Genomic DNA, 61869 nt, shown 5'->3' on the forward strand with positions numbered 1-61869 from the left:
TGAGGTCTGGTGCCCTCTTCTGGCTTGCAGGCATACATACAGACAGAATATTGTATACATAATAAATAAACAAATATTTTAAAAAAAAGTTTTTCAAGCTAGAGTTTCTCTGATTAGTCCTGGCATGTAGCCCTGGCTGTCCTGGAACTCTCGATGTAGACCAGGATGGCCTTGAATTTACAGAGCTCTGCCAGCCTCTGCTGGGATTAAAAGCATGCGCCACTCTGCCTGGCTTGTGTGTCATTGGTTCTTTTACCACTTACAAAACCACAGATTTTTCTATAGAATTGTTTCTGTTCTTTATATAATGACTTTATGCCCAGGCATTCTCCTCATTCTGTTGATTGCTTGTTTTTTTTTATGTACAAATCACACTCTCAAATCAATACAAAGCAATACTAATAAACTCCAAGGTTTATTAGTAGCAACTGCAGTTTAGCTTTCAAGATAGAGTGATTTTAAGGCATTGCCTAATTCCAAGAGTCTGTGAGATCCTTCCTCAGTTCCGAGAAGATTTGGGACAATATTGAGCTGGGAGTGTCTTGGAAGATTGAGCCCTCCAGTGCGGGTTTCCCAGAGACAGGACTCAGGTCTGTTGTTTCAGATTTAGGAGAACCTGGCGTTTTAAATTTTTTACTGTCCAGCAGCAGGTCACCTCTATTAAGTACTTCAACTTCATGATCTGCAAAATGGTGTTCTCCATTGCATTTTCCAGGAGTTGATGTAAGAAGACTTGTTGATCATCATGTGGCCCTCCTGGTGGGAGAAGGTACACTCTCCACTGGGATGTCACTTCATTACCCTGCCCCTCTTATTTCCTCATATAATCAATCTGAAGGTGACACTCTTACCCATGTCCACGAAAGAGATCCAAGAGAGCAGCCCAAGACTAACTTTTTTGAATGCTGATGCCTTTCTTTCTGTCTAGGAATTTTGAGGTCTAAGAAAAGAGCTTCCTACTTTGTCTAGGGTTTGGAGGTCTTATCTGTCATATTGGAGCAGCAGACCCTTTTAACAATTCACAGGGCTTTGATATGCAGCAGGGTTCCTCCCCAGCCCTCCTTTCTTCAAGGGTTATATTGCAAGGAAAGGTGAGGATTTTCACAGCAAATAAAAGGGCTATCCTAGTCTTTATTGTTTTTAGGGGGGGGGGAACTCTTAGAAGGGAGGTGTTTATGACCCATTGGTTACACTGGAATAAATCTTACCAGTTCCTTTCTCCCATCAAGTTGAGTCTGGCCTCCGGTTATATATAATTGAGGAAGGTCTCATCTTTCCAGGAGAAGAGGATTCTCTTCTTATCTGAAGAACACTGAAAGGATGGAGGATGGGTTGCTGGGCTTCTTAGATCAGTGAGAAAAAGAGCTGGGATACAAAACAGCAATGCTGTTATCTGTTGTTGGCCAGACTCCTCACAATTCCCTGGCTGTGCTTTACTGAGGAGAGACTTGAAACTGATCAAGTACGTCTGTGTAAGTGGATTTTAAAATTTTCCCCGAGTAGTTTCCTTGCTTTAAAATGTGTGCAAATAGCATTAAAATTGAGAGATAACATTAGATTTCAAGTGAAACTTCAGGATTTCTTATTAAAAGCAAAGCAAACCCATAAAGACTATTTACCTCCCAAGATCAAAAAGCTTAGAGAAAAGGAAACAAAGAAGAAATACAATAACCCCAGTGACCATATGCTAGCTAAACAGTTCTAAATGGTAACAGAAAACTTCATGCTGCACATTTCTTGCCTTGTTTCGTTAGTAATCAGAGACTCACCTATCAGTTGCTTGCGGTGGGAAGGAGAAGGAAGTGATAGTCTAATGCAGAATTCGGTTTATTTTTTCCCCTCACCTTTATTACTTTGAGCATCCTTTTAAAAAGTGTGTATGCGTGTGTAGGTGTGTGTGCGTGCGTGTATTTAAATTTTATTATGAAAATATTGCAAATAAAAAGCTACACACTGAAACGAGCCAGATGCAAGAACTCCACAAACATCTGTACAGTTGGAACAACCATTTCAAGCAGAAGTTGTGAAGCTTCATATTGGATTTTATACTTTCACTGTTAAAATATATTTTATGCACATATTCACCACCAAAACAAAAAAAACCCATGGCGGATTTAGAACTAGAAAAACAATAAGCTCTAAGTCCCCTTCATAACTCCTGTCTATTACCTGCACCCAGTGTCTCCTTATTTCATAATATTTAGCCTTTCTTGTTTTTTCTTTATAAGGTACTCATATGTACTTTTGTTATATATATTATTGGATAGATTCTGAATTTGAGGAAGAGCATGAGAGTTTTTTTTTCTGAGATTTTGTGACTTTACTTAACATAAATTCTAAGTTCATTTTTTTCCTACAAATTTTGTGAGCACATCTTTTTTTTTAATCACCCACTATCCTTAATTCTACATTAACAACACTGCTCGGTCCTTCATGCTTCCCACTAGTACCTCAAGAAAGGTGCAGCCTAAGTATTACCACTGGGATGAAATTAGTTTCCTTACATATAAAACAAGGTTGTTGAACCTCAAGGGACATTGGATGAATCTGTGACTCTGAGTTAGGTGTTCTCTAAGTGAAGAAAATGGGAAATCAGGATAAATCAAATGGAATATGCTAGAAATGCAAATATCACTATTCTTTTTTTTTAAATATTTATTTATTATGTATACAATATTCTGTCTGTATGCCTGAAGGCCAGAAGAGGGCGCCAGACCTCCTTACAGATGGTTGTGAGCCACCATGTGGTTGCTGGGAATTGAACTCAGGACCTTTGGAAGAGCAGGCAATGCTCTTAACCACTGAGCCATCTCTCCAGCCCCAAATATCACTATTCTTTCAAATATGTGGTTGAGATGAGATACCAAAGGTTATAGCTAGCGAAAGGATGTTTTAAAAACATTGTATTACTAAGCCAACAACTACTTTTTTTGAAATACTTTTTTTGAACTACTTTTGAGAAATAGGGGGATTAAAACATTACTTGCTGTCAGAGAATTAGTGGATGATTAATGCAGGAGATGGGAGTTAATAGCAGTCTTTAAATATGTAGAGATTTATCAAAATAGCATTGGCAAAGATTGAAGTATAGTGCAGAGTCTTTCAAAGAAACGTCTAACAAGGACTGGAAAAATATTTTCCCCATTATTTCTTGCTATGTGTGCTATTAAATGCACTTGTTCCTTTTTCAAATACATAAAAAAAGAAGCCTTACTTTGCTGGGTAATTTATCTTTCGTTTGTTTTCCAGACAGGGTCTATGTAGCTTTGGGTGTCCTGGAACTCACTATGTAGACCAGAGTGGCCTCAAACTCACAGAGATCCGCCTGCCTATGTCTCCTGAGTGCTGGAACTAAAGGTGTGCACCACTATTCCCAGCTCAGACTGGGTAATTTATATGTGATGAGAGAGGGGGCACTGATGGGGGTGAATCCAGGGCTTGGCACATAGTTGGTAAATAATCACTTAGCAACATCCTCAACTCCTGTACTACACTGTGCTCCTAAACTCCATAGTACACTGGAAGAATTTTGAAAGCCTACCTTCTGGGGCACTACTGTAGACCCATGAATCAGAATCTCTGGCATTAAAAGACAAAAACTAACAAAACAATCTAGGGCTTGCTATGCTTATGTCCCTGAAGTCTTTCTGTCACATAGGGTATAACCCTCAGATCGGGAAGTTATGTCTATTTCTGTGCTGGTGAAGGTATAGTTTTGGAAATGTTGCTTGTGAAAATCTCACCTTTAACTAGCAATCATATATTTCATCTGAACAAACCTAGTCCATCCACAACAATAGCAGGAAGAAAGTTCCCTAAATTATTTACTGCACCAGCAACCCTAGGGACCAATATTCATGGTTTTAACTTTCAGGCATTATGCTGGCCCGCCCCTTATCACCTGGAAAAATGCACCTGTCAGCTCAGGTAAATACCTAGCCAGCCCCAGAATTTTACAGCCACGCATGAGCTTGTGGGTATTTAGGCAAATACTTAGTCAGCCCAAGACCCTACAGCCGTACTTAATATGTAGGGCTCTGTATTGAATGTGCAAAGGGTCCCTTTTAAGCAAGCTCCACCTGACCCTTGCTTTCTCTTCACTACTTCCCCTTTCTTGGTCAACCATCATGACCCCACACCACCACCAATAAAGTTCCACATGGTTTCAGAGTTCAGTTTCTGGGAATGCCCCAGAACCACTACTTTCAAGAACAGTATCTCATGGTCAAAATTCCAAGACAAGTTCTTAAGAATAAGGTTTCAGCAGGGTGTGGTGGCGCATGTGGAGTCCCAGCCCCTGGGAGTCAGGGGCAGGAAGATCTCTGTGAGTTCAAGGCCAACCTGGTCTACAGAGTGAGTTACAGGACAGTCAGGGCTGTTACACAGAGAAACCCTGTCTCAAAAAAAAAAACGAAAGAAAAGAAGGAAGGAAGGAAAGGAAGAAAGAGAGAGAGAGAGAGAGAGAGAGAGAGAGAGAGAGAGAGAGAAAGAAAGAAAGAAAGAAAAAGGTTTTTTAGGAAAATGTTTGCTAATTATGTTCCCCAGGAAAAATATCCAGAAACAGCTGTAATGTTTGCAGTTGCATCCTGAAAACTAGGCTAGTGACACATTGTATCTGAAATATGAGCACATTCTGTGCTCATATTTTTCCAATTTGGTATACCTGAATGAGGACTGAGTACTACATTTTCTTAGAAAGGATGTTTCTAATTCCTCCCTTATCCCCACACCTTCTCTTAGTACATAGAGTTTTAAATCAAGATATGAAATTAAATAAACTTCATAAATCTTAATTATTTATTTGTGTGTGCACCAAGTATAACAACTATTCAGGTCAAATGTAGAATTTTCTATGGCCCGCGGGCTTCTACACACACTTATTACTTATCCTGGAGATTAATTAAATAATCATAGGTAAAGTTTGCCATTACTGTTATGTTGAGAATGCAATCATGCAATAAATAAAATTTGAGTATTCTTCATTTTGTTCAGCATAACATCTCTGAGATATATTTGTCTTGTTGAATAATCATTGATTCCTATTTATTGATGAGCTTTATTTCATTATATGAATATACAAAATGAGGGTTTTAATTCTCCTTTTGATGAATTTTCTCTAGATTTCAACTACTAATAACAAAGCTTCTATAAAATTCTTATAAATATTTTGTGGTAGATTTATTTCTTTTGAGACTATATACAGCACTAGAATTGTAGAGTAATTGAGTATTTATGTTAAATATTTCTAGATAGCAAATCAGATCTCCAAAGGCAACCTATTTGTGTTTCTGTCACCAATATTCAATTTGTTCCACGTACTTGCCAAAATTTATGATTCCCATATTTCTAACTTTATATAATCATGTGCACGAATATACTGAGGTTTAGTTATGGATTTTTTCCATATCTAAAGGTGATTAATGTACTTTGATATGTTTATTGATCACTTGTAGATTCTTCTTCTGAAGGGTCTGTTACAATATTTTTTGCCCATTTTAATTCAGTTACTGTCTCTGTCCTTTTTCACAGGGCGCCCTTCATTCCCCTATTTCTAGTAATAGTCTTTTCAGATGACCTAGGCATAATTGAATATGATATTCTCTTCCCATAGCATCCCTACTTCCATGTCTACAGTAGCAGAATCATTAACACTTGAATTTCAATCAATGGTGTATTTAAGGCAGTACAGACGTTATTTTTTATTACCCCACCTGTGTGGTTGACAGTGGGGCCAAGCAGTGATCAGGGCTTTCATTCTCACTCAGCAACAATAAAGAAGATGGGCAGTGAGGGGCAGGTCCAGCCAGTACATTGCTATCCTTACCGTTTTCAGTGGGAACCAATTAGGAACTGAGTGTATCCCCATGAAACAGCCATGAGATGCAACTAGCCAGTGTCCCAATTTCTCAACATCTGGTAAGGCCCAGTGAAACGTGCAGCTGCCACCTCCTCCTAAGTAACCAGTGATATGAGTTAGAACTCTGCAACTACAGAGACGATATAAGTGCATTTTGGCAAGAAATTGAACTTACATCTCACCAACAAAAATAAGATAGCATTAAGTAGTAAGGTGCTGCCCCCACCTGGTTTCAATTGGACACATCAAGAAGCTCCCTTCTGAAACAACCAGTGGAGCAAAGTAGAGCTCGTTAGCACTTCACTTCCTTTTCAACGGGGCAGCAGAGCATGTATCCTGGCCCAGTGGTAATGAAGTGTCAAAGAGGCAACAATGGGGCATGGCAGAAGGGTTAGCATCCCCAATAGAGTTCCCAACTTCTGTCCTCACCTAGCAACAATGTGGTTAAGGAGGTGGTGTTACTTGCTCTTGCACAGACCTAAGGTCAACAAAACCAGGTAGAAGATGAGGTTCACCATAATCACCCCACAAAGAGACAGCCTGAGACATGCAGAACAGTGTAGGTCAGCTCTCTGGGTCTCTCTCCTGCTCTGATATCAATGGAAACACGAGGATGTTAATCTTGTGTGTTTACATGGACTCATCGAGGCAGAAGGAAGTTTGAGGGGCTGCTATCAGGTACTGTTCTCCACATCTTCCATGCCAGTAATGACAGTAAAGCCAAACAAGGAAGTAAACGTCCTCCACCCCCAGCCCAGTAAGCAACAATGGAAGCAAGCAAGCCAGTGAAAAGCAGCGGTGATCTACATTCTGCTTGTGCAAACGGAGTCAGTGTTGTCCACTGGAGGACAAAGCCTTCACTTCCAGGAAGGAGTGCCAGGCAGAGAGATTTTGTTGCCAAGATGCAGGGGTCACACCTGGAACTGGAAATTCCTAGAAATCTATTCAGTCTTAGGTCAACAGATAGCCTGAAGCCCATCATCCCTATTTGTGTTCCAGTTGTAGCAATCACGGAGGATGGCAAAAGTGCCAAGTTATGCCAAGCCTTATTTAAATTTAGATAGATGAATTTTTTAAAAAGTTTATATCTTGGGTTGGAGAGATGACTCAGAGGTTGAGAGCACTGACTGCTCTTCCAGAGGTCCTGAGTTCAATTCCCAGCAACCACATGGTGACTCACAACCATCTGTAATGAGATCTGGTGCCCTCTTCTGGACTGTAGGCATACTTGCAGACAGAACACCGTATACATAATAAATAAACACATAAATAAAAAGCTTATATCTTTTGGGTAACTTTTTGTCTTAAGGTATGGTTTTAAAGTTTTATGCTTTATCATTATCCTTCAGTTTTTCTGCGTTTAGAAGCAAACTTTTGTTTTTAAATACCCTCTAGTGCCACATTACATATTTGTAGTTCAACCAATCACAGTTGCTGCACTTCATCTCTTTTTTCTTTTATGTTTGAGATTATAATATACATCCAGCATTTCTCCTTTTCTTCCCTTCAAATCCTCCCGCATAAAATTTCCTGCTCTCCTTCAAATCCATGGCCCTTTCCCCTAGTAATTGTTATTGCACGCATACATGTATTGCATTGTGTTTTTTAATGTTTAAATAAAGGTTAGTTTTGCAATGTGTTTTAGTACATCCTGAGTCAACTGTGTAAATACATCATGACTTTTAAGTTTTAAATCTATATATAGCCCTTTTCCTTTAGGTCTGTTACCAAGAGAGACTGATTAAAATTCAGAATTATACCCAACTATTGCATTTTTTATTGCTAGATTTGTGTGAGTCATGATTTCCTAAAGTTAATATGGTGTGTGTGTGTGTGTGTTCCTGTGCATATATATGTGTGGAGGCTAGAGGACAACCTCAGGGATCCTAAAGTCTTGTCCATCTCTTTTTGGAGACAGGGTCTTTTACCTGACCGGAACTTGGCAAATAGGCTAGGCTGGCTGGCCAGTGAGCCCCAGGGATCTCTACATCTGCCTTCCAGTGTTGAAATTATATATGTGCATGATCATGCCTGGCTTTAAAAATTTTTTTTTAATGTGAGGTCTGGTGATTGAATTTCTGTCCTCATGCTTGCAAAACAAGCATTGTGTTGACTGAGATATTGTCCCAGATTCTGCAATATTTTATTATGAGTGTATTTATGCATATTTGTATTTATTTGCAGTTCTGGGGATTATATGTTCTGCTGCTGTGCTACATGCCTGGCTCTTTATTTTCATTTTCAGATAGCATTTCACTAAGTTGCCCAGTCTGGCCTTGCACCGCTCTGATTTCAAACTTGAGATCTTGTCGCAGTGTCCCGAACAGCTGCACTGAGACTTATTATGCCTGTTACTAAAGACAAAGTTCAAATATTTATCTGGAAATCAGTAGCACCAGTTGATTTTCAGAGACCTCAGTGTCTCTCAGGTGGCGTCTTCTGACAGATGACATTCACAGGCGCTTCCCTCCTGTTAGTGTCCCTAAGCAGGAGCCCTTCCTGTGGAAGAAAGTGTATGTTTTTTGTACAGAGTTCGTGAAGGCTGCTGTGGGTCAGATACATGTATGTTGAAAAAGGGTGTGTGTTTCTATTCTGTTGGATTGGAAATTGCCTGTGCTTGTTCTATTAAACTCATCCTTGAACAAAGGTTGAAGGATGAATTTAGATCCACCATGAAATAAATCAGAATCCACGTATTTTGTGGCACCTGAATTCTGAGTGGAAGTGAGCTGGGGTGATCCTTGTACTGCACTTGTTCCCAAGCCAGAATCTTCCCCATACCTCCAGCCTAAAGTATGTATCTCTTACCATATACTTCCTCTAACTTCCATATCTTGTAGCCAAAAAGGCTTGGCATTTTCAATTTTGAATATAACTATTCTATCTGACTGATGATGTGACAGTTTCTCAATATTGGTGATAGAAATCTTCCTTTACTTAAAATATAAAAAAGCAGCTGGATGTTGGTTACACGTCTTTAATCCCAGCACTCAGGAGGCAGAAAGCAGGCGGGAGGTCTCTCTTGAGTTCAAGGCCAGCCTGGTCTACGTATTGAGTTCCAGGGCAGCCAGGGCTGCTACAGGGGCTACACAGAGAAACTCTGTCTCCAAAAACCAAAAAAAAAAAACAACCCAACAATTAATTATTTGTTCTTTTAGTTTGACTTGCATTAAATCTAGCGAAACATTGTTTTCTTTTACTAATTAGAACCAAGGGTAGACAACAGTTTTGGTTTTACTTTTAAAATAGAAAAGCTGTACTTAGTTCAAAATAAAAAAAGCTTAGCCTAGTCAAGAGATGAAGCAGGCCTGGAGTAGTCAAAGGCAGCTTTGGATGGACCGCACTGACTGTAGTGGCCCCAGCACCAGTAAACTTTACTGCTGTGTCAAAGTTTCAGGAGGCAAAAACTGGTCTGGAACTCGAGTTAGGCTGCCTGGGGAAGGGAGCGGCTACAGGAGAGCTGCTTAGATCTGGCCTCTGTTTTCATCAGGAGGGAGGCAGAAATAGGCCTGATTAGATCCCTGAACGGGAGAGGGTTAGAACTGGAGAAATGAGCCCTGCCTCTAAGTTTGCAGGTTTCAGTCTCCTAACAGATTGTATAAAGTTGCCACCTGGTGGCCTGAAATGGTCCTAACAGAGCTGGAATTAGCTGAAAGGGAAACTTTGAAAAATCTTGAAAGACTGAAGTGTGGAGAGTGATATGAATTGTTGTGGGCAGCCCAAGAGGTTTCAGAAGGGAACAATACCAGCAATTAATTAAGCAAGAACCATTCTTGTGATATTTTCATAAAGAATATGGATGCTTCTTGCTCTAGTCCTAAAGATTTGCCTGAGGCAAAACTGAAAAACAATGGATTAATTCCTTTGGAAGAGGGGATTTAGAGGCAGACTAATATTGACTCTGTTACACTGTTGCTAGTAATTGCGCTTATGCAGGTCTATAGTGAAAGAGGTGTGTGAAGAAACACAAAATGTACAGTTTGAAGAGAAAACAAGCACCAGAAGATTGTTACTGCTGAGTCTTGTGCTGAAAGAGATCATGGTGTTAAGGTGATGTCAGTTCTGCACTAGAATAAAGGCACTAGTACTGTCTTGGCCATTGTTCTATTGCTGTGAAAAGACATCATGACAGAGGCAACTATTACAAAAGAAAACATCTAATTAGAGGCTTGCTTATAGTTTCAGAGAGTTAGTCCATAATCATCATGGTGGGAAGCAGATAGGCATGTTGCTGGAGCCTTAGCTGAGAACTCTACTTCCTGATCTGCAGGCAACAGGCAGAGAGCAAGACTCTAGGCTTGGCATGGGCTTTTGAAACCTCAAATCCCACTCCCAGTGACACACCTCCTCCAACAAGGCCATATCTTCTAATTCTTCCCTAACAGTTCCACTAACTGGAAATAAAATATTCAAACATATGTGCTTATGTGGGCCATTTTCATTCAAACCACCACATGTAACCTCAGGTTAAGACCCACCTAGCAAAGCTTCAAACTTACGAAAGGAAGAGGCCCAAGTAATTTCTTCTTCTCAAAAGTAACAAAAAAGATTCTAGTAACAAAGGAGGTTAAGGATCATCCCAAGCTGGCATCTGAACCTGGCCATGTCATCCACATGGTTCTGGCTTTAGAGTCATGAATGATACATGTGTAAAGAGGGAATCTTCCTTTACAGTTTCTGAGGCTAGGTATGTGGAAGGGGAAGTCTGCATGAAGACTTTGAAAAGCTGTTTCTTGAAGCCATGTAAATAAAATCTGGATTCCTTGGGAGACTCCCAAGATTTTGGAGATGCCAGGATCATGGGCTATTTCCCAAGGAGAGTTGCACAGGGGAGTAAAACTAGCCCAAGGCAGCAAAGCTAGTTGCAGTAGAGACATCTAAGCCCTGATATTAGATATGGGGCTACAGGATTTGGAGTTTGCTCTGCTGGATTTTGATCTCATTTTGATCCATCCAGCTTTTCCTCACTGTCCAGATTCCTCACCTTGAAATGGCAATATATATTCTGTGGCATTATATGTTGGAAGGATGTAATTTGGTTTTTGATTTTACAGGTGTTTATAGGTAGCGCTTGCTTTGAGACTCAGAAGAGACTTTGATCTTTTAAAGAATTTTGAAACTGAAAGATGATAGAGAATTTTGAGGTCAGGCTAAATGAGTTTTATGTTTTGATGTGGGATTCCTCTCTGTATGCTATGATTACCATTGATTAATAAAGAAACTGCTTTGGGCCTATAGCAGGGCAGAACAGAGCTAGGCAGGGAAAACTAAACTGAATTCTGGGAGAAAGAAGGTAGTCAGTGAGAAGCCATGTAGCTCCTCCAGAGACAGATACTGGATGGAACCCTGCTGGTAAGCCACAGCCACATGATGACTAGAAATGGGTTAAATTAAGATGTAAGAGCTAGCCAATAAGAAGCTAGAGCTAATAGGCCAAGCAGTGATTTAATTAATACAGTTTCTGTGTGGTTATTTTGGGGCTGAACAGCTGGGAACGAACAAGTGGCCTCTTACTACACAATATGATATGGCCATGAGATTATGGGGACCAAAAAGTGGAATGTGGTAGTTTGAATGAGATGTCACCCATGTTCTTGGGTATTTGAATACTTGGTATCCAGTTTATGGTCCAGTTGGGTAGGCTTGGTAGGTGTGGTCTTGGTGGAGAACATGTCACTGAGGGTCAGATTCTGTTTATTTAGTTTTTCTCCTTTTATTGAAAATAGATTGTTTTCTCATATAGTATATCCTGATTATAGTTTCTACCCTCTACATTCCTCCTAGATCCTCCCTACCTTCTCTGATACCTGCATCCATCCCTTCTCTGTCTCTCATTAGAAAACAAACAGGCTTCTAAGGGATAATAATAAAACAAAACAAAAACTAACACATTGGAATAGGACAAAACAAACAAAAAGAAAGAAAAAAGCTCCCTCCCCCCCAAGGCACAAGAAATAGATATAGACACAGAGATCTACTCATTTGTACATTCAAGAATCCAATAAAAACACTAAACTGGAAGCTACAATATACATGCAAAGGAAACTCTTTCTGCTTCCTCTTCTACAGGGTTCCCATTTAGGTCTGAGTGTTCCAAGATCTTTCACTCTCTGCATATTGTCTGCCTGTGGGTCTGTATTAAAACTGTATTTTAACTGTTGTTAAGAGTTTCTCTGATGATGGCTGATCAAGGCACTGATCTATGAGTATAGCAGAATGCCATTCGGAATCATTTAATTGCTGCATTCTTTTATTATTTATTTATTATGTATACAATATTCTGTCTGTGTCTGCAGGCCAGAAGAGGGCACCAAACCTCATTACACATGGTTGTAAGCCACCATGTGGTTGCTGGGAATTGAACTCATGACCTTTGGAAGAGCAGACAATGCTCTTAACCACTGAGCCATCTCTCCAGCCCCCCAATTGCTGCATTCTTTTAATAGAACAGTTGTATTTGCTTTTATCTATCCTAAGTGTCTGGCTATCTAGTATCAGGTTCTTGGTCTCCTAAACAGTGTCAGGTGTGGGTTCCAAATCAGATATTGATTAGTTATTCCCATAAATCTTGTGCTACCATTGCCCTAGAATATCTTGCAAGCACGACACCACTGTAGATCAAAGGGCTTGTGGCTGGGTTGGTGTTTCTCTTTTAGTAGTGTGAAGAATATCTTCCTGTATCAAAGATAACAGAATGTAGAGGTCAAGGCTCTATGTAGGCACCAGCTCAACTTCTCCACGTTTAATAAGTTGTGTAAGTGTTGTCTTCAGCAATAGGACCTTGCTGTCAGTTTGTGTCGAACAACCTATATTTTTGGCAACATCCTGGGTAGTTTAGGGATTCCCATGGGAACCCTTTGGCCAATATCTCAATTAGATGTAACTTATTCCTGGTACTGGAAGCTATTTTGGTGACAAGAGATAGCCACCTGGGCTCTGTCTCCCCATTATTTGGTGATTTTATTTAGATATCCTTCATATATGTATGATGTAGGATTCCTCTCTGTATGCTGTGAATACCATTGGCTAATGAATGAAGCTCCTTTGTCCTATAGCAGAACAGAATTGAGTAAGGAGGGAATTCCAAGGAGGTAGAAGAGGAAAGAACGTGGAGTCAGGAAGATGCCATGTAGTTGCTGGAGGAGAAAGACACTTGCGCATCGTACTGGTAAATCACGAGCCTCATGGTAAGATATAAAATAATAAAAATGGGTTAATTTAAGATGTAAGAGCTAGCTAGAAATATGCTTAAGCTATTGGCCAAAATATTTCAATTAATATAGTTTTTGTGTGATTATTTCTGGTCTGGGTAGCCAGGAAATGAAGGAGCAGCTTCTGCCTACATATGTATTTATTTTAGGAAGCTTCTACTGTAATAGGTTACCATGCTACCCCTTAAATGACTCTAATTCTAGTTGTCTGTCCTCATATTCCCTCCTTCATCTCCCTTTCTTTTCCACACTTAATCCTCTCATCCCAACCCCACTCCCATTCATCTATAACTTTCTATTCTATTTTCTTTTCCTAGGAAGATCCTTCCCTCTACCCTAGTCTCTTACTCTATATCTACCTTCTGTAGTTCTAAGGGTTGTAGTTTGATTATCATTGACTTAACAGATAATATCTACATATAAGCAAATTCTTACCATATTTGTCTTTCTTAGACCGGATTACCTCACACATAATGATTTTTTTCTAGTTCCATTTACCTGTGAATTTCATGATTTCATTTGTTTAATGGCTGACTAGTATTCTATTGTGCAAATGGATCATGTTTCCTTTATCCATCTGTTGAGCGACATTTAGGTTGTTTGCAGGATATTATGAATAAATGAGCAATGAACATGGTTAAGCAAGTATCTCCATAGTAGGATGAAGCATCTATTGGGTATATGCCCAAGAGTGGTATAGCTGGATCCTGAGGTAGGTTAATTCCCAGCTTTCTAAGGAATTGTCTATTGATTTTCATAATGGCTGTATAAGTTTGAATTCAACCAGCAATGAAGGGGTGTTCTCCTTATTCCACATACTCTCCAGCATAAGCTGTTACTTGATCTTAACCATACATCCTGATCACAGCTTCCCTTCCCTCCACAACTCCTAGTCCTTCCCAAACTCCCTCTCTCCCAGATCCAGTCCTCTGTTTTTCTATAGAAAAGAGCAGGCTTCCCAGAGATATCAACAGACCACGACATAATAATAGACAATAAGATTAGGCACACACCATCATATCAAGGCTGGACAAGGCAACCCAGTAGGAGAAAGAGGGTCCCAAGAGCAGGTAAAAAAATCTTCCCGACTTCCACTGATAGGAATTCCACAGGAAAAAAAAACCAAGCTAACAACCATAACACATATATGCAGAGCCATGCAGGCTCTGTGATTGCCCTTTCAGTCTCTGTGAGCCTCTATGAGCCCTGCTTAGTTGATTGGGTGGCCTGTGCTCTAGTAACTTTGACCTCTCTGACTCCTACAGTCCTTCTTTGTCCTCTTCTGTTGGGTTTTTGAGCTCCAAGGGAAGGGACCCTGGTAGAGATTACCAATTTGGGCTCTCTTCCCACCTAATGTCTGGCTATGGGTCTGATGTGGGAGTCCCCTCTGTGTGTTGCTTGTATTGGTTAATGAATAAAGAAACTGCCTTGGCCTGATGGGGCAGAACTTTGGCAGGTGGAGAAGACAGAACTGAATTCTGGGAGAAAGAAAACAGAGTTGGAGGGACGTCATGAATCTGCTGGAGACAGATAATGGGAATTTTACCCGGTAAGCCACTGCCACGTGGTGATACACAGATTAATAGAAATGGGTTAAATCAAGATGTGAGAGCTAGCAAATAAGAGGCTAGAGCTAATGGGCCAAGCAGTGATTTAATTAATACAGTTTCAGTGTGGTTATTTTGAGGCTAAGCTAGCCAGGTGGCTGGGATGACCAAGTACCCCCCCTTGCAACATGGGCCTCTGCATCTGCTCCCATCAACTGCTGGAGAAAGTCTATTTGACAATAATTTGACTAGGCACTGATCTATGAATATAGTAGAATATCATTAGGAATTTTTTATTTTATTATTATTATTTTTTAATCCTAGGTCTCTGAGCTATCTAGTTCCGACTTCCTGGTCATCTAGGCCATGTTGGCCATGGGCTCTCTCTTGTGGTTTGGGCCTGAAACTAGGCCAGTGATTGGCTACTCCCAAAAGTTCTATGCCTCCATTGCCTCATCTTGCAGGCAAGATAGATTGTAGATTAAAAGTTTTGTGACTGAATTGGTGACCCAGTCCAATACTAGAACCCTGCCTGGTTACAGAAGATGGTTAGTTCAGGCTCCATTTTTACTATTGCTAGGAGTCCTTGCTAGGGTCACTCTCACAGAATTCTTGGAGTGACTATTGCCCCAAGTTTCCACATTACCCTAAATGTCCCCTAATTCCAGTCATTTGCTTTAATATTTAATATCCCCTTATGAATGAGTACATACTGTACATACTGTGTCTGTTTTTCTTTGTCTGGGTTACCTCACTCAGAATAATTTTTTTCCATTAGCCTGAAAATTTCCTTATGTCATTGTTTTTTACTGCTGGATAATACTCCTTAGTGTAAATGTACCACATTTTCTTTATCCATTCTTTTTTTTTTTACTTTTGTCTTAGACTTTTTTTTAAATTTATTTATTTATTTATTAAAGATTTCTGTCTCTTCCCCACCGCCGCCTCCCCTTTCCCTCCCCCTCCCCCAATCAAGTCCCCCTTCCTCGTCAGCCCAAAAAGCAATCAGGGTTCTCTGCCCTGTGGGAAGTCCAAGGACCACCCACCTCCATCCAGGTCTAGTAAGGTGAGCATCCACGAAACTGCCTAGGCTCCCACGAAACCAATAGGTCCAGTAGAATCAAAAACCCGTTGCCATTGTTCTTGAGGTCTCAGTAGTCCTCCTTGTCCGCTATGTTCAGCGAGACCGGTTTTGACCCAGGCTTTTTCAGACCCAGGCCAGCTGGCCTTGGTGAGTTCCTGATAGAACATCCCCATTGTCTCAGTGTATGGGTGCACCCCTCGCGGTCCTGAGTTCCTTGCTTGTGCTCTCTCTCCTTCTGCTCCTGATTTGGACCTTGAGATTTCAGTCCGGTGCTCCAATGTGGGTCTCTGTCTCTGTCTCCTTTCATCGCCTGATGAAGTTTAATATTCAGGAGGATGCCTATATGATTTTCTTTGGGTTCTCCTTCTTATTTAGCTTCTCTAAGAACCCGAATTATAGGTTCAATGTCCTTTATTTATGGCTAGAAACCAAATATGAGTGAGAACATCCCATGTTCCTCTTTTTGGGTCTGGCTTACCTTCTTTATCCATTCTTCAGTCGAGGGGCATCTAGATTGTTTCAAGATTCTGGCTATTATGAATAATGCTTCTATGAACATAGTTGAGCTGGTGTCCTTGTCATATAATTGAGCATCATTTGGGTATGTGCCCATGAGTGGTATTTCTGGGTCTTGAGGTAGATTGATTCCCAGTTAAGAAATAAAGTCTCAATATGGCTCATCAAGCCCCTGTCTAATTTTAGAAAGTTTCAATGTCTTTCTTTCAGAGTCTGGTAACTTAACCAATGCTTTACAGGGCCAAAACATTTGTTAGTTCTTTTTTAAATTTATTTGTTTATTAAAGATTTCTGTCTCTTTATTTGTTAGTTCTTAAGCCTCAGGAGGATATGTAATCTGTCCTTGAACATCATTATATATGCCTTCTCCTGCTAGCATTTCAAAATTGATGGATACATTATTTTGCTAATTTCTTTTTAAAAATTTATTCTTTTCTTATATATTACATCCCAACTGCAATTTTCCTCCTCTCCTCTTCTTCCAGTCCCTCCCTCTACTTCCCCACTCCCAGATCTAGTCCTCCTCCATTTCCCTTCAGAAAAGGGCAAGCCAAAAGATTCAGAAACAGCCACTACTTCTACTGTTAGGTGTCCCACAAGAACACTTTGTCCTGATATTTTTCTGAATAATTAATCCTTTATAGTAAATATTCATCCCCAGTGAGAAAAACTTTTGAGAATAACTCTGTCAAAGGGAAGTAAAATATCTCTAGATCAAGGAGAGACAATGTAAAAGGAACAGTTGGTTCATATTGACTATAAGCCTGCATAAGACTCTTAAGAGTTGGGACTGGAGAGATGGTTCAGAGATTAAGAGCACTGACTGCTCTTGGTCCCACCACCTGAGGCCTCTGTAGGTCCCAGGCAGGTGTAAGTCCCAGGTGGGTGAGAAACCATGGTGGGTGACAGAGCTCCGTGGGTCGTTGGTGGGGCAGCTAGTCCACGAGAAGCTGTGGCATGTGAGAGGCAGAGACTGATAGGCATGCCATGTGGAGAGAGGGCTTGGGTATAGTTTATTTAATGGGTTATAGGAGGAAAGGGAAGGGGAGAGAGAGAGAGAAAGAGAGACAAAGAGACAGAGAGATGGGGGAGGAGAGGAGCCACAGCAGCAGCCACCTTTTCCAAAGAGAGACAGGGCAGAAAGAGCTCACAGGCTGGAAGTGGAAGGAAGAGTCACTTGCCTTGGCAGAAGGGGAGTGGGAGTGGGTGGGGCTTGTCTCTTAAAGGGACAGGACAGACCATTATGTTTTCATCTCTTATAATAAAAAGATGGGAGGTTAGGCACAATAGGTTAAAGGAATTTGGATGGCAGATTTTCAAGAGTGCTTCCTTCTTATTTGTGGGCATCATCTTGGGGGGGGGATCTAAGAAAGCTGGGTGCTGGTTTTATCCTGGGCTAGTTGGTCTATTTGCTCCTCTCTGGTGTTTGTGGTACGGAAATGTCTGGTGTCTTTTACACTTGTTTAAGGTATTGGCAGAACAGAGGACAAAGTTAAGTTTAGGAAAAATATTTTTTAGGACCAGGGAATTGAGAGGGGTATATCTGACTTGTTTAAGGTGGATCCTTCAATTCAGCTCCCTGGAACTCAAGAGAATTTTTTTGGTTTGTGAAAACATAAGTTTTAAACAGCAGCAGAAAGATTGTGGCAGATGTTTTTGCACAATGAAAAATATTTTTAAGATTATGGAAGGCAACATTAGAGAGATTTGATAACTTGTACTTGTTGTAATTTGTTTGGTGAGGCTGTCCTTTTAAATGACAAAACCCCTCAACTGTCAAACTGCATCAGAGATCTTTGAGAAAGATAATATTTTACTTGAGTTATTGATTAAAAAATGACAGAGAACTTTTTTTGGTTGGCACCTAGAGTTACTCCTCAGGTCCCTCCATAATTGCTGAGTGTAGTATTTGCATTTTGTTGTTTAGCACAGGGCCTGCTAGGCTCCAGAAGATCCTGTGGGTTAGGAAATTTGTAGGAAGACAAGCCTACCTTGACCCGAGCAGCTAGGCTGTCGATTCCAGTGATTCTGTCCACGGTCTGGTGACCTTCAGTTTAGATGAAAGGCAGTTTTTCCAAGTGGTCAGCACCTGGCAGTTGAAGCAAATTGTGGATGGATGTTATTCTGTGCCTATTTGTCTTCTTTGGAGGAAGTAGAGTGCTGCTGCTAGAAGCCAACCTGTCTCTTTTTGTTATAAAAAGTCTTTTAATAGTTAAATATTTAAATGCCATATTTCCCAGGTCTCTGAGCAGTTGAGGGCTGTTTACTGGGTATAGATGAGTTATAACTAAAGTATAGTATAGAATCTGCCCGGAGAGCTGGGTCTGAGCTTGACTGTACTGGATTTCAACTTAACAGGAAAAACAGGGTTGGATTAAGATACTTAAAAGTACATACTAATTTAAAACATGAAACTTATTGTTTTTGTAGTCTGAAATAGGATATAATGAACAAGCAGGGTATTAATGAAGCCAACTGGCCCCAGTCTGTGTGACTCAGAAACCAGAGGCTAGAGGCCATCCTGGATGATCTTTTACAATGGGGACCAATTATGAGTTCTCCAAAAGAAAAGAAAAAGAAAAGAGAAAAAATATCCAAGGGACCCCAGGCTCCAAAGCAAATGCAGTTCTCAGTGTGTGTAGTACTAGTACGAGAGGAATACCCTGGGTTGTTTGATCATGTTTTTAGCTATGGGAAACAATCAGAGATAAATGTCAGTGAAGGGCTCAACCGTATCCATAAAGACTGTGGTTGGGGGCAATCCCCCTGTTTCTAGAAACACCATAAGATTGCTGGAAGCTCAATGGTCATTTCCTCAGGTTTGGAGAAATGGTTAAGCTGGCTGGAAGGGGAAAACTCACCCCCAAAGCCACTGGTGTCAGTAGAGGTACATGCTCAGGCAGATACCTGGTTCCGGAGGCCAGGGTTCCATGTGTCCTTAGCCAGCCCTCCTGCAGGTGGGAGAGAGTGTGGAGCCTGACCAAGTCACAAGTACTAATGTAATGCTAAAATGCTGCAGCGCATTTCCCCAAGGGGCACAGTAGGCCACAAGGGGCAGCTGGTCCCACCACCTGAGGCCTCTCTGGGTCTGGGGTGGGTGGGAGGCAGTGAGTGAGAGAGACCAGTCCTATGAGGAGCCACAGTGGGTGAGAGATAGAGACAGACAGGCACGCCATGCAGAGAAAGTGGGTATTTATGTAGTGGGTCATAGAGGGGAAAGGAAAATGGGGGGGGGGAGAGAAGAGCAGAGAAATAGGCAGAGAGAGAGAAAGAGAAACACACACACAGAAGAGGGGGGAGAGGAGGGGAGAAGCTACCTCTTCAGGAGAAAGACAGAAAAGAGAGAGCTCAGGCTGGAAGTGGAAGGAAGATCCACTTGCCTCAGTGGATGGGGGAGGGAGTGGGCAGAGCTTATCTCTTAAAGGGACAGGACAGACAATTACAGTACCTCCAGTGGATTAACCTCCTGCCTTATTATACTTGTGAGCATAATAATACTTAGGAATTCCTCACCTTAATTTCTTTCTCTTAAACTCACATATTTCAGATCCTCATTTGGATTCCACTTGTAAGTGTCAGTGCATACTTAACTAGAGTCACCTTATTATGGTTGATGGGAATATCATCAGGTATGTATTGGAGGGGTCACAGCAAGACTGAGGCTGTGACAAATTTATTGCAAGTAATCAGACTTTTTATGCCTTTATCAGAAACAGAATATAATGGAGGTTGTCAGGATCAACACAATTGTAGTTTTCAGGATACAGTGACAAAGTTTGCAAGCTATACAGGGTATGCAAGATTAGTGTCTAAGAACAATTGTTCTGACATATATACATACATACTTTGGTGACTTCTAGGGAACACAGAGAAACATAAACAGCCTGAATTCATCATTGCCTAAGGAGGTCTCTCAGTTTCTCAGGAATTGAAAGGCACACATGCTTCAGAATCCATGGACCCTAACCTATAAAACCTATGGTGCATACTTCTCAAGGCAGCTAGATCAAGCCAACTCCATGATTCCCTGCAGATAATGTTATTGACAGAAAGGAAAGTCAGTGGATAACTAAGAATAAGGTTTGTAGAAGTTTTTCTCTTCCAACAAGTGTTATGGTTTACAAAAATTCCTCTTTCTCAAGTTGTTGGACACCTTCACTACCTTTGTTGTGGGAGCCCACCAGAGATGACCATCATGCCAGCTGCGACTACACTTAGGTATTTGTTACTGAAGTGTAGCACCAAGTGTTTAGGATAAGGGGTTTTTGAAGGCAAAAACCACACCCAGATATCTTGGCACCTGCAGGAGTAGGTTTATGTAAGCAAGAAGTTTAACAGAAGACAAGGTAAGTAGGTAGCTGAATGTGGAGGTCTCCATAAACAGGCAAACAAGCAATCAAGCAAGCAGTTTAACAGAAACTAAGAAAGACAGTTATCTAGAGGAGGAGGTCTTCATAAGCAGGCAGTTTAACAGAATCTAAGATAAGCTAACTGGGGTATCTTTTCCTCATGTTACTAGAATAGGGTTGGGTAATTTTCCAGAAAACTTTCCATCAAGGAGATCAAATTCTAGTCAAATCTAAAATGGCCTCTGCAAGGATACAAGATGGAGAAACCTCTGTAATGTCACAGTTAGACAAACAACAACAACAACAACAAAAAACAAAACAAAACAAAAAACAAAATAAGAAGCAGATTGGTTTTCTGTGGTGGTTTGAAAAAGAATGGCCCCCATAAGCTCATGTATTTGAATACTTAGTCATTTGAGAGTGGCCATACTTGTGAAGGATTAAGAGTAGGTGTGGTCTTGTTGGAGGAAGTTTGTCACTGAGTATGGGCTTTGAAGTTTCAAATGCTCAAGTCAGGCCCAATGTAACTCTATATTCTTACTGCCTATCAATCCAGATGCAGAATTATCAGTTCATTTTCTAGCACCATGTCTGCCTGCATGTTGCTATGCTCCCTTCCATGATGATAATGGAATGAAATTTAAGGAAGCACAAATTAAATTCTTTCTTTTATAAGCATTTCTGTGATCATGGTGTAACTTCATAGCAATGGAATACTAAGACACTTTCAGGGACCTTCGTAATCTTGGTACCATTACTGTGGATGGGTTTAACTCTGGCAGTTGCTGAATAAGTCTCAGAGTGCTCAGGCCCTAATCCTAAGAGACAGTGTGACCTAGGTTCTCCTTCCTTAGGAGGCTGCAGCGGCAAAGATGTCCTCCTGCTTTTGTTGAGGTCATGGAAGGAAAAGTAGTAGGAGTGTTTGCTTAGACCCTCAAAATTCCCATTTGACTTTCTCACTCTGCTATGGTAACTATGGTAGTGGCCAGTGCAAGCTTGCAGACTGTGGTAAAACATATAGTCAGGGAAATGCTTTAATTAAAGGAGACATTTCAGATATTTACACTTTACCATGTCTGCTGTTGGTTGCTTTTTACTTTTTTGCTCTTCTGGGGGCCCACCACCTGGCTCTGAAATAAATCACACATGAAGGCTTATTTTTACTTATAAATGACTGGCCTTAGCTTAAATGATTTCATCTATCTTATGTCTCTGGGCTACATTCTTCTATGTGCTACAGCTCCAACAGCAGCATCTGTTAGATGGTTACACAAGACTATTGGATCATCTTCCATCAGGTGCCTTAAGCAGTGAATGATTGCAATATCCAGAGGAAGCAGGACCGCATCTAGTAAGTCCAAGATTTCCTTGGAGTGTTTGATAGGTGTCTCCAAGGTGGTCAGTAACATGGTCTCCTTCCAGATGGCTGCATGATCATGCAGCATCCAGTTTGCATATTTAGAATTTGTGTATTTTCTCATATTTCTTTTCTAAGGGTCAAAACTCCCTTTAGGATGATAAAGTCTGCCAGTTGAGCACTGGTGTTAGGCTTGAGAGTCTCAAATTTGCTTACCAGTGCATATCAACTTTTTGAGTTCCATTCTGTACAAACGAAAAGTCATCAGTAAAAACTTGGAGGTTGGTAATTTTTAAGGTTTGTTTTCTAAGAGCAGGTCTAGCACCATAGGTTTCTAGCAAGACCTTGTAACACGAGTGTTCAAGATTTCCCCCATTAGTAAGTTGAGGAGAGTAATTAAGTTCAAGATTTTCCTCATTAGTAAGTAGCAGGAGTGGGTTCTTTCTTTCTTTCTTTCTTTCTTTCTTTCTTTCTTTCTTTCTTTCTTTCTTTCTTTCTTTTCTTCCTTTCTTCCTTTCTGCCGTGCCAGCGCAGCTAGAGCCAAGTCCAAGCAAAGGATGTCAGGATTAATAGAATATGAACTTTGGATGTTGCAGAATCAGATGCCTTTATTGTACATAACCAAGGGGGTTTTATGCCTAACCCAGACAGGTGGGCTAATAGGATGGAGACCTCATCGCTGGATCCTTGGGTTAGGGCCAAGGCAATGCATACCCAGGAAGCAGGGTTGGTAAACAACTCTGAGAGCACAGAACTTGCAAGTTTCTCAGAAACCCAGTACAACAAGGGCAAGAAAGGTCAGGACTCCCAACATCTCCCCCTAATGATTTTAAAAAGGAAGATCCTCCTGTTTTAGGTCATATCAGGAGAGCAGTCCCTTACCCATTCTTGGGAGGCCTCTTCCCTGTCTTAGGCGGGCCCTCCCCTGTAGAAGTTGCCCATCTATGGAGGTATCCTCAGCATTTCTGCATTTGTAGCCAGACTTGTGGCACATCTGATTTCCAGACGACAGACATAAAAGATCCTGCTGAGTGACCATGTTTTGTGATCTCATGGATTACACAGAATCCAGAGACAAATGCCCATGGCTATGAAACTCAGAATAGCCAGCAAGAGAGTCCCTGAGCACTGTTGGACCCAGCCTCCCAACTGGGCCATAGCATTCCACCACTCTTTGGCTGGAACAGTGGGCACTCGAGTATTATTTAAAATTAAGGGAAGTAGCATTTTTTAATTTCAGAAGCATTAGTCACAACAGAGAGTGTAATACAAACTGTATCAAGACATTTGTTGAATTATCCATAATGAGTCGACCTGTTCTTGCAATAAGGCAGTTTGCTGATTTAAATTTAAAAGTCCAAATTTGATGTGAGAATTCAAGGCATTTTGCCTTTAAAGGACCTCACTAACTTGTCCTGCCAATCTATCCATAGTGTCTGCCACAAGAGACGTTTGGGCCACTGCCAGTCCAGCAACGGTTGCAGCAGTAGCAGAAACGGTAATGATCGCAACCACAGCAACTATTATTCCGAAATCACATTTTTCTTGATACAAAGTCACTTCTGCACAAATGGCCTTCTCTCGGACTGGCAAAGGAATGATTGCTGGTACACGAACTAACAAGGCAGCCGAGGAGCTTCCATCCCAGCAACTGCTCAGGCTGCAGTCTCTGGAAGAACAATCAAGAACAACATCTCCCTCCCCAAAAGTACTATTCTGAAGTCAGCAGGCCTATGGCCATACCACCACATGTTAATAATACCTCTTAGGTCCATGATCATGTGTCACAGTACTTTTTAAATCCTCCTTATTCATGGAATACCAAACATGTCTTAGTCCCACAACCTTGCTAGATGTAGCAATTGTATTAAAATCAACCATGGAAGCATTACTGAGTATTACACAGTGATGCAAGAATGAAGAATTTTAAGAGTGTTTCTTACCTTAACAAAACCTAATGTATCCTGAAGAGAAAAAGTGGCATTAACAGGAGCTTGTTCTAACAACTGGTGGAATAAAAAATGGTTATAAGATCTTCCTGGGGAGATCTTCCAAGCTCCATTGCAGGAAAAGATCAAAATTTTTTAAGAGTTTGGAGAAGGAAAGATAGAGAAGCCTCAGATGGAGGTGGCCCTTCTCCATTCATGTTCTCTAGCCTGGAGGACCAACTCCAGTGTACAAAGGGAATCAGTTAAAGTTGTCTAGTCTGTCCCAGGAGATGCTGGACTGAGTATTGAGACTTCCACACCTACCCATGGCTCAACTAACATTTCCCCATTTCCCTTCCCCTTCTCTTATGAGGCTCCTTGTTTGCAGGAGCTTAGGCCTACACTATCCCTCACATCAAAATATTTGCCACCTGGAAGAAAAGGTTCCAAGGGAAAACAATAAAATAAGCTTCCCCTGGCTCCTGGAATATCCATTTTAGAAAGGAAATCCCAGAGACGTCAAATATAATGGCCCCCAGCCATGACAGTGAATAGCTGCCAGAATGCAATAGCTACTATAATCCTCCCTGCATTAGAATCCTGATGCAGTTTGTGATGGCTCAAGGAAAAACAGAGTTAGGAAGAGAAGAAACTAGTAATGGAGAGGCAGAATCAAGAGAAAAAGAGGCTGTGGAAAGGACAGTTGGGTTTGTCTGGGTGGGGTATTAGAAGATGTTGAATGAAGAAGTGTTCATCATTCATAGATTTTGCTCCAGTTTCCATAAATAGTCTTCCAAACATTGTGGAAAGCAAGATATTGACTGGACCTGTTAGGGGCAAGATAAAGCTCTCCTACCTGGGGCATGTGGCCTTCCTTTGGGGTTGGCAGACAATACTTTTTTTTTTTTTTTTTTTGTTTTCGAGACAGGGTTTCTCTGTGGCTTTGGAGCCTGTCCTGGAACTAGCTTTGTAGACCAGGCTGGTCTCGAACTCACAGAGATCCGCCTGCCTCTGCCTCCCGAGTGCTGGGATTAAAGGCATGTGCAACCATCGCCCGGCTCTCAGACAATGCTTCTTAACTGTAGCCAATTGTGAGACGTAACACAGGGGGATTTTGAGAATGTGGTTCTCATTTAGTCTAGTTTAGTTGAAGCCATGAACAAATAAATATTACCATCTGTAAAACTCAAGAAGGCCAAGTTATACAAGCTCTACCTTTTATAACCCAAGCCTCTCTGGATAAACAAAAGCTTCAAAAATTAGACCAGAGACCCCATAGTTCTTGTCCCACTTTATGAAGGTTATTTTCAATAACATGTCAATTTCGCTATGGATGAAACTCCAGGAATCCTATAATGCCATCTAGTGGCCATTTGGTCCAGTCTAAAGGAACCAACCCAGCTTCAGAATGTCTCCTGCTACTGTGCTCAGTCAGGACATTTCACTGAGAGTGCCTAAAGCTCCTAGGTGATAAGCTTCACCCAGGGCCATGTCTAATCTGAAAAGTGAAACACCATTGGAAGAGAGAATGCCCCTCTCTCCTCTGTGAGGGAATATTAGTCTTCACCCCAAAGACTTTACTCTTTGGTTAAACATAAAAAAGAAAAAATGGCTGGGCAGTGGTGGCACATGCCTTTAATTTTAGCACCCGGGAAGCAGAGGCAGGAGGATCTCTGTGAGTTCAAGGCCAACCTGGTCTACAATAGCTAGTTCCAGGACAGGATCCAAAGTTACAGAGAAACCCTGTCTCCATTAACCAAAAAAAGGGAAAATACCCTTGACTTTGTTCCTGGACATCCTAGTAAAGCAATGAACCCCTTCTCCTTTTGAGGACTAGTGGGACCCTGAGGATATAGTGCTCCAATATTCTCTATTTCTGTGAGCAAGCCTTTGGTAACCCTTAGTGTGGCTGGGATGAAAAGTATATTCATTATTGACATAGGAGAGACTGTTTCTTCCCTGACAACCTTTTCTCCCTAGGTCTTCTTACTATTACTTTACATCCTGGCCCACAGGCAGCCAGTAGAGAAGGAGACAGAGAGACAGACATTGGTGTGGGCTTTTGAAATCTAAAAATGCACCTCTAATGACACACCTCTTCTAACAAGGCCACACTTAGTCCCAACAATTCCATGCTCCCATATCTACCCTTCCTTTATCCCAACCATCCCATTCCCCCAAGTTCTTCCCATCCTCCCCTTCTCACTCTTTTCTCCCCATCTCCCCTTTCCCCCATCCCACCCCACCCCCAGTTCCCAGTTTTTGCCCGGCAATCTTGTCTACTTACAATATCCAGGAGGATAACTATATGTTTTTCTTTAGGTTCACCTTCTTATTTAGCTTCTCTAGGATCACAAATTATAGGCCCAATGTCCTTTATTTATGGCTAGAAACCAATTATGAGTGAGTACATCCCATGTTCCTCTTTTTGGGTCTGGGTTACCTCATTCAGGATAGTGTTTTCTATTTCTATCCATTTGCATGCAAAATTCAAGAACTCATTGTTTTTTACTGCTGAGTAGTACTCTAATATGTATATATTCCATACTTTCTTCATCCATTCTTCCATTGAAGGGCATCTAGGTTGTTTCCAGGTTCTGGCTATTACAAACAATGCTGCTATGAACATAGTTGAGCATATAATTTTGTTGTATAATAGGGCATCTCTTGGGTATATTCCCAAGAGTGTTATTGCTGGGTCCAGGGGTAGGTTGATCCTGGTCTCTCTGCCGCATCTGCGCACCGGTCTCTCCGCCGCGTCTCTATAATACCTTCTAATATTTTCCTCAGAAACATAAGTTTTGGGGGCTGCAGAAGGGTTAATTTGGGTATTCCATTGCTGCAATAAGTCACGACCCCACAAATTCACTACAATATTGGCTATATATGGCCTTAGTCTTCCTATTTGCCCTTCAGGCCCTATGTATTCAACCCATATCGTGCTTTGTTTTACCTGATATAGGGTTCCAATTCCCAGAAACTGAACATCTACCTCTTGAAGAGGCCAATTCATATGCCAAGATTCTGGAGTAATGATACTTACACCCCTACCCATGTCTAATAAACCTTCAATAAAAATACCATTTATACAAACTCTTAGCTTTGGTCTTTGATCATTTATGGAAGTCTGCCAAAATATATGTTTCCTTTGTCCTACTAGAGTTTTTGACTCATCCTCCACATTTAACCCTTTATTCAGACCAGTATTGCTTTTTACAGCAGGCTTTGGATTTTTAATTTTTTTGGTGAGACACATTTTCCACTGTAACTGGGAATGACTGGATCACATTTGTCATGGGAGCCTGCAAGAGGCCCCCCACAGCATTTCCTGATGGTATCAGGTTGCCTTGTCTATCTTTTGTTGACCTGCATTCGTTTGTCCAATGTTGACCTTTTCCACACCTCCTACATACACCTGAACCCTGAGTCTTCCTATTTATAACATTCCCAGAGGAGGTATTATTCCTAGGAATCCATTGTCTACAATCCCTTCTCATATGTCCCATTCTACCACCATTAAAACATTTGGTATTCTGATGTCTCCTTTTACCATTGGAAATTGCTTCTCCTACCCACCGTTCAGCTACATAATCAAGTGTCTCAACATTCATTGTATTTAAAACACATTTATCCATGGGTACTGATCTGATCTTTAAAGGCCCAAGGATCCATTTGCACTCAATGTTGGCATTCTCATAAGCCATAAATTCAATTATTATATGCCTAGCTTCTGGGTCAGTTACCCCTATTTGTACAGCCCTAGTTAGTCTTTGCAAAAAGTCACAAAAAGGTTCTCTCTGACCCTGTTTAACTCTAAGATGTGATTCAACTCTCTTTCCTATTCCTGAATCCTGTCCCAAGCCTTTAAAGCTGCTGTACAACATAGCAGTTAGGTCTGCCATCTGATTTCCTTTAGCTACAGCATCTTGAGCTTATTGGTGTCCTGAACAATGTATGATGGCTACCTTCCTTGGCTCAAAATTTCTTCTTTATTTTTTATGTCTTTTCCTGCAGATGTCAACAGTCCTCTTTGTCTGTATATTGCTCTGTGTATATGGGCAGTGGCAAAGGCATACCCGCTGTCAGTGAGATGTTGATAGACTTCCCCTTGCCATCCATAGAGCCTGTATCAAAGCCACATGTTTGACTTTCTGGGCTGATGTCCCTTCAGGGAGGCTACTGGCCCAGATCACTTACTTTCCATCCACCACTGCTGCCCCTGCCTTCCACTCACTTTCAACCATGAAACTGCTGCCATCCATATATTGGTTTGGACTCCCAGACCAAGGCTGATCCTTCAGATCATTTCGGGTACCAGCTTCTTCTGCCAGAATGTCAGCGCAGTGATGGGTAGGTGAGGAGTCATCAGTCTTGGGCAGTAAGATAGTGGGATTGAGGACAGCAGGGGGAGTGAAGGTCACTCATTCAGTCAACAAGAGGCTTTGATAATGTGTCATATGAGTGTTGGTCATCCATCGGTCAGGGGGCTGTCGGATAATGCTTTCTAGAGCATGGGGTGCCACTACAGTTGTCTGTTGTCCCAGAGTGAGCTTATCAGCATCTTTGATGAGCAGAGCTACGGCAGCAATAGCTTTCAGGCAAGAAGGCCATATGCTGGTGACAGGGTCTAATTTTTTGGATAGGTAAGCTACTGGCCTCTTCCAAAGTCCCAAAGTCTGAGTAAGGACTCCTCTGGCAACCCCTGCTCTCTCATCTACGTAGAGAGTAAAAGATTTAGTTAGGTCAGGCAAGGCTAAGGCTGGGGCCATCAGTAGGGCCCTTTTAATCTCTTCAAAGGCTTTCTGGTGATCCAGGGTCCATGCAAACACCCCCTTCTTTGGTTAGGGGGAACAGCGGGGCAACTAAGGTCACAAACTCGGGGATCCATAGCCTGCAGAAGCCAGCAGTGCCCAAGAATTCTCTTACTTGTCTTGGTGTAGTGGGGTGGGGATCTGAGTTACAGTCTTTTCCTGGCTTCCATTAGCTATTGTTTCCCTTCTCAGAGGGCATACCCCAAATAAGTAACCTCTGTCTGACACAGTTGAGCCTTTTTAGCTGAGGCTTGGTACCCCAACTCACCTAATTCCATTAGTAATTTTTCAGTTCCTTGTCTGCACTCAAGTTCAGTAGTTGCTGCCAAAAGTAATCGTCAACATACTGAAGCAAGGTTACCTGTGGGTTTTCAGCTCTGAATGTGGCCAGGTCCCAGTGGAGGGCTTCATCAAAAAGAGTGGGAGAATTTTTGAACCTTTGGGGTAGTCTGGTCCAGGTCAATTGACCTACAAGTCTGGTGTCCGGGTCTCTCCATTCAAAGGCAAAAACAGGTTGGCTGGAATGATGTAACCTCAGGCAAAAGGAAGCGTCTTTTAGATCTAGAACAGTGTACCACTTCCTGTCTGGTGGGAGTGAGCTGAGAAGGTTGTATGGGTTGGGGACAGCCGGATGTATGTCCTGGACCCTCTTGTTAACTTCCTTTAGGTCTTGTGCTGGTCTGTAGTCATTAGTGCCAGGCTTTTTGATGGGTAACAAGGGAGCGTTCCAGGAAGACTGGCAAGGCACCAAAATACCTTGTTGTATAAGCCTCTGGATATGAGGTCTAATTCTTTCTCTGGCCTCTTGGCTCATCAGGTACTGACATACTCCTATGGGGGAGGTATCAGTCTTTAGTCCCACTACTACTGGGGGAACTCTCATTGCCTTTCCCATGCCCCCAGTCTCTGCCCAAGCCTTAGGTAATGTCACTAACCATTCCTTAATGTCAGGGGTCTTTGCCTGACTCAGGAGCTCATGTAGTCTATACTCTCCTTCGAGTCTCAGGGCCAATATCATGGAGGTAGGAGTCTCCCATGTTACCTCCAGCCCGGTTAGAGTAAACCTGATCTGGGCTTTCAACTTTGTTAACAAGTCTCTTCCTAATAAAGGCATGGGACACTCAGGGATAACCAGGAAGGAATGAGTCACTTGTCCTCTCTCCAAATCTATAGATTATAAGGTGGTCCACGGATATTGTTTCTGTCCAGTTGCTCCAATTACTATATTCTTTGTATTCTTTAGTTTCTCCAATGGTTGTTTCAGCACAGAGTGCTCAGCCCCTGTGTCCACTAGAAAATCCATAGGGGTCTCCTCCACAGTCAGGGTTACCCTAGGATTGGGGAGGGGGTCTGAACCTCGTCCCCTCTAATCATCTTCTTCTAGAGCCAGTACCTTAGAGGTCCTTCCTTTCTTCTTTGGGCAGTCTCTTGCCCAGTGTCCTTTTCCTTTGCAATAAGCACATTGGTCTTTGTCCAAGGGGTGCTTCTGTCCATCTTCACTTATCTTTGGTCTTCTGTTGCCCAGGTTCCCTATCTGTCTAGGTCCTGTCTTTCCTTTCTCTCCTACCACTATGGCCAAAATTCTAGTCAAATTTCTCTCTTGTCTATGATCCCTGCGGTACTCTCTTTCTTCCTCTCTCTCTCTCTCTCTCTCTCTCTCTCTCTCTCTCTCTCTCTCTCTCTCTCTCTCTCTCTCTCTCTTCTCTTCCTCCATCTCTTGCTTATGAAACACTTTCTCTGCTTCCTTAACCAAATCCTGCAAGGTATAATCCTGCAACCCTTCTAACCGCTGTAACTTTTTCTTAATATCTGGTGCTGACTGCCCTATGAAGGCCATAGCTACCACTGCTTGCTGACCCTCAGAGGTTGGGTCAAAGGCAGTATAATGCCTGTAAGCCTCCATTAAACATTCAAGAAACACAGATGGCAGTTCAACTGGCCCCTGAAGAACCTCCCTTACCTTGGCCAAATTAGTAGGGCATCTTGCAGCCACTCAGAGACCTGCCATGAGAACTTAGTGATAGACTGTCAGCCGCTCCCTACTTGCTGCCGTATTGAAGTCTCAATCAGGTCAGTTAAGGGGAAACCCGGCATCTATTTCATTCGGAAGATTGATTGGTGCCCCATTTGCTCCGGGGACATTTTTCTGGACCTTCAACAAGATCCTCTCTTTCTCTTCAGTAGTGAAAAGGACCTGTAAAAGCTGCTGACAGTCATCCCAGGTGGGTTGGTGGGAAGACATCAAAGATGCCACCACTCCTGTCAGGTTGGTGGGATTCTCTGAAAAGGAAGGGTGATTAGCTTTCCAGTTGTAAAGATGAGCAGAGGAAAATGGCCAATACTGGAGTGGTTGGGGATGGGGTGGGTCCACTGAAGGGCCATAGATACGCAGTGGCAATGCCACTGTTGAATCTGGTCCTCCGGGACCCTGTGCAGGACTCTGAGCACACCGACTTTGTGTGCCTGTTGCAGATCTTTCTCCCCCCCCACAGTGCTGCCTCTAGCACCAGAATTAGGTATCTGGGGCAGTGGGTAAGTGGGTGGTGGAGGGCTTGGCCATTCAGGTGGCTCCTCAATCTCGGGATAGATTTTTTTTTTGGCTTATGTATGTTTTTATTGGTTTTATCCTTATAACTTGGTAATTTACATTTTTAAGAAAAATTTAATTTATTCTTTGAGAATTTCACACCTGTAAATACATTCTAGTCACATTCACTCCAACCTCTCTTATTCTCCTTCTACTTCTCCCAATAGATTTTGCTTCCAACTTCCAAATCTTTTTCCCTTGTTTTTGTGTTGTGGCCTATTTGCTGCCCACATGAGCATGTGTGTGGAGCTGTTCACCAAAGTATAAATAGCTTTCTTGTGACTACACCACTGAAGGCAACGACTCTCTCTCCACATTTACTGAAACTTTCAGTAGCTCCTCAAGAATGGACTGCACCCTGTGAGTGCCTTTTCCAGCCATAACTGAGTGTTGTGGGCCAAGTCTTGTCATGAACCTCTTTTCATTGCTTTGACCAAGGGTGAGAACAGTACTCATCTACGGGTATAAACACAGAGTAGGCCTTAGAATCAGAAGGCAGTTGGTTATAACCATAACTATAATGCCACTAAATGTACCAATGGGCATATCTTGCCTGACAAATTGGTACTAATAGCATCCATGATCCACATATGGGTAATTGTTTTAGTTAGGGTTTCTATTGCTGTGAAGAGACACTATGACCATTGCAACACTTGCAAAGGAAAACATTTAATTGGGGCTGGCTCACAGTTCAGAGGTTTAGTCCATTATCATTACGTTAGGAAACATGGCAGTGTGTAGGCAGACATGGTGCTGAAGAAGGAGCTGAGAGTTCTACGTCTTGATCCACAGGCAGCAGAAGGAGATGGTGGGCCATACTAGGTGTAACTTGAGAATATGAGTCCTCAAAGCCCATCCCCACAGTGACACACTTCCTTCAACAAGTCCACACCTACTCCAACAAAGCCATGTCTTCTAGTAGTGTTACTCCCCATGGGCCCATGAGGGTCATTTTCTTTCAAACCACCACAGTAATGCCACTGATAAATTTTCTCCATATCTACATAGCATAGTTACCTACATAGCAGCTTTTGGCATTATGAAGGTTAGCCAACAAGGAGGAAACTTCTGGCTCAATTGTAGCATGATTTTCTTTGTAGTATAATTAAAGTATGTGGTATCTTCAGCAATAGGGTCTCACCTGTAGTGATAGGAGCGGCGGGACTGCATCCCGGGCATCCGGCTGCCCACATGGCTAGCTTTTGCCCCGAAATAATTACATGGAAACTGTATTCTTTTAAACACTGCCTGGCCCATTAGTTCCAGCTTCTTATTGGCTAGCTCTTACATATTGATCTAACCCATTTCTAATAATCTGTGTAGCCCACGAGCTGGTGGCTTACCAGGGAGGATCTTAACCTGTGTCTGTCTGGAGTTGGAAAATCATGGTGACTCACTGACTCGGCTTCTTTCTCCCAACATTCTGTTCTGTCTACTCCGCCCACCTAAGGGTTGGCCTATCAAATGGGCCAAGGCAGTTTCTTTATTAATTAACCAATGAAAGCAACAGATTAGAAAGAAATCATTCCCACATCATTTCCCCCTTTTCTGTTTAAGCAAAAAAGGCTTTCATTTTAACAAGGTAAAATTACATATAGCAAAACAGTTATCAAGTAAGAATTACAGTTACAATATTTATATCTACTTTATCTTTTATCATAACTAAGGAAAACAATAACTATAACTAACCATTCTTCAACTCTATCAAAGACTCCAGAAGGATATAATATTGCCTATTATAATCCAAAATTCTAGAAATGATAGAGACATCTCACTGCCTGGACAGTCATCCTAAGTTCCTCTGTACCATTGGGGCATCCATCTTCAGCCTTCAGGCCCATAGTATCCAGCAAACATTTCCATGAAGCAGGAAATTTCAAAGACAGTTCAGTCATTTTCTGCTGTGTCCTGTAGAATGTGTCACAGACTCTTTCATGAGTCAGGAACCCTGAAAGACCATCTCACCTTTAGGCAAGTTCACCAGTCCTCTCTCTGCAGGTTCTTTGTGTCCAGTTTATCCATCAGTCCAGGCAAGAGCAGTTTCTTGCCCAAATGGCTATCAAACTCCATAAGGATCCTCTTCGATGCCCATCTTCCTATTGAAGTAGATTGGTGATGCCAGGAGCAGACGTGTCTCATTGCCATGAAAAACCCTAAGTTATTAAAACATTAAATGCCATATTCTGTAGTCTTTGAAAGATATGAAGAATGCCTATCTAATTGAAATATATCTCTATATATCTAGAAAATCTAACCAAATAACTTCAAATTTGACTATTATAGATGATTATCCATTAGCAACCTATATTTCCTAATTATACATTACATTTTAAATGAACTACACAATCACAATACCTTAATCAATATCAGAAATACATATGACAAAATTGACCTTGAAGTCCATACCAATGCAAATTATTCATACCTATATCATATACCTTTTTAAGTGTAAAAGAACATTTATAAACAATATTTGGGAATATGGGCACAGTTATTTCTCCCCAATCTGCTTCCTGCTGAATGGAGGCGTCATTAATTAGGTCTTTCATGGTATAACCTGTGTGCCAGGGTCATCTCAGTTGGCAGTTGAGTGAAGTAATTTTTTGAGGGTGTTCACAGCAACCTTTCAGGAGGGTGTGGTCTATCATACCATATTGGAATAGAAGCAATCCACAGGGTATCATCCTCTGTGAAAACAAAAGAAGACCCTCTCCAAAGAATCATATCCTTAGACCCAAATTCTGAAATCATAATACCCTTATATCCATTCTGGTTTAGCTTGGCAACCCATATAATGAAATGTCTCTCTGTACTTAGCTCCTTCACAGTCAAAAATTTTAAAGAAAACACAATGTACATAATCCAGACTCTCTGTGAATTTTTCATTTTTACGTGGCTTATTTTCCTTTATTTGTTTTAATCTATAACTATCTGTACTCTGTCTCTTTAAAGACTTTACCCCCCTTTTTAAAGGACATTAACTTTATTCTTTATATTCTTTTTCTTTTCTCTCCCAAGCCTACATACATTCATCCAACAGTGTGACCAATTTACAAATCTTTTATGTCTGAATCTGTTCTACTGTGAATCTGTAATGTTTTTTACTATCCAGGAGCATTTCTTAAAATGTTAAGTACTTCTTAAAAACTTAAGTTGAGCCACATAGGGGTAATACGGTACCGCCTGTTTCCTGAAGAGTCTAAACTTTAACTGCGCTGTTATGGTAATTACGGCAGTTCCTGCCTGAGGTCAGCACAGTTCAGCAAGGTGGAGCTGAGCTGCTCCTGCCTCAGAGCCATTTGGTGTCCCTAAGCCGCACACAGTTCCAGGCACACAGCAGTCCACATTGCCATCAAGCAAATCATAGCACTTTACTCCAAACGCTCCATTCAAAAGTTCTGTCTCCCGCAGGAGCCAGACAGAGATCGCAATGGTGGCACAGCCCAGAAAGCTGGAATTTTAAAACAGCCAGTTTTTTTCCGGCTGCTGAGTCAGGAAAATTTCTTTGCGGCAAGCCACCCAGAAACAGCCAAAAGTGTGTTAAACTCTCCTTTTTTTTTATAGCCCTCTCACGTTTTTAAGTAGATTTAGTTCATCACGTTGGGCGCCACTCTGTATTGATAGGAGCAGATATGATTTAGAAAAAAAATCATTCCCACATCAGTCACCTCTGGTGGGCAACCAAGACAATGGCAATAACTTGCATTTCTTCTGGGGTCCTTTGGGACCTCCCTGACCAGCAACTCATAGAAAGGAATCACATACCTGACACTCTTCCAAGCATTTTATACTTTGCTGGGAGATTGAAAATATACATATGTTGTTAGTTATTAATGTCTGAGTATATCATTAGAATGTCTGAACATTCTTTTAGTTTTCCTGTATAGATCCTCTCATTCAGCCAGGGAACTTCCTTTGGGTCTTGGGGATATGCCCTCTTCTCTCCTTACCTCCCTGCATTTCTTCCTGGTCTTCTTTATCTAGAATGTGTTTTCTTATTACCATTTTGTACCAGCTGCAGTTGGTATCGGGATAGATTTTAGGAGGAGCCAAAAGTTGGTTCTCGGGAGAATTGTCAGGCCTCGGAGCTACAGGTTTCAGTTTGCACTCTGACTCTCAGAGAGCCAGGGCTCAGGAGCCTAGCTTCCATCTACGCACCCAAGGCTTAACCCAAGGTGGGGGATCCTGGACCAAATCTTGCCATACAGTAATGTATGGTTGTTGATTGGGATGGGATCCCGGTCCTTCCTGAAAAACAATAGCTTTAATTTCAAAAATAGTGATTAAATCAAAGGTGCCCTCTGGAGGCCAGCTGACACCAAGTGCCGGCCACTCTGAGGAGCAAAAAGTCTTCCATGGCCCTTTCTTAATCTCAATTGATAAGTTGTGTGCTCTAGCCTTAACATCAGTGCAATGATCCAGAGTTCATCACAGTCTGTCCCATAATCAAAGTCACAAGTAAGACGAAACAGAGACCGAAGACACCCAAACAAAGGCTAACAAAACCTAGACAGACAAAACCACTCCAGACATACAGATCTCCAATCCAGGAGAACTTCTGTATCCTCACCAGCACCCAGACGGGAATCTCCCAGGCATCCCTGGGGTCCCTCCTCACCTCCCGGGATGTCTCCCAGGGTGGCAGTTGATGATCTCCTAGCACATCTGCTGATCACTCCCTCCGTCTCCTCCCGAGACCCAAGCGACTGCAAAAACTGAAAGTACAGAACCTGAATTCAGTCGGCAGGGAAATACAAAGACACAGACAATGTCTCACCTCTAAGTGGGTCTTTGGAGATGAGGATGATTGCCAATCCCAGGACAAGCCCCCAATGAAAGACCCCTGGAGTGGGAAGACTCTCACTCAAGTCTTGGGATAACACAACCCCCCCCCCCCCAAGTACTCACAAGAGACTGTCCTTGCTGTAATCACACGAGGTTTATTGACAGAAACCAGTGTGCTGGGGCAAAGACTCATATTCCATGCAGGGGTAGAGGTGTTAGACCCCGAATAGCTGGGAGAAGGGGTATTTAAGGGAAGAAACCACAACCCAAAGCGGGTAGGGAGGGCATCATTGGAAGATTCTGAAAATACCAGTGATAATCACAAGGGGGTATCTCCCTGTTTCTCAAGATTGTTCTCAAGAATATAATCTAACTTTGTGGTCAGACAGTTCCTGGAACAAAGTCACTGAACCGGCCAACCTAGATTTTTGGCTCTACTCTTCCTGCTAGGGGAGGGGGTCTGGATTTATCCTGGCCTTCCACAACCAACCAACCAACCAAACAAACAAACAAAAAACTGAAGATGAATACATAAATATTCCAAAGGTACAATGGTACCTATAGAATAACCACTCATTCTATAGAGCCGAGAACTTAGCTTCTCACAAGAGTTCTCTGATCTGATAAATCATTTAAAAAGCATTAAAAAAAACCCCAGAGGCTCCCAGGTGGATTGGGAAGCCAGGCCATCCCTGCCCAGGTACAATTAGGGACACTGATGTGGTGGACTCGGTGACCATGGCGGTGTTTCATGACTAGGTGAAGATCGAGGACTTTCAATATGGCAAGGACTCAGAGACTTATTTCTACCCTGTGGGGACTTCTCCATCACCAAGGAAGAGTTGGAGAGTGGAGAAGACGTGGCAGTGTGTCCTAGCTGCTCTCTCATTATAAAAGTGATTTATGATAACAGTAAGTTTATGTGTGGAGAAACAGTCCCAGCACCTTCAACCAACAAAGAGTTAAATGCTGAAGAAGCCCTCAGGAACCCAAATCCTGAGCAGCAGGAAATGAGCCCAGGTGGACGGATCAGGTGCTGAGTAAACCACCTCTCTACAAGACAGCTGTCTGTGGCTTGCTCTTCCATGGGCGTGGATCATTATCAGCCGCTGAATTCATCATAAGAAACGAGCCTGTGACATGTCAGCCCTGGACTTTTTTTTTTTATTTTTTTTATTTTTGAGACAGAGCCAGCCCTGGATTTTATGCTTATACAGGATTGGAAGGATTCCTAATTGTCCATCTGAATTTAAAGGAAGGCACTTTTTCTTTCTCCCAGGTGCATCATTTGAATATCATAAAACTAACTCATTTTTCTGAAAACATCATCATCCACTTTAATCCTGAGGCTTTTTATTTTATTTTATTTTTAAAGATTTACTGTTTTATTTTTATTGTGTGTGTGTCCATTTGTGTGGGGGTATATGCATGTTGCGTACAGCTGCTCAGGAAGGCCAGAGGCATTGGGTTTCCTGGAACAGGAGTCACAAATGGTTTTGAGCCACCCAACATGGGTTGCTGGAACCCAGATTTGGGTTCTTTGAAAGCACGACACGTTCCCAACCTCTGAGCCATCTTTGCAGCCTGCAGGGCCTTTATTTTAAAAGCTAACATTTTGATGGAGTTGAGGAGCTGATTCAGATGAGGCCTTTTTCTGTCATTTGCTTTCTTGGAAACTTAAGGAAATCTGTGCCTTTCCTGGTTCTGCGCCCTGGCTCCTTTGGTAGCTAGTCACCTGACCTTGCTGAGACTGCACTGTTCCGGTTGGCAGTCATTCCTTTTGCTCTTCGTGCACAGAGTTCAGTCACAGTATTGACTGTGAGGCCACAGTTTCTCTATAACTTCCAGTTAGTGACTGAGGAGGGAAAAGCTAGACTGAAATGGTAGAAGAAACAGCTCCTGATACACGGTACATCCCTTATGTTAGGACAGGGGAAAAAGAAACACAGCCAATGGAAGAAAACTAGTGTCAGTGAGAGGTGTCATGTCTGCCAAATTGGAAAATGAAAGTACATGAATAATTTTGCTAGGTTGGAGCAAGTATCTCTGTATCCGGACCTTTATTTCTTGAAATGACTGAGGGGACTACATTTCAGACAGAGGTTAGGTTGAGTCTTCATATAACAGCAATTGTAACATGTCACAGCCCGTGTGGCCACTAGTCCTGATAAGTGACACCTCCACAGCAGAGGGTGAGCTTGAAAGTGTGAGCTGGCTCTAAATGGACATGCCCATGAGGGCACACTAATAAGCGTACACATAATGGTGTCCAAATCAGACATTCAGTCCTGTTGAGCAGGACTAACCTTGAGAAGGAGAAAACTGTGGAGCTGAACTATTACTCTTCCCTCACTGAGGATTGAGAGTAGCAAGAAGTCAGACTCAGTTGTGCAGAAGTTTGAAAAGTTTCTGCAAACACAGCTTTGCTGCGAACACACAGACTTGAAAGTGCATTGGTATCCAGCAGATTGGGGGCGTGGCTCCTGCAACTAAAATATAGCCAGTAGGACTGGAGAGATGGCTCATGGGTTAAGAGCACTTGCCCAAGATGATCTGTGTTTAATTCCCAGCACTCACATAGTTCACAACTGTCTGTAACTCCAGTTCCTGGTGTTCTCATGCCTTCTTCTGACCTTTGTGGATGCCAGGCATGCATGTAGGGCACAGACACAGATGCAGACAAAACACCCATACAACTAAATAAAATTCTTTTTTAAAAAGAAAGAAAATAGCTAATAATTATTCTATACCCACCCACTCAAAAAATAAAACAAAAACAAAACAGAGTTTTGAGTCTCATTCTGAGGATCCCTGGAGGCAGGATCACCATTTTGGACTGAGGTAGAGGTAAGAACCAGTGACTGGTTGTTTCACTTTTCTGACCTTCAAATTGAACTCCAATATCTGTCTTTCTGTTGTTATTAATAGTCCCACATTTTATTAAGAGTCAATGTCTGTCTGTTTTGTTTTTTTGACGTTCCGGTTGAACCCAAATATCTGTCTCTGACTTTTTATTAATCGTGCTACGTCTAGTTCCTGGACTGTGCTCAGTCTCAGACCCACCCTCAGATGACTGAGGCAGGCAGAACGCTCTCAGTGGCACAGTGAAAAAAGAAAGTATTTTCTACCCAAATAAAGAAAAACAGTTTTCCCTCAACTATACCAATACTACTGGCTACTAAATATGCCAGGGGCTTCACACCAAACAGGTCTCCAGGTCTCTGTACACACTAATGGGTATCCTACAATTCAGTTCAGCCCTGACACTGTCATGTGTCATGTGTATCTAACACACACAGGTTGAAACCTATTTAAACACAGAAAGGGCTCATAATGGCATTTATACAACCATACTCTGAACTGGGCTCCCTTCACACTGCAGAGTAGCTAGTCATGGTGGGCTCAACACGTGCAATTCCAGCATTCAGGAGCCTGAAGCAGGATTTCTATAAGTTTGAAGCCAACTAGGATTACCTATCCAGACCCTGTCTCCAAAAATAAAAACAAACCAACCAGCTACAAGCAAATTTAGCAGAATGTTGCTGGGAGCAGACTGAATAGCATCCACATCTACACAGTCAGGGGATGGGTGAGTATGTGAGTATGGCACGGGGACTTCATTAGACAAAGGTCCAGACACAATTTGGAATGAAGGTGATTAATTTGAAGCCTGAGAGGTTGATGGAAGGACATGCTGTGTTTATTGTGGAGGAAGTAAAGGAGCTGGGCAGGAAGGGGCAGGACTAAGAGAGTACAGGAAGGACAGCACCAGGTTACAGGCTTCTCAAGCCCCAGAGTGTGCTGGGGACTTGATTTGCCTGCCTGTTCTCCTTTCTTCACTCTGTTTCCTGATCTTCTTTTGTGTCTGCATGGGACTAGGCCACTTGCATGGCTTCCGGAGGTAAACTATGAATGCATCTATTGGCTGGGCTCTTTGAGAAATGGCTGCATGCCCCAACAGAGAAAGGGGGCATTGGCTGGAGTTATTGAAAATACTGGTTCTCATCCCAATGTGGCTGGCAAGTGCCAGCCTCAACACCATGAAAGCACGGTGTTATCAGGGTCACCATACAGTCTGTTATCAGGGGAGCATGGAGCCTAGAGGTGAAAAGGGACAACCCTGGGACACCCATACCCAACTATTTCTGAAGCTAATATTATCCTTTGAGTTTTCAATTGCATGAGGTAATAAAGTTCCTATTTCATTTAAGCCAAAAAGCCCTGTAAAACCCAGAATTTAAAAATAAAATAATGCTTGATTTTAAACTGTTGCTATTTCCAGTTTCCTATCTTAAGCAGCACTAAGAAGGCTACAAGAGAAAGAATCTCATAGTAGGTATTATGATGTCATACATTCTGTGACCTCTGAACTCTGCTTCTAGACCGCTAGAGTTGCTCTTGCCTTAGAATCTCCACAACACAGCTCTTGCCAGTAGAGCCAAAATGAAGGCTCTACTGTGGTTTTACTGTGTTTTGTATTTTGTTTCCTACTGCCGGGGTGGTAAGTCATAGATACCTGAATATCCTTATGTATTTTTCTTTCCCTTCTATGTCCAAAGACCATTCTCCTGTCTGTCTCATCCCTATTTCATTTCTTATCCTTTTCCGGACTAGTTTAGCCTCTTTCTTCGGTGCCTCCTCTCATTCTCTTATCCCTCATCTACATTTACACATCCACTTCATTCTTTTTACTCCCTTCTCTCTATCTCTACTTTCTGCCCCACCTTTTAAATGGCACTGCATCAGATAGAACATCTTTGCCTACCTTTCCTGGTACAAACCTTGTTTTCATTTAGTTTAAACGCATAGAGAAGAGATGTAGTATTGAGTTATGGTCATGGTGGGGGATATCACACATCTACTCACACAGAAGAAATCACACATGTGAAGGAAGTTAGCCCAAACTGAATATGCAACAGAAATTTTCCAGCTGAATTTGAGTATATTAACTAAAAAAAAAATTGAAAGTTCTTCAGCATCCTCATTCCTCTCATACCCCTTTTCAGTGCCCCAAGTGACGAAACAGAGTCTGCATTCAAGCTCATTGATTGGAAATCCACTACCAGTGGACACCTACATTGACATACCATGGCTGGTATCTATACCTGGAAATTGTCAGGGTATTGTCTTGACTCCATGGCTGATTCTCTCTACAGCTAACTGTCTGAAAAAAACGTGAGTAGGGGACGAAAGAATGTTCTTGGGTCTTGGATCTGTTAAATGAGTTTTTCTTTTTAGGACTCCTCCTGAGATTCCAGAGAAACTCAATGAAGAAGATGCTGATAAGAATCACTGTAAAAAAGAATCACTTTCTCGTACTGAAATCACATAACCGGTTTGTTACAATTACCTAGCCAATCTCTTTTCTGTTTTCTGTCACTATTTTTCATTTCTTTTTCTCTCACCGATTCTATTGAAAATTAATTGAATATTCACTGTTGTCATGCTCAAAACTAAGTTCTGAGGAGTCATAGATGAAAGATATAATATCTAGGGAGGAGAGATGGTTTAGTGGTTAAAACTTGCCTGTCACAAAGCCTGATGACCCGAGCTTGATTCCTGCAAGTTGTCCTCTGAGTGCCATGTACTTGCTGTAGTATGTGCATACACAGGCATACATAAAAATAAACAGATTAATAACATGAAATGAATTTTTTTGCTGATATTTGTTGAGCACTACATTTTTCTCTGCTCCCCTCCCCTCTCCCCTCCCCTCTTCAATCCTCCCCCAAGGTTCCCATGTTCCCAATTTACTTAGGATATCTTGTCTTTTTTTACTTTCTACTTCTCATGTAGATTAGATCTATGTAAGTCTCTCTTAGTGTCCGCATTGTTGTCTAAGTTCTCTGGGAATTTTGGTTTGTAGGCTGGCTTTCTTTGCTTTATGTTTAAAAACCACTTATCAGTAAGTACATGTGATAATTGTCTTTCTGTGTCTGGGTTATCTCACTCAAAATAATGTTTTCTAGTTCCGTCCATTTTCCTGCAAAATTCAAGCTGCCGTTATTTTTTTCTGCTGTGTAGTACACCATTGTGTAAATGTACCACATTTTTTCTTATCCATTCTTCAATTGAGGGGCCTCTGGCTATGACAAGCAAAGCTGTTATGAACATAGTTGAGCACATGTCCTTGTGGCACAATTGAGCATCCTTTAAATATATACACAAAAGTGGTTGGTGTGGGACCATTGTCTATTATTTGTCAATTATATTTTAAATAAATATTGATTGGCCAGTAGCCAGACAGGAAGTATAGGCAGGACAACCAGACAGGAAGTAGAGATGGGTCAAGGAGAACAGGAAAAATTTGGGAAGAGAATGCAGTCCTGTCCCAGACACAGAATAAGCAAGATGTGACTGCCTCGCTAAAAAAGGTACCAAGCCATGTGGCTAACATAGACAAGAATAATGGGCTAATATAAGTTATAGGAGTTAATAAGAAGCCTGAGCTAATGGTCCAATCAGTTTACAGTTAATATAAAACTCTGTGTGACTTTTTTGGGGACTTGAAGATTGCAGGAACCAGGTAGGATAAAAACATCGACAACAAATGGCACCCAAATGGACAACTGCGTCCACATAAAGCCTGTGATCTTGGGAAGTAATTCTAGACAAAAATAATAGAGTTAAAAATGGCTTACTGATAGCAGCATTTTCTCAGGTGGTCTCTATTTGCTAGAGGCAAATGTGCATCATTTAAGAGAGTCTTTCTGACTCAGCTTTAGCTGTAAAACCTTGCAGCTCTTTTAAGAGGTCCTTCCACTAAAAAGGTACCAAGACATGTGGCTAACATAGACAAGAATAATGGGCTAATATAAGTTAGAAGAGTTAATAAGAAGCCTGAGCTAATGGGCCAATCGGTTTATAGTTAATGTAAAACTGTGTGATTTGGGACTTAACGATTGCGGGACTTGGCAGGACAAAAAACCCCAACAAGTGGTATTACTGGGTCTCGAGGAAGGTTGTTTGCTAATTTTCTGAGAAATCGCCACACTGACATCCAAAGGGGCTATACCAGCTTGCATTTCCACCAACAATGCAGGAGTGTTCCCTTTACCCCACAACCTCTCCAGCACAAGTTGTCATCAGTGTTTTTGATCTTGGCCATTCTTACAGATATAAGATGGAATCTCAGAGTTGTTTTTATTTGCATTTCTCTGATGACTAAGGATGTTGAACATTTCCTTATGTGTCTTTCAGCCATTTTAGATTCCTCTGTTTAGAGTTCTCTGTTTAGGTCTGTGCTCCATTTTTTTTTTTGTTGGATTATGTGATCTTTTGGTGTCCAATTTCTTGAGTTCTTTGTATATTTTGGAGATCAGACCTTTGTCTGATGTGGGGTTAGTGAAGATCTTTTCCCATTCTGTAGGCTGTTGTTTTGTTGACCATATCCTTTGCTTTACAGAAGCTTTTCAGTTTCAGGAGGTCCCATTTATTGATTGTTTCTCTTAGTGTCTGTGTTTCTGGGGTTATATTTAGGAAGTGGTTCCCTGTGCCAATGCGTTCGAGTGTACTTCCTACTTTCTCTTCTATGAGGTTCAGTGTGGCTGGCTTTATGTTGAGGTCTTTGATCTATTTGGACTTGAGTTTTGTGTATGGTGATAGATATGGGTCTATTTTTATTTTTCTACATGTTGATATCCAGTTATGTCAGCACCACTTGTCAAATATGCTTTATTTTTTCCATTTGATATTTTTTGCTTCTTTATCAAAGATCAGGTATTCAAAGATGTGTGGATTGATATCCGGGTCTTCTATTTGGTTCCATTGGTCCTCCTGTCTGTTTTTATGCCAATACCAGGCTGTTTTCAGTACTGTAGCTCTGTAGTAGAGTTTGAAGTCAGGGATTGTGATGCCTCCAGAAATTCTTTTATTGTACAGGATTGTTTTGGCTATCCTGAGTTTTTTTTTTTTTTTTTTTTGCTTTTCCATATGAAGTTGAGTACCATTCTTTCAAGGTATTTGAAGAATTTTGCTGCGATTTTGATGGGCATTGCATTGATTCTGTAGATTGCTTTAGGCAGGATTGCCATTTTTACTATGTTAATTCTGCCTACCCAAGAGCATGGGATATCTTCCCAATTTCTGGTGGCTTCTTCAATTTTTTCTTCAGAGATTTAAAGTTCTTGTCATACAAGTCTTCCACTTGTTTGGTTAGAGTTACTCCAAGATATTTTATGCTATTTGTGGCTATTGTGAATGATGTTGATTTTCTGATTTCTTCCCCAGCTATTTTATCATCTGTATTCAGGAGGGCTACTGATTTTTTTGAGTTAATCTTGTATCCTGCTACATTTCTGAAAGTGTTTATGAGTTGTAGAAGTTCCTTGGTAGAATTTTTGGGATCACTTATGTAAACTATCACATCATCAGCAGTGAGAGCTTGACTTCTTCTTTTCCAGTTTGTATCCCCTTGATCTCCCTTTGGTGTCTTACTGATCTAGCTAAGTAAGATCTCAAGAACTATACTGAATAGATATGGAGAGAGTGGACAACCTTGTCTTGTTAAGTTTCTCTCCATTTAGTTTGATGTTGGCTGTTGGATTGCTCTATATCGCCTTAATTATGTTTAGGTATATTCCTTGTATCCTTGCTCTCTCCAAGACCTTTATCATGAAGGAATGTTATATTTTGTCGAAAGCTTTTTTGGCATCTAATGCAATGATAATGTGGTTTTTATTTTTCGCTTGTTTATATAGTGGATTACGTTGACAGATTTTTGTATGTTGAACATACAATCCCCTTTATCTGTGGGATTGTAGTGGGAGCAGCGGGCTGTGTTCCTGCCACCCAGCTCACGGCCACCTGGCTAGCTTATGCCCCAAAATAACAACACACAAACTGTATTCATATAAACACTGCTTGGCCCATTTCTATTAATGTGTGTAGCACCACGAGGTGCGCTTACCAGGAAGATTCTAGCCTATGTCCATCCTGGGTCGGAGCTTCATTGCGTCTGCCCTGGAGAGCAGCGGCATGGTGGCATGGCGTCTGAGCTCACTTCCTTTTCCTCCCAGCATTCTGTTCTGTTTACTCCACCCACCTATGTTTTAATCTATCAGGCCAAGCAGTTTCTTTATTAACTAACCAATGACTTTACTCCATCATGGGATGAAGCTGACTTGATCATGGTGGATGGTGGTTCTGATGTGTTCTTGGATTTGATTTGCCAGTATTTTATTTAGTATTTTTGCATCAATGTTCATGAGTGAGATTGGTCTGTAATTCTTTTTCTTAGTAATGTCTTTCTGTGGTTTAGGTATCAGGGTAATTGTAGTCTCATAAAAAGAGTTTGGCAATGTTCCTTCTGTTTCTATTATGTGGAATAATTTGAGGAGTATTGGTATTAGTTCTTCTTTGAAAGTCTTCTAAAATTCTGAGCTGAAACCATCTGGTTCTAGGCTTTTTTTGGTTGGGAGACTTTTGATGACTGTTTCTATTTCTTCAGCAGTTATAGGTCTGTTTAATTTGCTTATCTGGTCTTGATTTAATTTTGGTAAGTGATATTTATCCAGAAAGTTGTCCATTTCCTTTAAGTTTTCCAATTTTGTGGAGTACAGGTTTTCAAAATATGACCTGATGATCCTCTGTATTTCATCCGTTTCTGTTTTTATGTCCCCTTTTTCATTTCTGATTTTGTTATTTTGGATATTCTCTCTGCATTTTGGTTAGTTTGAATAAAGGTTTGTCTATTTTGTTGATTTTCTCAAAGAACCAACTCTTTGTCTCATTGATTCTTTATTGTTTTCTTTGTTTCTATTTTGTTGATTTCAGTTCTCAATTTGATTATTTCCTGCCATCTAGTTCTCTTAGGTGAGCTTGCTTCTTTTTGTTCTAAAGTTTTCAAATGTTCTGTTAATTCACTAGTGTGGGATTTTTCCAGCTTCTTTACGTAGGCATTTAGTGCTATAAACTTTCCTATTAACACTGCTTTTATTGTGTCCCATAAATTTGGGTATGTAGTGTGGTCATTTTCATTGAATTTTAGGAAGTCTTTAATTTCCCCCTTTATTTCTTTTTTGATCCATTGATGATTCAGGTGAGCATTGTTTAATTTCCATGTGTTTGTGAGTTTTCTGGAATTAGTATTGCTGCTGAATTCTAGTTTTAAACCATGGTGACTGATAAGGCACATTGGGTTATTCCAATTTTTTTTGTATTTGTTGAGGTTTGTTTTGTTACTGAGTATGTGGCCAATTTTTGAGAAGGTTTCATGAGGTGCTAAGAAGAAGGTATATTCTTTTCTGTTTGGATGTAATATTCTATAGATGTCTGTTAAGTCCATTTGAGTCATAACATCTGTTAGTTCTCTTATTTCTTTGTTCATTTTTTTTGTCTGATTGACCTGTCCAGTGGTGAGAGGGGAATGTTGAAGTCTCCCACTATTAGTGTGTGGGGTTTAATGTATGATTTAAGCTTTAGAAGTGTTTCTTTGACATATGAGGGTGCCCTTGTTTTGGGGGCATAGATGTTTATTATTGAAATTTCCTCTTGATGAATTTTTCCTGTGACTAATATAAAATGATCTTTTTTTTTTTGTCTCTTTTGGCTGATTTTAGCTTGAAGTCTATTTTGTTATATATTAGGCTTGTTTCTTAGATCCATTTGATTGGTATATTTTTTCCCCACCCTTTACTCGGAGATGATGTCTGTCTTTGAGGTTGAGATGTGTTTCCTGTATGCAGAAGAAGGATGGATTTTCATATCCAATCAGTTAGCCCATGGTTTTTTATAGGTGAGTTGACTCCATTTACATTAAGGGATATTAATGACCAGTGATTTCTATCTCCTGTTAATTTAGTTTTCATTGTTGGTGATGATAATTTGGGCATTTTTTTCTTCTTTGGGATTTGCTGTTATGAGATCATCAATTGTCTGTGTTTTTGTTGGTGTGGCCATCTTCCTTGGGTTGGAGTTTTCCTTCTAGTATTTTGTGTAGGGCTGGGTTTGTGGCTAGGGATTGGTGAAATCTAGATTTGTCATGGAATATCTTGTTTTGTCCTTCTATGGTGATGGGCAGTTTTGCTGGGTATAGTAGTCTGGGCTGGCATCCATGGTCTCTTATTGTCTGCATAATGCATGACCATGACCTTCTGGCTTTCATTGTCTCCAACGAGAAGTCAGGTGTAATTCTGATAGGTTTACCTTTATATGTTACTTGGCCTTTTTCCTTTGCAGCTCTTAATATTCTGTTTTTACTCTGTATGTTTATTGTTTTGATTACTATATGGCGAGAGGAATTTTTTTTTGATCCAGTCTATTTGGTGTTCTCTAAGGTTCTCGTATCTTCATAGTCAAATCTTTCTTTAGGTAGGGAAAGTTTTATTCTATGATTTTTGTTAAATAAATTTTCTGGGCCTTTGAGTTGAACTTCTTTTCTTCTCCTTCTTCAATACCTATTATTCTAAGATTTAGCCTTTTCATGGTGTCCCATATTTCATGGATATTTAGTGATAAGCCTTTCTTAGATTTAATGTTTTCTTTAACTAATGAGTCTATTTCCTCTATTGTATCTTCAGCGCTTGAGATTCTCTGTTCCATTTCTTGTATTCTGCTGTTCATTTTTGCGTTTGTGGTTCTTGATCTTTTTCTCATGATTTCTGTTTCTATAATTCCTTTGGCTTGTGTTTTCTTTATTGTTTCTATTTCAGTTTTCAAGTCCTGGATAGTTTCTTTTATATGTTTGGTTTTTTTTCTTGGTTTTCTTTAAGTGATTTGCTGATATCTTCCAATTTTTTGTTTGTCTTTTCCTCAATTTCTTTAAGGGAATTTCTCATTTAATCTTTAAGAATTTCAAACATTCTCTTGAGGGTGTTTTTTAGATCATTTTCTTTTGATTCATCCATATTTGGTTGTTCAGGCCTTGCTGTTATAGGGTCTTTAGGTTTTACTGGTGTTGTGTTGCTCTTTGTGGTATAGCATGTGATCTTACCTTTTTTATTCATCTTTTCCTCTAATAGGTGTGGTTGGGGCTGTCTGAGATTCTGTTGAATAATCTTCTAGGTGCCAGTGAATCCAAAGCTCAAGTGGTTGTTCCTCATGGTACAGTCAGTGTCACAGTTCTAGTTACCCCATTGGTTACTTCTGTTTCTAGAGATGGCTCAGTGCTCCTGTGCTTTGCTCTGCTCCCTTGGAGCTTTCTGTTTCAGGCCTACTTTGGCCTAGGTTGCTAATCTGTTTCTGTAAATCCTGGTCTGGATTCCATCCTGCAAAAGTCCCTGCCTTGGAGTTGGACCTGTTCTGGTGGAGATCGCTGACTCTGGTCTTGGAGGACGCAGGTTTACCCACACCCAGACTGGCAGAGGTTCTGGCTCAGGCCCAGTTCCTGGGAGGTCCTAGACTCATGCCCAGACCCACCAGGGTGTTAGCTTAGGTCTACTCCCTTGAAGGTCCCAGATTCATCTCCGGATCTTCAGCTGGCTCTGGCTCACTCGCTCAGCAGTTACTCCCCTGTACATATTCTGGTGGAGATCATTGACTCTGGATCTGGTAGCTGGCTCAGTCATTATGTGACCGTGTCCTGGGACTGGATTTGCTCTTGGCTTCTGCTCCTGGTGGGGCTTGTTCTCTCTCTGTCCTAGGTAGCTGGTTCAGTCTCACTCTGGTTCCAGTGGAGGTTGCAGACTCTGAGTCAGGTCATTGGCTCAATCTTGATTTGCCAGTGTCCCAGGACTGGGTTGGCTTCCAGGACTGAATTTGCTCCTGGCTTCTGCTCCTGGTGGAACTTGTTTCCTCAGGCCCTCTCTGTCATAGGTGGCTATTTCAGTCTCACTCCTGTGGAATTTGTTGCCCAACATAGAGTTCCTTGCCTCAGGACAACTTTGGCCTAGGTTACCGACTTTGACCTGTGTCTGTAAATCCTGGTCTGAATTCACTCCTGCAGAGTCCCTGGGTTGGAGTTGGACCTGGAAAGGTTTCTGGTTCTGGTCTACTACCTCAGAGGACCCAGGCTCAGGTGCGCCCGAACTTGCTTAGGACCTGCAGAGGTTCCAGGTTCCTGCCTATTCCCTTTGATGTCCCAGACCAATGTCCAAACTCACAGAGGTCCTGGATCAGGCCTACTTTCTCTGAGGTCCCAGACTCATGCCTGGCCCTTCCAAGATATCTGGTTTTTGCCTATTCCCTCGGAGGACCCAAGTTCACCCACACCCAGGCTGGCAGTGGTCCTGAATCAGGCCTAGTTCCTGGGAGGTCCTAGTTCCTGGGTTTTGTCTTAGGTCTACCCCCTTAAAGGTCCAAGATTCATGTCCAGACCCTCAGCAGTCTCTGGCTCTGACTCATTCACTCAGTGATTACTCCCTTGTACCTGTTCTGGTGGAGATCATTGACTCTGGATCTGCTCGCTGGCTCAATCCTGATGTGACTGTGTCCTGGGACTGGATTTGGTCCTGGCTTCTGCTCCTGGTGGAGCTTGTTCTCTCTCTGTCCTAGGTAGCTGGTTCAGTCCCACTCTGGTTCCAGTTCCAGTGGAGATTGCAGACTCTAAGTCAGATCATTGGCTCAATCCAGGTCTGCCAGTGTCCCAAAACTGGGTTGGCTCCCAGGACTAGATTTGCTCCTCAAATTTTTTAAAGGGCAGATATTATCTCTATTCTTGAAGACATGCTAGTTTTTCATCAAAGATAAAGATAGAAGTCTTTTGTGTCATCTGAAGAGATTGCATTTTTATTACAAATGCAGCAAGAAACAGAAATAATTAATATTACTAAGGTTATAAGCAGAATTTGTTCAAAATTATTTGCTCTGATATCAATTCAGTTGCAATGTCATTCAGACCTTTATCTTCATTCCCTATGGACATTGTTTTAATTCAGATATTCATGATGTTGATTCTGGAATATTTTAATGCTGTTCTTGACCCTATCCTCTATATTCTTTTTTAAATAATATTTTAGCTAATTTTTTGAAATTTTCATACACAGTATTTCGACTATATCACCCTATCTACACCCAGATCCACCCCTACCTCCCTACCCACCCCAATTTATGTGCGTTCTCTCTCTTTCTTTGTAAGGTACATGTAGCCCAAATTGTATTGTTCAACTACTCCTTGGTATGGGGTCTCCCTCTGGATATGGTCATCCTACCATTTAAGAACATTGACTCTTCTTCTAGCAATTATCAAATATCAATAGTTCTTGAGCTAGGTGTGAGACATCATACCAACCTTTTTTCCTCCTTCCATGCTAGGACTATTGTTAGCTCGTTCTTGCAAATGTTCTATGCATGCTGTCACAATTGCTGTGAGTTTATATGCACAACTTCACTGTTGTGCCAGGAAAACACTATTTCTTTGATGTCACCCACCACCTCTGTCTCTTATGATCTTTTTGCCTCCTCTTTTGTGAAGATCTCTGCCCTTTGGAATAGAGGTATGAAATAGATGTCACATTAACAGCTGAACACTCTGCAGTCTCTTATACTCTACATGCTGACCAGTTGTGAGTCTCTGTTACATGCCATCTTTACAAGAAGAAGCTTCTCTGGATGAGAGTTGAGAGATGCACTGATGTATGAGTATGGCAATAAGTGACTAGGAGTGGTTTTAATACTATGCCCATTTTAGAAGGATAATAGTACTAGGTTCTTCCCTTGGGCCTATGACTTATCCAGCCACAGGTTCTTGGTCCTGTTAGTGGTATCAGTTATGGGTTCTATTGTTGAGGGAGCTGCGGGCCTGCTTTCATGCCTCCCAGCTCCCAGCCCCCTGGCTAGCTTATGCCCCAAAATAACAACACACAAACTGTATTCATATAAACACTGCTTGGCCCATTTCTATTAATGTGTGTAGCACCACAAGGTGTGCTTACCACGAAGATTCTAGCCTACGTCCATCCTGGGTCGGAGCTTCATCGCGTCTGCCCCAGAGAGGAGGAATGGCGTCTGTCTCAGGCGTCTGAGCTCACTTCCTCTTCCTCCCAGCATTCTGTTCTGTTTACTCCACCCACCTAAGGGCTGGCCTATCAAATGGGCCAAGGCAGTTTCTTTATTAATTAACCAATGACCTTCCTCCATCATTCTATCTTATGGAACAGGCTTTGAATATTATCAGAAAGTAGTTGGTTATCATCATAACATTGAGTCGTGGGCATACCTGGCCAGAGCAGTCCTTCTTACCCCTTGGTGACACACTTCCTCCAACAAGGCCACTCCTACACCAACAAGGCCACACCTCCTAGTAGTGCCACTTCCTATAAGTTTATATGTTCAAACTACTACAATCCTGGTTTCTTTCTCTTTTTTTTGCCATTTGTATATAGAAAGGCTACTGATTTTTTATGCATTAGTCTCATATTCTGCTACTTTGCGAAAATGTTTATCAGTTGTAGGAGTCTCCTGGTAGAATTTTTGAGGTCACTTACTATACTATCACATCATCTGCAAATAGCAATACTTTGACTTCTTCCTTTCCAATTTATCCCTTAATCTCCTTCATTTGTCTTATTGCTTCAGCTAAGACATCAAGTACTAAATTGAATAGTCATGGAGAGAGTGAAAAACCTTGTCTTGTTCCTGATTTTGGTGGAATTGTTTTGCGTTTCTCTTCATTTAATTTGATGTTGTGTATAGGCTTATTGTAATTTGCCTTTATTATGCTTATATATGTCCTTTGTATCCCTAAGCTCTCCAAGACTTTTTATCATTAAAGGGTGTTGGATTTTGTCAAAGATATTTTATGCCTTTAGTGAAATGAGATGATCATGTGGTTTTTATATTTCAGCCTGCTTATATGGTAGATTACATTTATCAATTTATATATGTTGAACCATCCCTGCATCTCTGGGACAAAGCTTACTTGATCACGGTGGATGATCTTCTTGATGTGTTCTTGGATTTGATTTGCCAGTATTTTATTGATTATTGTGCATCTGTATTCATGGGGGAAATTGGGCTGTAATTCTCTTTCTTTGTTGAGTCTTTATGCTGTTTGGATATCAGGATTATTATTCTCTCACAAGAAGAATTAGGCAATGTTCCTTATGCTTCTATTTTGTAGAATAATTTGAAGAGAATTGGCATTAATTCTTTGAAAGACTCTCAGAATCCTGTGCTGAATCCATTTGGCCATAGGAATTTCTTTGGTGGGGAAACCTTTAATCACTGCTACTGTTGCATTAGGGGTTTTGAATCAGTTTAAATTGATATCTGATCTTGATTTAACTTTTCTAGGTTGTATTTATAAAACTTATTCAGTTCTTTCATGTTTTCTAGCTTGGGGGAGTATAGATTTTAAAGTGTGTTCTTATGAGTCTCTGAATTTTCTCACTGTTTTTTGTGATGTCCCCATTTTTGTCTCTAATTTTATGAATTTACATCTTCTTTCACCATCTTTTTATTAAATTTTCTAAGAGTTAACGATCAATATTATTGTTTTTTTAAAAGAACGAACTCCACATTTCATCCATTCTTTGTATTATTCTTTTTTTTTGATTTGATTTTAACCCTCAGTTTGATTATTTCCTGCTATCTACTCCTCTTGGTGTGATTTTTTCTTTTTCTTCTAGACATTCAAGTGTGTAAGTTGTTAATATGAAATCTCTCTTAATTTTTTTTATGTAGACACTTAATGCTATGAATTTGTCTCCTAGAACTGTCTTCATTGTATATACAGGTTTGGGTATGTTGTGTAGTCATTCTCCTTCAGTTATAAAAAGTTTTTAATTCTCTTCTTGTTATCTGTCTTGATCCATTTTTCAATTCAGCAGTGACTCAGTGACCTGTTCAGTTTCCATGAGTTTGTGTCCTTTCTTTTGTTTGTATTGCTGATATTCAGTTTTAATCCATGGTGATCAGAGAGAATGTAGGGTCCTATTTCAATTTTCTTAAATCTATTGAGACTTGTTTTGTGTCCAAATACATGATCAATTTTGAAGAAAGTTCTATTTCCTACTAAGAAGAATGTATTTCCTTTTGTAGTTAGGTAAAATGTTCTGTAATATATATTAGGTCCATTTGGTTTAAAATGTCAGTTAGCTTCAGCATTCCTCCTTTTAGTTTTTGTCTGGATGATCTATTGATTAGTGAAAGTGGTGTGCTGAAGTCACCCACTATTCCTGTGGGAGGGTCAATATGTGATATTAGCTGAAACTGCTTCTTTTATAAATTTTGTTGCCCTTGTGTTTGCTGCAGAGACACAGTCACCAGACAGACACAGAAGAAATAAGATGAGAATGCCTTACTGAGAAAAATACCAATCCATGTGGCTAAATATAGATAAGAATTATGGGTTAATTTAAGTTTCAAGAGCTAGTTAATAATAAGCCTGAGCAAATAGGCCAAAGTCTATAATTAATATAAGCCTCTGTGTGTTTTTTTGGGAATGAGTGGCTGTAGGACTGGGTGGGACAGAAACTTTCACCTACAGTAGGACAGTCCTCTGTAACACTGGGGCATCCATCTTCAACCCATAGGACTAGAATATCTGACAGTCTTTTCTGTGAAACAAGAATTTTGAAGGACTAGTTGATCAGGTAAAAGACACCTGTTAACTTTATAAGTCCATTTGGACTGTAAAAGAAAACTGTAATATAAATTTTTATCCATGTAATATGAAAGGATGACATGTAACAATAGTTATGGTGACTCCATAGCCTACAAGTTTATAACATCCCATCTTGTCTCTGGATTGTTCCCACGCAAAGGGATCAGCTTACAGATCACCTGTCCTGTAGTCTTTATTAGCTTCCTCACCTTGTCTGTAGCCAAGATACTTAGGAGGTCTCTCCCAGTCATGGTGCACTGGTGGCTCAAGCCTGCAGGCAGTGGCCAGGAGATGTGTCTTTGGTAGCCAGCATGTGAGACTATGGGACTAGGAAGCTGCGTTTGGGTCTGTTAGTTTTCCAATAATTACAGGGAGACACTATTAATTATGAAACCTTGGCCGATAGCTTAGGTTTGTCTCTAGTTCTCATAACTTTTGTATCTTTTAATCTATGTTATTTTATGTGGCTTGGTTACCTTTACTCTGTATTGCCATATGCTGCTTCTTCTGTGTCTCCTCATCTCTACACTTCTTTTTCCCAGCATCCTCTGTGCCTGGAAATCCTGCCTACCTATTGGCCATTCAGCTTCTTATTAAACCAATCAAAATGACACAAACTCAGAGTGTACAAAAAGATTATTCTGCAACATGGTTTTATCTTAGTTTGGGTTTTCTTTAGTGTTTCTATTTTTATTTTCATGTCTTGAACTATTTTCATTATTCTGCTCCACTATTTGTTTGTGTTTTCACAGACTTCATGAAGGGTTTTCTTCATATCTTAGTTAAAGTCATTGAATATATTCTCAATTGGTATTTTGAAGACCTTGTCATGTGATTCAGCTATATTGCACTTCTCAAGGCTTAGAGTAGAGTTACTGTGTTCTGGTGGAAACATAATGTCTTAGCTGTTAGGGTTTGCATTTTTGTGCTGGTGTCTGGGCATCTGGGGTTGGGATGATTGACGTGATTCTAGGTGTTGATATCTGGTCTTGTCTTTGTTGGGTGGGTGCTCTATTCATTGGTTTCTATTGTTGTCTCTGGATCTTAGGGAAGTGCAGTGACTGTGGCTTCCATGGTAGAAAGTGCTTCTTTTTGTCAGTTGGTGGCACAAAGGAGTAGAGGTGGGCTTAGAGGAAATGTGTAGAGTGGTTTTGGGAAAGAGATAAGAGGATCCTGTCTGCACTGAGAAGCAGGGTCCCTGGAAATTGCAAGTATGGTGAGAAAAGGGGATTTTGCAAGTAAGGTGCAGTAAGAGAAAGAATAATTTGGAGAGACAGGGTTGAATGGGCTAAGGGGACTTATGGTCTGAACCAGGAGTTGGACTCTCCAGTGACTAGAGTTGAGGAGGGAAATGAGGCACCTGTAAGCAAGTTGTTACCAGGCTCAAAGTGAGAATGGAGAGGTCATAATGGAGAAAAGGAAGGATAGTGTGAATAACTTACCTGAGTCCCTGCCAGGTTTGGTACTAGGTGTCCTAGGTAGAAATTGTTTTGAGGCATCAGAGGAATAAATAAAGGAATGGAGATAGAGGGGGGTGGAGAGTGTAGAGAGAGAGCACAGAAATGAGGAAGTCTCTGTTCACACCAAGGTTTGGTGGAGTCCCCAAGGAATGGAGGGATGGTAGGAGGATAGGCCCCTGCAAATGTGCTGCTACAGGGATGAGGATGAGAATGGAGAGATTTTAATGGAAGACAGGAAGGAGAGGAAAACAAATCACCTGTCTGTATGCAGGACCAGTGTGTCCACTGGGGGCCCCAGGCAGAAAGTGCATAAGTATCAGTGACTGATGGAAGGCTGGGTTCAGAACATGTCCAGTGGAGTTCCCAGAGTTTGAAGGTAGGGTGGGAGGAGAGGCACATACAAGCAGGGTGTTACAGGATTAGGGATGAGACTGGGGAGATTGTAAGGAGGACAGAAAGGAGAGTGGAAAATACCTACCTGAATCTCAGACTCTTGTGAACATTGGGGATCCCAGGCAGAGAGTCTGTGCTTATTTTTAAACTTAGAGAATGTTAAATCTGAAATGGAGTTTGAATCTCCATTCTATGGAATTCACTAAGATCCCAGCATGCATAACAATTTTTTTTGAGAATCAGATAGTTGATAGAGCTGTAGAAATGAGAAGAAACCAAAGACCAATAGAAGATCTTACATAACCACAGTATGACTTGGAATAAGATAATATCATATAAATGAAAAACTGAGTTATTTTATAACTTAATTTTATGTATGCTGCCAAACAATGTCTTTCATAAGAAATTATATGGATAATCCTTTATTGTCATCAATTAGATTTTTGTACATCCTTCTCTTACCTTAGGAAACTATCACACCTGGACATTTCAGGAGTAAATAACCCAGAAAGCATTCCACATGGACAAAGAATTTGCCTCCATCCCAACTTTGATCCTCAAGATGAAAACGATCCAGTGAAAGCAGATATTGGCCTGTTCATTCTGGAAGAGCCTATCTATGGGGATGAAATTCCACTATCTCAGTCCCCAAATATATCCTTGAAAAGTTGTTCTAAGTGCCAATACAGAAGCTGTGATGTGTATGAATATCAGAGTAAGTTAAAGGACTCAAGTTAAACTATTTTGTGATTTTTGATTGTGGTCATATGACTCATTTTCTAAAGAAATTCAGTCTTTGAAGTGGGAAGAATAATGTAGAAGAAATGTTGGAGGCCATTAAGTCTCTATCACCTCAGTCCACTGGGAGATAAGCTGAAGCATAAGGAAGGAATGGGATATGTCTGGGTTTAAGTCGCAACTCTTGCTACAGAACTCTTTCTATACCCAGGTAGTTTAACTACTTTTCTTGTTGTCATGATGAAAGATCTAACAGAGAATATTTGAGACAGGATAGATTTATTTTGACTCATGGTTTCAGAAAGTTCCAAATATGGCTGCTTGTCCCGGTCTACTGGGTGGAACACTTGGAATTTGTGGTGGAGGCTGGTCTTCACTTCTTGGTGGTCAGGAAGTAGAAGAGAGGAGTATAGGAAGGCACAAGAAAGGCATGCCTCCAGTTGACTACCTCTCCAACTAGGATGCACTTCATACCTTTAACCATAGCTCAATGCTGTTATCATATTCAAGTGATTATTTTATTGTTTTGTTAAGAGTGGTCATGAGCTAGATCTTTGAAAATGCTATAAGACATGACCAGAGTTTTGCAAAGGTACTCCAAGGTGTTTCTTTAATTGTTACTTTTATGAGATAGGCGTTCTTGGAAAACAGATGTGTAATGTGCAACAGCCCTGGCTGTCCTGGAACACATTTTGGAGACGAGGCTTGGTCTCTAACTCACAGAGATGTGCTTGCCTCTGCCTCCTGAGGGCTAAGATTAAAGGTTTGTGCCAGCACATCCTGCAGTCCAAGGTATTTCTTAATCCAATCAAGTTGATGGTCAATACTAAGCATCACAGTAGGTCAAGGAAGGTGTGACTGGTTCAGACAGTCCAAAATAAGGAGATGTCTAAAGAGAGGAGAGAAAGGAAAGGGGAAAGTGGGGGGAAGAAAAGGAAGGGAAAGGAGAATATCTTAGAACGATTATGTGATTGAATTGAGGGTAGTGACAAACTAAAGTCAGATATTGGGTGTTTTGGGTCTCAGCATCATCCATTTTGTACACCTTCAGGTAGCAAGAAGCTTGGAACCACAAGAGTAAAGAAGATAGACGTGCAGCTGCTAGATTTCTCAACATGCTACCATCAACATTCCTATCTAGAGAAGACTGAGGGCTTGTGTATTCAGAGTCAGCCACGAGAAGACTGCTGGGTAATCACATACCAGAGAAATATTAATAACAGGAAGGAAATATAAAGATGTAGATTCTATAAATATGCAAGCAAACAAATGTTAGATAGATAACAGGACATAAAGAAGTTGGCACCAGGCAAATATGGAAAACTGGAAAGTTCCATTGGATATTTGAGAGACATAGAGTTTACCACAAGGAAGGCTTTAGATACAAATGAGAAATACATAAAATAATCAATAGACACAAAATACAATAATCTTTCTGCTTCTAATTTTATTATAGTTTCTCAGTAGGTACCATAATGAACACAATATGGCTTAAACTTAGCTGTGGAGAGGTTTAAAAGGTACAGATGCAACCCAGTCCACCTATTCATGTAGTAAAGTTATAGGAAGCAAAGCCCCATGCTGGAAAAATTTTAGGTACCAACGTATCTTGGACAACTTGAAATCACATACACAAATACTAGTGACTAGACTTCAAGGGAAGCATTGACTTGAGCTGTGGAGATCTGGACTGAGTTACTGAATGGTGTGACCAGCCTTGGATGCTAAATTTTGAGATATGACAAATAACTTAATTAAGCAAGAACAGATGGAACACTGTTCAAAACTGTTTCAGATTGAGATGAGGAAATAACACATGTAAAGTTATAGAGTTAGTAGCTAGGTTTTGTAGTGGATAATTGCAAGGAATGAGATTAATACCAGTACTATTTCTGGAAATATATCAAATATCAGGCCTTATGTTAGTTTCTAGAAACACATAGTTGCAAAAGAACTTCAAGTAAGCACTTAGGGGACTCATGTATTTGGTGAGGCAGAGAAGAAACAACTGAGATCAGTCCTTAGAATGTCGGCCTGATAGGGGAGATAGAGGAGCCAGAGTACTCACAAACATCAGATGGTTTACAGTAGTATGGAGGTGATAGAAAAATCATCCTAGTCCCAGCACCCAGAGCTCACGTTCTTATACAGAAGACAGAGAATAGTAGCCCAGGAGGACAAGTAAATACAATAGATATCAATAGTACAATAACAGTATAAAATTAGCACTGAAAGTAAAAGGAAGGTTAATTTGAAGTGTGTTAAAGTTAATACTTCAATTACAACTTAAAGATAAAAAGCCATTTACCAAATAGAATATGAAATATAAGATGAAGTGATAGCATTCAGGTCATAGGAGGCAGAATAAGACAAGTCTAGAAGATGTAAAAGCGCATTGATTTTTGGGGAAAAGTAGAGTAGGAGGGAGGAGAGAAGTGAGAGACAAATAATTATGGGACAGATTATAAATATGTTATCACCTTATTATCATAAACAAACTGTATTATTAAAAGAATGGGGGGCCATGCAAAGATTTTAACAAGAGAAATGGCATGGCAAAGTTTATATTCTGAAGTTTACTTATAGTGGATGTGAAAATGCCCTAAAAGGGAAGACGTTGAAGAAATGCAGAACAACAGTTTTATGAGAGACTATGCATTCTTTATTCTTACATTAATAACCTTATCTGAACTAGGGTAATGTAGAGCTGTTCATGGTCTCATGACTTTATGTATTTTTGAAAGGTGATCAAGAATAAGCAAATAATACAAGTGCTATTTAAATATTTTGAGTAAAATACACCAGGACAAACATAAAACGGCGCTTATTATAACCTTTAATTCTGTATGCAGTCTGGAACAACTGGACTCTAAAGACAGTATTAACCTAAAATATTTGCAACACAAAATAGATGTAAGAGTTTTGTTTATATAATTTTGTTCAATAGGATTAGGTAATCAGGAAAGACATGTGTAAAAAATAAAAGTGTATGAATGGAGTTGTGGAAAAAATTATGAAAGAAGTCATTTGGACATCAGAGCCCTGTTACAAGTATAGGGTAAAGGAAAAGCCAATACAAAGATTTTGATGTGGAAATATGTAACAGGTAGGAGAAGCCAGGTAGCTATAGCATCCTAGCCAAGCTAACAGCAGTAGGGGATATCAAGGTGGTAACAAGGGTTTCAAAGGTCTTATAAGCAATTATAAAAGTTAGCTTTTTGACATTGTTAAGACTTGGAAGCACTGAAAGGTTTTTAATCAGAAAGATGTAGCGGTCTTTCTTAGGTTTTAAGTGGATAAATTTGGATGCTATATTAAAATTAGAAGTAAGAAGGACAAAGTGTGCCTTTTCATAAGGACACCACAAGTTTTATCAACAATAGGAGCATTCCTAGATAAGAAAATCATTTAATTATTACTAAAATACTTTTTTTGGAAATTATTTAAAGTGTCAGATCATTATTTGTTGATGGACTGGTAATAGATGTGGAAGAAGAAGAGGTACTGAGAATGATTTCAAGGTTTTTAAATTTTAAAACTTGAACTTTTGAAAGAGTGTTGTGTTACTAGGAAAACAGAAAGAAGGGAAGACTTTTGTATGCAGAAGATAGTTGGTCCTTTTCTGTTTTCACATTAAGTTTGGTATAAAGTTTAGAAATCCAAATTCAGTACTGATAAAGTGGTTGGTTGTAGGAGTCCAAAAATTTGTAGTTAGTGGCAACAGTTGTTATATTCTCTTATCATATACATTGGTAATTTCTGGAGGCTGCTTGATAATGATTATTATTTGAATTTCCCCCTTTTCCTCACATGGTATATGAATTTTGTGTACAGCAGACTGCATAAGTGACACATATTTCTTGGTTTCTTTATTCAGATACAGAGAGCCAGTCCTGTTCTATGTCTCCTAAAGAACCGCTGGGAACTGGTGGGCCTCATACAGAAGACTTCAAGAATATGTCAAAATCCCACAGTCATCATTAGAACAGCTCCCTACTTTGCCTGGATGAAACAATTCATCAAGGCATCTAAAAAACTACTGAATCCTACTTCCTCCTTACACTGTAGGAAATTGCAGGAAAATGAGCATGTTCCCCAAATAAGACACAGCCATAATTATATCTCAACCCTGGGCTCACCTGATTCCACTTCAAGGTTTTTGCAAGGAAACATAGGCATTTCTCCACAAACCAAACATATCAAAGATGTCCCAACAATCTTTAATTTTAGTCATGTGAATTCTTTTACTGATGGTTATAAATTGTTACTCAAAAAAAGCCAGACCTCACAAGCTGCTAGTTTTCTACCCAAGCAAGTGAAGTTGCTGCCTGTTGCCAGGCTTCCACAACATTCTGAACAGAATTTAGTTCAGTATCATCAGGTTACCCCTTCACCTAATGCAAGGAATTTGCATAAGAATCCATTATCCCAGCTTTTTTCTGACACAGCCATGCCATACACCTCTCCGAAGGCTAATAGTGATAAACCCTGGCATTTTGCAGCAGATACTTCCGATGAGTCTTTCGATAAAATCATGGCAGATATAATTCAACAATGGAGTCCATTTGTAGATGACGGTGTGGAGCCTACAAATTCCCTCAATGCTAATACAACTGATGACTCTTGGACAGATAATAGTACTAATTTAGAAGAGTACAAAAACCTTGTGAAAGCCATAACAAATGGATCTCAGAATCAATATACGACTCAGACCAACTTAGCACCAGAACTTTCTTTTTCTGGGGGACCCTGGGAATACTTTAATTCAGGCAGAGTTTTTACCAAAACAGGTCTGCCCTTGGAGCCTCCACTACCCCCCATTGAAAGCATAAGGATTCCCCAGCCAAGTGGTACAACTGAGCCCTGGGGTTCTTCCTCTGATTATAATGCAACCTCTCAAGATCTTGATTTACTAAGAGCTCAGAATCATACTGAGTCTGATTCAGATAAACTACAGCCTGTACCTATGGTCAACATAGGTATGCCTTCAACTTTTAAAGTGATTACCAGTACACCTTTACCTATTGATCTTGAAACTAAAAACCCTCCATACAAAATTCCATACAGTACACTACCATCACAAGGAGGTCAGCCTACATTTGAAGTTCAACCCTAATTGAAAGCTGACTCTGAGGGAGCCGGACTACATCTGAAGTCTATACTGAATCTTATATGCTTAATGAGACAAGTTACCTTTACTCCCTTGGAACAACTTGTGGCCTTTGAATGTCACTTGTACTAATGAAAAATTGTGTAACATTCATTTCTTTTCAAAATGTTAAAATAAGAATAAAATAAAAGCAAATACCTTTCTTGTTAATTAAATCTTGTTTTGTGCTGGAGTAATTTTTAAGGATTAGTCTTTTTAACATGTGAATCAACTTGATGTTTTGAAGGCTTACATGTTGAAAAATTATTCCAAGATAACTGAATAGTCTCACTGTTTAAAAACACAGTAAAAAGAAGTTACTGGTGCTACATTTCTCCTAAATTGTAAGAATTTTGAAAAGCTGTAGAACAACATCATAATAAGAATATTAGCATAGATACAATGAATCCACCTTAATGCCTAAGCTTTTTTTATTTTTTTTATTTTATTTATTTATTAAAGATTTCTGTCTCTTCCCCACTGCCACCTCCCCTTTCCCTCCCCTTCCCCCAATCAAGCCCCCCTCCCTCGTCAGCCCAAAGAGCAATCAGGGTTCTCTGCCCTGTGGGAAGTCCAAGGACCACCCACCTCCATCCAGGTCTAGTAAGGTGAGCA

At 40.7% G+C, this 61869-nt stretch overlaps 1 protein-coding gene and 2 pseudogenes across 1 annotated transcript; 2 read left to right on the top strand and 1 right to left on the bottom strand.

The window, feature by feature from the left end:
- Positions 1–23313: 23313 nt before the first annotated feature.
- LOC126490828 (uncharacterized) lies at positions 23314–36772 on the bottom strand (annotated as a pseudogene).
- Positions 36771–37072, top strand: LOC126490829 (diphthamide biosynthesis protein 3-like; annotated as a pseudogene).
- Positions 37073–40475: 3403 nt separating this feature from the next.
- Positions 40476–60652, top strand: LOC126490823 (uncharacterized). Its single transcript, XM_050126028.1, has 6 exons — positions 40476–40533; positions 41039–41207; positions 55835–56082; positions 57157–57296; positions 59983–60129; positions 60608–60652. Exons 1-6 carry the CDS (start codon positions 40476–40478, stop codon positions 60650–60652), a joined length of 807 nt encoding a protein of 268 aa, XP_049981985.1.
- Positions 60653–61869: the final 1217 nt, after the last annotated feature.

Source organism: Alexandromys fortis, unplaced genomic scaffold (genome assembly GCF_014885135.2).
Source record: "Alexandromys fortis isolate MF-2015 unplaced genomic scaffold, M_Fortis_MF-2015_v1.1 scaffold_246, whole genome shotgun sequence".
Lineage (NCBI taxonomy): Eukaryota > Metazoa > Chordata > Mammalia > Rodentia > Cricetidae > Alexandromys > Alexandromys fortis.

Bases quoted from the DNA above. Each gene is read 5' to 3' on its own strand.
- LOC126490823 (XM_050126028.1), top strand. From the start codon at position 40,476: ATGAAGGCTCTACTGTGGTTTTACTGTGTTTTGTATTTTGTTTCCTAC. The intron at 57,297-59,982 runs GTAATCACATAC...TTCTTTATTCAG, and splicing joins AGCCACGAGAAGACTGCTGG to ATACAGAGAGCCAGTCCTGT. The intron at 60,130-60,607 runs GCATCTAAAAAA...GGCATTTTGCAG, and splicing joins GGATGAAACAATTCATCAAG to CAGATACTTCCGATGAGTCT.